The sequence below is a fragment of the Setaria italica genome, chromosome II (assembly GCF_000263155.2).
Source record: "Setaria italica strain Yugu1 chromosome II, Setaria_italica_v2.0, whole genome shotgun sequence".
Taxonomy (NCBI): Eukaryota; Viridiplantae; Streptophyta; class Magnoliopsida; order Poales; family Poaceae; genus Setaria; species Setaria italica.
In genome coordinates, this window is record NC_028451.1 from 45,873,030 (window position 1) to 45,933,977 (window position 60,948).

At 48.2% G+C, this 60,948-nt stretch overlaps 8 protein-coding genes across 12 annotated transcripts; 3 read left to right on the forward strand and 5 right to left on the reverse strand.

The window, feature by feature from the left end:
* The first annotated feature begins 5,607 nt into the window (after positions 1 to 5,607).
* LOC101779418 (cyclin-D2-2) lies at positions 5,608 to 8,052 on the forward strand. The gene is made up of 6 exons (XM_004958289.3): positions 5,608 to 6,163; positions 6,477 to 6,563; positions 6,666 to 6,764; positions 6,852 to 7,053; positions 7,177 to 7,301; positions 7,396 to 8,052. The coding sequence occupies exons 1-6, from the start codon at positions 5,870 to 5,872 to the stop codon at positions 7,633 to 7,635; spliced, it is 1,047 nt and encodes a 348-aa protein (XP_004958346.1). The 5' UTR covers positions 5,608 to 5,869; the 3' UTR covers positions 7,636 to 8,052.
* Positions 8,053 to 13,477: 5,425 nt separating this feature from the next.
* On the forward strand, positions 13,478 to 20,076 carry LOC101785872 (pentatricopeptide repeat-containing protein At4g28010-like). 4 transcript variants are annotated; one of them, XM_022823808.1, is made up of 4 exons: positions 13,479 to 15,699; positions 15,821 to 15,936; positions 18,539 to 18,610; positions 19,689 to 20,076. In XM_022823808.1, exon 1 carries the CDS (start codon positions 13,722 to 13,724, stop codon positions 15,588 to 15,590), a length of 1,869 nt encoding a protein of 622 aa, XP_022679543.1. In that variant the 5' UTR covers positions 13,479 to 13,721; the 3' UTR covers positions 15,591 to 15,699; positions 15,821 to 15,936; positions 18,539 to 18,610; positions 19,689 to 20,076. The 4 variants fall into 4 exon arrangements, with proteins under 4 accessions (XP_012698931.2, XP_022679543.1, XP_022679545.1 ...); XM_022823810.1 differs by having other exon boundaries at positions 19,695 to 20,076; XM_022823809.1 differs by lacking the exons at positions 18,539 to 18,610; positions 19,689 to 20,076 and adding an exon at positions 16,371 to 16,812.
* Positions 20,077 to 22,936: 2,860 nt separating this feature from the next.
* On the reverse strand, positions 22,937 to 25,403 carry LOC101786674 (putative FBD-associated F-box protein At5g56390). Its single transcript, XM_012843899.2, has 4 exons — positions 24,437 to 25,403; positions 24,131 to 24,301; positions 23,685 to 24,007; positions 22,937 to 23,332 (listed from the first exon to the last, which is right to left on the reverse strand). Exons 1-4 carry the CDS (start codon positions 25,349 to 25,351, stop codon positions 23,272 to 23,274), a joined length of 1,470 nt encoding a protein of 489 aa, XP_012699353.1. The 5' UTR covers positions 25,352 to 25,403; the 3' UTR covers positions 22,937 to 23,271.
* A 1,932-nt stretch (positions 25,404 to 27,335) lies between these two features.
* LOC105913823 (F-box/LRR-repeat protein 25) lies at positions 27,336 to 28,286 on the reverse strand. Its single transcript, XM_012843762.1, has one exon. The coding sequence runs from the start codon at positions 28,284 to 28,286 to the stop codon at positions 27,336 to 27,338; it is 951 nt and encodes a 316-aa protein (XP_012699216.1).
* A 4,781-nt stretch (positions 28,287 to 33,067) lies between these two features.
* LOC101779807 (GEM-like protein 1) lies at positions 33,068 to 35,084 on the forward strand. The gene is made up of 4 exons (XM_004958290.3): positions 33,068 to 33,336; positions 33,452 to 33,553; positions 33,810 to 34,084; positions 34,675 to 35,084. The coding sequence occupies exons 1-4, from the start codon at positions 33,153 to 33,155 to the stop codon at positions 34,855 to 34,857; spliced, it is 744 nt and encodes a 247-aa protein (XP_004958347.1). The 5' UTR covers positions 33,068 to 33,152; the 3' UTR covers positions 34,858 to 35,084.
* Positions 35,085 to 37,367: 2,283 nt separating this feature from the next.
* Positions 37,368 to 38,273, reverse strand: LOC106804170. Its single transcript, XM_014804728.1, has one exon. It carries the CDS (start codon positions 38,271 to 38,273, stop codon positions 37,368 to 37,370), a length of 906 nt encoding a protein of 301 aa, XP_014660214.1.
* Positions 38,274 to 46,263: 7,990 nt separating this feature from the next.
* Positions 46,264 to 54,398, reverse strand: LOC101780617 (ATP-dependent RNA helicase DEAH11, chloroplastic). Its single transcript, XM_012843413.3, has 3 exons — positions 53,347 to 54,398; positions 48,947 to 52,076; positions 46,264 to 47,609 (listed from the first exon to the last, which is right to left on the reverse strand). The coding sequence occupies exons 1-3, from the start codon at positions 54,217 to 54,219 to the stop codon at positions 46,399 to 46,401; spliced, it is 5,214 nt and encodes a 1,737-aa protein (XP_012698867.1). The 5' UTR covers positions 54,220 to 54,398; the 3' UTR covers positions 46,264 to 46,398.
* A 2,533-nt stretch (positions 54,399 to 56,931) lies between these two features.
* Positions 56,932 to 60,190, reverse strand: LOC101781020 (cytochrome c oxidase subunit 6b-1). 2 transcript variants are annotated; one of them, XM_004958293.3, is made up of 5 exons: positions 60,034 to 60,190; positions 58,661 to 58,942; positions 58,508 to 58,590; positions 58,346 to 58,427; positions 56,932 to 57,298 (listed from the first exon to the last, which is right to left on the reverse strand). In XM_004958293.3, exons 1-5 carry the CDS (start codon positions 60,067 to 60,069, stop codon positions 57,245 to 57,247), a joined length of 537 nt encoding a protein of 178 aa, XP_004958350.1. In that variant the 5' UTR covers positions 60,070 to 60,190; the 3' UTR covers positions 56,932 to 57,244. The 2 variants fall into 2 exon arrangements, with proteins under 2 accessions (XP_004958350.1, XP_022679661.1); XM_022823926.1 differs by having other exon boundaries at positions 60,022 to 60,182.
* Positions 60,191 to 60,948: the final 758 nt, after the last annotated feature.

Below are 60,948 nucleotides of genomic sequence, written 5' to 3' on the forward strand. Positions count from 1 at the left end.
GGTGGGGGGTTCATTTAGACTAGATCGTTGGATTTGTTCGTAGATGTATGCTGTACAAGTCCCCCTAGGGAGGTTAAGTTTACGCGTGGTCATGATTGTTGCTTAGCCAGTTGCTATGTGCTTGAGTAGGTTGTGGAGATAAAAAAAAAACGTGATTATCCAGTTTACATTAACGAAAGATTGTGCAAGTCCCATACATATTGATTTGTGTCGAATCCAATTGTCGTGTTAGATCCAAGTAATTCTAGGAGGCTTATGAGTAGTGTTGTAGGCTGTACTGCAGCATGTGATTTTGAAAAATACATGTTCCATTGATTGTGAGCGCTGACCCCCTGAGCCCTCTGGCAGTGCTGAAAGTCTTCCGTATTTCCTCTTGATATTACCCATTTCCTTCATCCTCCTGATTTCATAATCCATAGCATGGTGTGGTAGCGTATGTTGATTAGCACCATCATGAGTAATATGCTAGTTAAGTTGAATTACGCTATTCACAGTCTATACCATGGTCATCTTTTTATTAATCATGGTAAACCATTATAAGGATAGAATCTATTCATCTTTCTGCTTGTCATGCTATCCCATCCCTGAACTACTAGAAGCTGAGGACACCTTTATAATCTCCTTACATGATGAACCAATTCATATATTCAATACGGATTGCATTCCTCAAGCAATGCATATCATTACAAATGACTGCAGATAAGCTCCCTGTTACTGTAATGCTAATTCGATGTGCCCCAATTCCTCATCTATTTAGATGTAATTAAATATGTTTGAGCCTCACAGCTCAGAGCCATATGTTTGGAGTTGTTGGGGTTAGGGGATGGTTAAGCAGGAGCTGATCCTTTCCACTTGATGTGTTTTATTTTGACAACTTTCTTTTATGAAAAACCAAGGAGTGGCCAGTATTTCACTCCTTTCTGGAATCATGCACAGCTGGTTTATAACGTCTTTTCTATCTTGCGTTCATCATGTTACTATGCAATATGCTTCTGACAAGTGACAATTCTGATGGTGGATGATATCTCGAAAAATGCATGAATTACTTGTCCTCAGAAAGTAACCAAAATTTGCCCGTGATCTTTATTGCAGATGTTTGACGACCAAGACCTGGGTTTCTTTGCCAATTTCCTGGGCATCTTCATCTTTGTCTTGGTTATTGCGTACCACTTCGTGATGGCAGACCCGAAGTACGAAGGGAACTGATGCCCTTCTGTTGTGCAAGGAGATCTTATGATCCGCAGATCCAAATAGGGCAATACTGTTTTGTTAATGCTAGCGAGCTCATCTGACATTTGTTGAGTGCATATCGTGGAAGCTGGACATGCAGCTCCTGGCATTTTGACTTTACTCATGTCTTAATCTTCTGAATTAGTAATCCCAAAGATTTCTGAAGATTATTCGAGGCCTGTAGTTGGTTTGTTGTTTGCTGGGTAAGGTGCCGTGCTTTTTAAGCCGTTCGCTTCATGCTTGCCAGGTTCTTATCAGATTTTCCTTTGCTCTCCTGTTTATTAGACTTTTCAGTTTGTTGTTAGCATGTTAGGAAACTGGAGAAACATAAGATTCACAGGAAGCAGACATTAGGCGATTGCTTTATGCATTTTATTCAAAATTTAAATTCGCAAACAGGCCCTAAATGTGGGCAATTTATGCAAGTTTTCCAGGTAACAGTCAGCTTATCCGTAAAAAATTTACCAGGTAGCCATCTTGCTCCTCTGCTCAAGCAGCAAACGAGCGCGTGCGCGGCAGCACGAGCTGAACAGGCACCAGTCCTTGGTCCATCCTCGTCCAGGCATGAGATCAGCATGAGCAAACAACTCACAGCTAGTAGCGCTGCTTCCAGACTTGGCGACGCGCCGTGCGGCTGGCTGCCGACAACATCCCAAGCAACGGCACGCGCAGAACCAAATCGCGCCGTGCGCGCCTCTCCTTTCTCCGACGCCGGAGTTGGCGCGGCAGCCATGGATCCGCGCCACGCGGAAGCGCTGGTGCTGCTGTGCCTTCGCTGCCGGAGCACCCGTGTTGTCGTGTCATGTGGCCCTCGTGGGTGGCAACCACGCCGCTGTCCACTTCTGCCCGGGTGCGCTCCTGCTAATCCTGCCCCAATCGCCCCGCGCTTCTTCCCCTGTGTTGTCCTCTTCCTTGGATCGCGTCCTGCTTCGCGTCTTGGCAACCATGAAGACAGCGGCAAGAATGATGGGTCGGCGACCGGCGACGAGCTCCACCTGCCGATCCGTCTCGCGGAGCTGAAAGATCGCGGCGCCACGTCGGGCGCGCGCGCGGTCTTCCTCGGCGACGCCGGGTCGTGGCTCCCGTTTCTCGAACTGAACCACGTCGCTCCGGTCAGCGCCGTACAGCTCCGAGCGATCCCCGACGACGAGTCCGTCGACTTGATCGTCGGCCACGGCGACCGCGTGGAGCTTGGGCTCGTCGATCGCGTCCTCAAGGTCGGCGGCGTCGCGGCCGTTTTCGCCGCGTCGGAATCGGCGTTGCAGCTACCTGACAACTACTGGGTCGTGTTCGCGCCCCGATCTCAGAACGAGGGCGCCGTCGCCGTCGCTGTGGAGAAGACCAGCGCTTCTACAGGCTCCGCGGTCGCACGGGAACATCACCGGAAGCTCCTGGCCGTGCCGGAGAACAAGGAGGACGTGTTGTACGGCCTCGAGGGCGTCCTCCTCGAGCCGCCGCAAAAGCGATAACCGTCTCGATCTCACGAGTTGCCGCGGCAGGTTCGCGGTCGCGGAGGCGCACGCCGCGCCGCCGGGGAGGACGCCGGCCGTATGAGTACAGCGCCGCGGCCCGGTGGGATCGGATGTGCTGATCCAGAAAAGCCCACACCGCGGATCGGAGCCATTCCAATTGCGCCGACGTCCACGCCGCGGCTAGGGTCGTGGCTCGTGGGCGGCAATCCTTGCGGGAGGTGCCGCCGCACACGAGACGAGAGCTCAGCGCATCCTGGAGTTGGAGGGGAACAGCGCGGGGAAGGCGGAGCTACAGCTATCGCGCCGATCTCGACCGCACAAACCCGATCCAACGTCCGATATAGGCCCAGGGGAGGACGGTATTTCATTTACCGTCCACCCCGGACGGTAGATGAAATACCGTCCACCTCTAGGGTCTGACCGGCCGGCACCATTGGCGACGGGCCGACGGCCACGCCGTCTAGGCCTCCACCGCCGGCGTTCCTGGTGCCAGAATAGTCGGCAGCGTGTTCCAGCCACGCAGGGATTGGTTTTCATCGACTGTCGTCACGGACGTGGTGGACGCCGCCGTCGCGCGCGGTTTGGCGAACCTGCCGGCGGCTGCGCCCAAAGTACCTCCCGGAGCTGACTGGCGACTCGCTGGAAGGATACCGCCGGCGGGTGTTCACCGACGTCACGCCGGCTCCCCAGGCGGCGCCGCGGCGTCGTGGTTCAAGAAGCACTACCCGAGTCCCGAGGGGGAGGCACGAGTTCGAGTCTTCGAGAGCGTGCGCCTCACGACGGCGCAGCCTGCGGCCGCGGGCGCGGGCGCGCAGAGCGCGGCGCCTCACGGCGGCGGAAGGGATTGGGGGACTGGCTGGAAGGGAACGCGAGGGAGGAGGCCTAGGTGGTGGTGAAGGCCGGCGTGGAAGCCGCGGAGGAGATGCTCCGGAAGGGCGGCGCCATCGTGCCCACAGCGTTGACGAGCTCTTCTTCGACTGCGGGGAGGGCAACGGCACCACCGGCAATAATAATTCAGGGCGGCGCCCCGTACTGGTAGTGCGGCGCCTGGTCCTGTAGGGCCGCCTACGTGATCATGGCGTCGCCGTGCACCAATGTTGGAGCGGCATGCTCAAGTAGAAGATAAACGGGAACTGAAGAAGTGAAGATCATTCGGGTTCCGAAGCAAGAGCTGCGTGCGTGTACCAATCAATCCAGCCATACCAGAACAGCAACGTTTTGCAAGACTGGGTGACAAAAACTAATCATCTTTAGGATTATCTAGACAACTTGAGCATGGCTTTTACCCCTAAAACCACTGATCATCGGATGCGCAAGCAGCCACTGAAATTCGAGAGCCTCTTACGGAGCACAAAATTTCATGAGAAAAAATGTGGCACCAACAAGTAGGCCAGCAGCCCAACAGATCCAGACTCCAGAGGTCACGCATCACATGTACGGTGACCGTACGCGACCCCCGGCCGGTGTCGCGCGGCACGCCGGGAACAGGGGGAGCTCCTCGAGCGCCGGGGCCCGGCGAAACGCGAGTACGCGACGGGTGGTAGCCACCAGCCCACCACCGGATGGGGACTGGTAGTCTGGTGCGCACCTCGTGCGTGTGTCGCCGTGGTTGTCGTGAATCGTGATCGCCGGGCACCACGTGACCGTGAAACGGCAGCAGGCGCTCGCTCTCGCTCTCGGCCATGTCAAATGTCAATGCCATTCGCTGGACGGTAGCAGGCTAGCAGCGCGTGGAAGAACGAGGGCCGGGCCAAGATTGATGGCACAACCAAACCCAATCATCATCGTCTTCAATCTTCATGCGCCACGCAAGTGAAGTGAATTGCCACGACGGACGGTCTCCGCGACAAAGCCCAGCTCGAGTCCAACTGTCCAAAGTGATGGATGAATGCCACGGCGACGACGCTTCCTTAACCAACCCAACCCATCCGGCATTTTTCTTCTACCTACGGAAAAGAGGAGCAGCAGGCACGAGTGCGCTTTGGCACGCATGCGGGAAAGAAAGGGAAGGGAGAGCCTCGCGCGTCTACGGGCCCGTAGCCTGGTGCCGTCGCGGTGGCCACTTTTGCCGGGGGCGAGTTATTCCTCCGTGCACTTCTCTAGGAGCTTTAAGGATCCTAGGCATGGCTCCTACGACTGACTCACATTGCTCGGCTTTTACTGGGCGTGGCATTAACGTTTTCGGCAAAGTCAGCAATTCGATCACCCATCCATCGTAGATTTTACTATTGCCCGTTAATTTTGTTTTGCTGTGGCATGTGGAATGGAACAAAATCTGGAGGGGACTGCAAGCATTGATTGTTGCGAGTATCCATTGTGTGATCTCCCAACCAAATGTGGTTTTATGAACATGTTTTTATTTTTAATCCACAAAACCATTGCCTTCCATAGTATTGGATTCCGGTTTCTTAAAAGAAAACCGCTTCGATGATGATGAACTGATGCTATGTTCTTTTTCATGAAAAAAGGAAGAAAAAGATTGACCCATAACCTCATTGTATACTCAGCGAAAAAGATGCTTTTGTTTTTTCATTCCGTATAACCAATTTTTCTCATAAGATATAAACTCAACGTCCGACAATATAACCGTTGAGCTATACGTTATGCATCTAAAGAAGACTATGCCAAATGTTATCTTGACTCAAACGATTTTCCATCCTCACCTGAATTTCACTCAACAACGGTCATACGAGTAACAATCCATGCGACGCTCCCACTAATTTATTAGAGCTGTGCAAGGGTTTTCCCCGTGTGCTTGTTCCCAACAGTGGACGGGTGCGCGCGCGTGGTGGTGTGTGTGTGGGGGCGGCGGCTGATCTCAGTGTGCAGATTATTGCCTAATCATTTCTTCTCACTCCGCCCTTAAAACCACACGCCGCTATAAAACACCCAAACCCCATTTCCCCTCCTCTTCCCCAGGACATCCCCCTCCTCTCTCATCTTGCCTCGCCCTTTCCCTTTCCCTTTGCCATTTTCCAAGACACACGCCGAGGGCCGAGGGGAGGGGAGGGAGGGAGAGAGAGGGGGGCCTTCTTTATCTTGCCACAGCCGAGGAAAAGAGTGGCAACCTTCAGCACCCAAGGAGACCAGTTCTTCCAGTACCAAGTACTACTAGTACTACTCGAGTAGGAGGCGGCCGCTGTTCGCTGCGTTCTTGATTGATTGAGATGGGCATCCTGTGCTTCGGCGCTACCTCCGCCCTGCTCTGCGGGGAGGACAGGAACAGCGTCCTGGGCCTGGGCGGCTGCGACGGCGGCGACGAGCTGGTGGAGGTGGGGAGTGCTCTCGATTTCTCGGACGCCGCCGCCGGCGCCGTGTTCCCCGTCGACACCGATGAGGCCGTGCGGGAGCTGGTGGAGAAGGAGACGGACCACCTGCCTCTGGAGGGCTATGCGGAGAGGCTGGAGCACGCCGGATTGGAGTCATCTTGGAGGAGAGACGCCATGGATTGGATTTGCAAGGTGAAACAAAAAAAGAAGAAACACAAAATCTCTAGGATTTATTATATTACTAGTTCTTTCATTTCGTTCCTTTTTCCCTGCTGGACAAATTGATTGATTTTAGCAAGGTAGTTGCATGCTTGCATTATCTCTTTTGACTTTGCGTGAACCTGAGTTTTGGCTGCGTGTCCTGCATCCTGTGGCCTATTGCCGAATCGACCACCACGAGATAGCAATGAGCCTGCCACACCCCTTGGCCCTTTTATCTGGAAATTTTTGTTTTAAGTAGAAACTGACGAGGTGCTGATCTTGTCTTCTCACATGTGGGCTGCAGGTCCATTCCTACTACAACTTTGGACCACTCAGTCTTTACCTCGCTGTGAATTACCTGGATAGATTCATCTCCTCGTATAATCTCCCAGTAAGAATGTAAACCTATACATTGGTTGGTTCCTTACTGTGTCCAGTTAATCTCTTTCTGATGGATGGGTTTTTTCTATTTTGTTTGTTCTTGTTGTTGTAGCATGACAAGCCTTGGATGAAACAGTTGTTGTCAGTTGCTTGCCTATCTCTTGCTATCAAGATGGAGGAGACCGTGGTCCCTCTTCCTGTGGACCTTCAGGTGAAGGAGAAATTACAGCATTGTGGTATCAAATAATTGTTCAATGGTTGGTTGATGAAATTGCTAAAATTGATTGTTGTGCCATAGGTCTGCGATCCGGAGTGTGAGTTTGAAGCAAGGAATATTGGGAGGATGGAGATCCATGTCATGACCACCCTGAAATGGAGAATGCAGGCTGTGACCCCGTTTGCTTTCATCAGCTACTTCCTGGACAAATTCAGTGAAGGGAAGCCTCCTAGTTTTGCACTAGCCTCACGGTGCGCCGATATCATAGTTGGCACTCTGAAAGGTTCGTTTGACCTTAGTGATTTCGCTTGATCATCTGATGGATTCGCTTACCTGCATTGCCAACATTGCCTATGGCAGCTTGTTTCGGTCTACTGACTAGAACATCTGTGCTATGGATTTACAGGCTCTGCATTCTTGTCATTCAGACCGTCTGAGATTGCGGCGGCGGCGGCACTAGCAGCGGTTTCTGCGAATGAGGTTGTTGGCTTTGGGAGTGTTCTTTCAGCATCTGAAATCCCTGTAAATAAGGTGAGTTTCTTTTAACATGTGCAAAGACTGATCCATGCACCATTGTCATTTACACCTCTTCTCGAAGTGTGAAGCCTGGATCTTCCATTTCCAGGAGATGGTTGATAAATGCTATGAGCTGATGCAAGAGCGGGCATTGGTGAAGAAGAGAGGGCACATCAATGGAAGCTCTTCAGTGCCACAGAGCCCGATTGGTGTGCTGGATGCAGCATGCTTCAGCTTTAGGAGTGAAGATGCAACGCTAGGATCATCACAGTCAAATATCAGTAATGACAACAATCAGGTTTCTGCTCCAGCTTCCAAGAGGAGAAGGCTAAGCACTTCACCAATCTGATTAGAGCATATACCGTACATATATCCATTGGTAGCGTCGCATTGTGCGCTTATTTATGCTGTGATCATCTTAACCTCAGAGCTCATCAGGGTAACAAGTAGTGGTACAGAAGGATCCAGTGAAGCATTGTAACAAGCAGAGGATGATTGCAGTAATAAGTTAGTACCGACTTCAGATCTCTGAGAAGAAAGAGGTGAGGAGGAAGCTTCTTCCTCTAGCAATTTTGTAACTCCCTACCTCACCTTCTTCTTTGTTTTATTTAATTTTTTTCGGCTATCCTAAGGCATTTGCGGGAGATCTTTGTGGATATGAGATTGGAGATGTGAGAATGAGAGAGAGAAATCAACAAAAAAGATTTCATTTTTGTTCCTTTGTTCTTTGCTAATATATATTTAAAGAAAAGCTTGTGAGAAATCCTACCGTTGCTTCAATCTATTTTTCTCTACCATTCTGAGAAAAAGTTGTGCTGATTCATCAATGCGGTCTTCTTATGACTGGGATTGTTTGATTGCTCGTCTGTGGTACTTGTCCGTCCATCATATTTCTGTGAAGAGAACCTATCATTAATACAAATCTTGGCATGACTTTGCACAAAGAAAGACAAGCTGCTGTTTGATAGTGATATGAAGGAGAACAAGGGACCAGCAAATGCCTCCCTTCTCCACAGGAAAAGAAGCAATTAGTAGTCATGGCTATGAACAGCAATGTGACTTGTACTTAGAACAAATGAACAAATCATGCCCAACCATGTCTTTGTCAATGTTTTGGTTCTTATCTGAGGTTTTTGTCCCTTTCCTCTGAACAGCAATGCAAACATCCAACAGAAGGAAAACATTGTCATCTGATAGACTTCTAGGATTACACCTGGAGTCTTACCAAATATCAAAATCAGTCAAGTCGTTCTCGACAATTAAACAAATGCTGAACGGATCACTATTGGAGTAGATTATATAGGCTGATTCATCTCCATATGAAACTCAAAACATCATTGTTCAGCCTAGAACACTGAAAACTGATGCTCAGGAACAGATCGGTAGAATTTTTTAGTGATATTTTGCCATCGCATTTGCTAACAAAAGTGATGAGGGTAGATTGACTCAATAAATTCACCTCAAAAGGCTGGTGAAAAGCCTGCATTGGAAATTTATTGGAGCCTGCAGCTCTTTTTTCATATTGGGGAGGGCAGTGTCTGAAGCCAACCCCAGGCAGGGAGCGAGCTGTTCAAGGAAATGAATGGGTCAAATAGAGCTGGCCTGGCTGTTGTCCTGTTGAGGAGGCCGCTGGCGGCAGGCTGCTGCCGCTGCAGCCATGACAACAGCTGCTTTTACATGCAATGCAATGGTTCTGGGGGTCCTCTGTCCTCAGCCTTATACCTGCAATGGTCTCTGTGCTGTGGGCCAGTGATTAACATTGCTGCATGTTTCCATGACCAAGAAGGTCCTGCCACTGGCCAGAGTACCAACTGAGACCAATAGAATTGAATATAAAACCAGGAAACTGCTACAGGTACCTAGCTAACTAATACCAAGAGGTTCATGATTTGTATTTGCATTGAGACATAGCTAATCCAGACCTAAATACGATTTTTTTGTCACTTTGGTCAATTGGTTGCAAGTTATAGCTGTATCCATTCCATCCCATACTTTTGCACATCACAGCACATTAACCTGAGCATGCAATGGAAGGTGTTACTTAATGAGGAATCTCTAAACAGTGACAAGTGCTTATAGACAGTTAACGGCCACTGTAGTTTTGGAATCTTGCATGTTTAGATTTGTGTATGTTACTATTAAACAAACACAAGATGATCAAATGTCCGTTAGGTTTGTGTTCCTTGTTGCCACATGTTTTGAATTTTAGAAAAGTTTTCTGACACCGCAGCGTCAGCCAGATCAGGAAAACATTTTCTCGCCCCTTAAACATCACATCGGAGAGGGCCGAAAGTTGTAGCATCTTTTGATCAGATGCTCAATATTAAGTGAGTAGAACGTCCAGTATGTGTAATTGTGTATCCATCTGTTATTCTGTTCTGTTGGCAACATGTCCCTGGTGATATACTCACGGCAACATCGATCAACACCAAGTTGAAACCTTAATTAGGCCGGATTGTGTTCGGCAGTTTGTACGTACATGTGAGCTCACTGCATACATTAGCAAGCTGAGTGGGTTTATGCTGCTTCTGCTTGCAATTTGTTTGGCACATCATCTTGTCGATCAGTTGATAGGGATTGATGCATCAGGATTCCAGAATTATACTAATGATGAAATACCATGCCTTGGCACGCACTAGAATAGAAAGACTTTTTCTTACTCAACAGCATTGATTACTCTGAAATTTGCAGATATAGTAAAGCAACAATACACGCATACTCCTAAATATACAGTACATTGACCCAAAACGTGGTTGGCAAATGCTCAAGACCCTAACTTAAATTATGGTTCCTAATCCATCTGGTAAGCAGGTGATCGATGGATCTGACTCAATCCTGGATGCTGTAGTAGTTTATTCATGCTGCAAGGCGGCACAGCCCCACTGGATTGACTGCCTTGAGCGTCGGGTCAATTGATCGATCAAACCTCATGCCGAATTAAACCAGATGTTATGTTAGCAGTAGCACTAATCTCTTTTAAAAAAATGTTAGCACTAATCTGCTTAGAAAATCCACTTGGATGGCCCTAGGATTCTCTTACATGCACAGATCAGATACAACAAGGCAGAAAGAGACCGAGAGCCGTATCGGTGTATCCCCTCGTCTCGCGGACCTTTTCTTGCGCACACGGGGCGGGTGGTCCCTCTGAATATTTTCGTATCGTGTAGCTCCATGTTGCTTTCGAGGAGCAGCCTCGTGTACGTCCTTTGCTTGTCGTCACGGTCAGCATTAACATAAATCTTTTCAGTTTCTTCTGCCCGTGCATTATCATCTCCCCACAAAGAAATGATTTTCACATGCCATGCTTTATATGCATGGACGGGCCACGCTTTATCATCTTTTCAGTTTGAATCCATTTGAATCAGATGGAGAATGAGCGAATTTCGTACTAATCAGAAGGAATTTTAGTCCAAATAAGACACAAAAAGTCATCTACTCGAGTATGTGGAGATGAGAACGAGGAGGAGCAGCAAGGCTGCCGGCCGGCACGGCGGCTCTGGCTGGGCGCGTGGAAAAGCTGCGATCGAGGCGCAGGGGCAGCCGGGCAGAGCGGCCCAGGCGCCCCCAGTTCTGTCGTATGCGCCGGTCTGGGCGATGGCAAGGTGGTGGCGAAGACGCCCGTTTGGCTCCACCCGCTGCGACCGATATGTGTTGACGGGGACGTGTCACGTACGCGCTCAGGAGTTGGGGAGGAGGCCAACGCGCAAGCCTCCAACCCGGAAAGCCTTTGTTCCCTGCCATGGTACAGAGGCTACCGACGGGCATAATTCGTAATGCCTCTGCCACCGTGTCGCGCCGTGGCACGCGCTCCTTTCGTAACGGACAAGAGCACGCCCTGTTACATTGAGTACGCTGTACGCAGCTTAACAGCTAGACGGTCTCTCACTCTGGTGTAAACTACTGTGCTCCACAGTTTTACTACACGAGTCGCGAGACGGTGTGCACAGGACCTTGATTGGCTGGGTCGCTTTGTGAATTGTGTGCAAGAGCGAGTTTCCTTTGCCTCGGAGACCGGTGAAAGAGAGAAAGAAGTGGCTAGTTTTTTCGACGTGCCGAAAGGATCCAAAGCGCGCGAGGGAGGGTGGAATCGGTGGATGCCCCCCAACCCAATCATGCGGCGGGTGGTGGCAGCGACGGGCAGTTTTCCGCGCGCCCGGCTTTGCTCGTGCTCGTCGCCTTTTGATGCAGCAGCTGCTGCCGAGCGGTGTCCGAGCGCTGCGCGGCATGGCAGCGGCAGGCGTGCGCGCCGGGCAGGGAGGGCAGCCCCCGCCGAGCGCACGCCGCGGCAGCGCGCTCCGCACGAGGAGATCAGGGCGGCGACGCGCGGGGCGCGGCAATCATGGCTTTTGTGGGCAGGGGACCCGGAGGCCGTTGCCGCGGTGGCCTGGTGGCGCCGGCCGGGTGCTTTATGGCTCGTGACGCGGTTAATGTGGCGCAGCGGCCGTGCGCCGCCGGCGCGCGCGCGTGTTGGGATCCGCTAGCTGGTCGTGGTGGCCGAGTGATCGACCGGCGGCCGGGCGGGCCAGCGTGTGGGTTAGGCTGCCGCGGCGGCCGTTGTCTGGTGTGGTGACTTGTTTTGTGTGGAATGGGCCGGGTAGCGTGTGCGTGTGGCGTGGCCGCGTGGGTGCGGGTCGGTGGAGTTGGCGCTCGTGAGGGGCGTAATGCGACGCAACCACCGTCCACCGGGGCTTGAAGGAGTTTCCTTTTGGAGGCGTGGTGTGCCGGAGCAAGGGCTCGGCGTTATGATGGCTCGTGAGGAGCTTCAAGTGATTCAACAACCACCGACTTTGCTACACTGGACTTGGCCAACCGCGTGCGTGCTTGGGAGTGGGAGCAGGCAGCTGCTGCTGGGTCCGTTGCATTGGCGAATCGGGCTGCGTGAGCCTGCTGTGTCCATTGGACTTGGTGGGGGATCGAGTAGCGTGGAAATGGAAGGCTGGGCCTCCATTGCCACCATGTGCTTTGCAAATTGCAAGGAGCTGGGCGAGCGGTTGGTTGGAGGAGCGAAGTCATGCGCGCGCGACACCGTGAAGAGCGTAACGCGCGGCGTGCCCACCAAAACTTTCGCTACACCTTGTTTGAGCTCCACACACATACAGTATTTGTACCAGCTTATATTGGGCGTGCTGTTCATGTCAGCTTGTCCACCACAGGATTTACATCTGAGATGAACCAGCGAGGCATTAACATGGCTCTCACGCGCATTCGCCTTCTACCAAAGGCAAGGCATGCAGTATAGCCATGCTGGTCCTTCCTTTGGAATGCAGGAGGCAACCTGTGGCAGCAGCTCGTGAGGAGAATAACGTGACGCAGCTACCAGTCCGGTTGGATGGGCTCGACTTCCGCAATGACTCATTCCTGAGAGCCACATGCCACACGAGCCCGTCGTCCGTACGCACAAGGCATACCGAACCTGCTCAGCAGAGAAGCATTATCTCCGCAGCAAAGAACACACACAAAAGGGAAACCTTTATTTTCTCCCGACACCACCCCTATTAACTCCCATGAGCAAGTCACTTGAGCAATCAGTACCCAGACGACACCCTGCAGCGTGTGATACAACGCGGATCAGTGGATGAACTGGCCGGAAGCCCGGAACAGGATCGCCGTTGCATTTCGTGAGGGGCGTAATGCGTCGCAGCAACCCATCGACGGATCGAGCTGGTTGGATTTGGCCGGCGTACTTGCCCTGGGGGACCCCTGCCCGGCGTACTGCCTGCCGGCCGGCCTGGGGCAGCCGCACGCTGACCTAGTGATCGGTGTGACCGTGTACGTCCAACGTGTCCTGGTCCCCCCGAGCCGGACACTGCTCCCTTGCTCATGCTCAGTGAGAGCGGGAGGATACGAGATACCCTTCTGCACGTGAGCAACAGGGTATGCAGTCCTGCACTCTGCAAGACCGCAACTACAACAGCGCCATGCAAGCTGATCACCCGTGTCGGATTTAACAAGCCCAACCTCGCTGCTGGTTCCTTTATCAAAAAAAAAAAACCCCTCGCTGTTGGTTGGGTCAACAAAATGTTGGGAGCAACCAACCCAGCCAGTACGAATCGAAATGGCTCAGCCCGCCATTTTCCACGAATCAGGCCGAGCGGCCCACGTGGGCTGTCATCGTCGAGGCCCTCGGACTGTGCGCACTCCAGCACGACCCACCCCGCAGAGCCCATCCAGACCGAGCAACGTGCGCGTCCGGAGTGCGGGCGCCGGCAGAACCACCCCTTGCCCCTTTCGCGCGTCGATTTGGCCGGCGGCGCCGATCTCGCGGCCCGCACCGCCGAGTCGCCGACGCCTGCCGGCCGGCTAGTGCGGCCGGCGCCCTGTTTGCCCGATTTCGTGGGGGGAATACGGCAGGGCAAAGGGGGGAATAACTCGTATAACCCCCGCCGAAACCAAGCCGCCGCCCGCCGCGCTGCTACTCCCACCTTGCCCGCCGCGATGAGAAGGCGCCCGGAGCCCCGCCTCGTCCGGTCACTCGCCATCACCGCCTCCGCCTCACCCGCCGCACCCGTCCCACCCCCGCCTCCACTCCCGGCATCGAAGCCCCCCCGCTCGGCCGCGCCGTTCGTCGCCGTTCTCCTGCGCCGGGGCCGCGCGGCCGCCGCGTTGCTCCTCAACCGCCGCCTCCTTGCGGCACCCGCCCCGGAGGCTCGCTCCCTGCTCACCGCGCTCCCGGGCGTCCGCGACGCCGTCTCCTACAACATCGTCCTCGCCGCTCTCTGCCACCGCGGTGGCGACCTCCCCGCGGCCCTCTCCCTCCTCCGCGACATGTCGATGGAGTCCGACCCGGGCGCCCGCCCCAACGCCATCTCCTACACCACGGTCATGCGGGGGCTCTGCGCGGCACGCCGCGCGGACGAGGCCGTCGGCTTGCTCCGGACCATGCAGGCCCGCAGCGTCCGCCCCGACGTCGTCACGTACGGCACGCTCATCCGTGGGCTGTGCGACGCCGCGGAGGTCGACGGGGCCGTGGAGCTGCTGGATGAGATGTACGAGAGTGGGATTGAGCCGAACGTGGTTGTATACGGTTTTTTGCTGCGTGGGTACTGCAAGTCTGGCCGGTGGCAGGACGTAGGCAAGGTGTTTGAAGAAATGTCCCGGCAGGGGGTTGAGCCGGATGTCAGCATGTTCACTGGTTTAATCGAATGCCTGTGTAAAGAGGGGAAGATAGGAAAGGCCACAAAGGTGAAGGACATGATGGTGGAGCGGGGTTTGGAGCCAAATGCAGTGACATACAATGTTCTGATCAATTCCCTGTGCAAGGAAGGATCGGTGAGGGAGGCGATGGCTCTAAAGAAGGAGATGGTAGAGAACGGGGTGGTGCCGGATGTCGTGACATACAACACCCTGATTGCAGGTCTTTCTGGCGTGCTCGAGATGGATGAGGCAATGGGGTTGCTTGAGGAGATGATCCAAGGAGATGTGGTGGTTGAGCCTAATGTGATTACTTTCAGCTCGGTTTTACATGGACTATGTAAGATCGGTCGGATGTTCCAAGCAATCAAAGTTCGTGAGATGATGGCTGAGAGGGGGTGTATGTGTGACTTGGTGACCTACAATTGTCTGATTGGTGGATTCCTTAGGGTTCACAAGGTTAAGATGGTTATGAAGCTACTGAATGAGCTGGCTAGTTCTGGATTGGAGCCTGATTCATTCACCTATAGTATTCTGATAAATGGCTTCAGCAAGATGTGGGACGTTGACCGTGCAGAAAAGTTCTTGTGTACAATGAGACAACATGGGATAGAGCCTGAGCGAGTTCACTATATTCCTTTGCTTGCAGCTATATGTCAACAGGGAATGATGGAGCGGGCTACAATTTTGTTCAATGAAATGGATAAGAACTGCGGGCTTGATGTTTTCGCATATAACACAATGATCCATGGTGCTTGTATATCAGGGGATAAGAAAATGGTTAAACAACTGCTTAAAGATATGCTTGATGAGGGTTTGACTCCTGATGCTGCGACATATTCTGTGCTAATCAACATGTTTGCAAAACTAGGAGACCTAGAAGAAGCTGAGACGGTGCTTAAACAGATGACAGCAAGTGGCTTTGTGCCCGACATTGCTGTGTTTGATTCATTGATCAAAGGTTATAGCGCTGAAGGTCAGATAAACAAGGTTCTGAAGTTGGTACATGAATTGAGAGACAAGAATGTAGCTCTTGATTCAAAAATCATCCGTACTATTATGAATTCGCTGATGGCAAGCAACGAAGACAAAAGAATATTGGAGGGGCTGCCTGATTTATATCTGAAGAACTATTGCAAGGCAACACCATCATCTTGTCCCAGGAGTTCATGAACTCACTATATAAATCATGCCCTGCACTTGAACCTGGTGTCACTGGATGAGCCTCAATCCATGTTCTTGTGTGCAGATAGCCTGCATATTTGACGCCTGTTCAGCTAATGTATGTGCCTATGTTTGAGATTCCCATTCAGCTCACTTTACATGATTTGTCTGTGTGATATTTGTTAAAGTTGTGGCAGCGATGACCCTAAATTTGATGGTAATGGTACTGCTCATTTCAGTGTACAGATGATGGCTAATATCACTTGAACAAGCTGCCGCCAGTGGCATGTGAGAGAAACTGTTGTAATTATGATTTATGAAGTCTGGGACAAACTTGCTTGTCAAACCGTCGGAGGTAATCCTAGAAAAACTCACTCAGTAGGGCAAAAGTCCTTTCTGTAGCATCTCTTTGATAGCGAATACATTTAAGTTCTTTTTTATTTTTGTTTCTCCGTCTCCAATATATAAATATGAAGTTTTCATCTCAGAGTCCGGCATGTCATTGTGCAGACTTCCATATTAGGGTAATATTGCTTGGGGACTGATCTGTCAAAATAGATCTGTAGCACGGCTCAACCTGGTAGCCTCATTCAGTTTTTGCTGATAGTATTTTTGGGATGATAAAAGGAACTTTGAGGGTGTTTCGATCCCATCATGTCAGTGCTCGGTAGGAAGGGGAATAAACATGCCAGGGAGAAGCTGTAGTTTGAGGATGCTTCGTCTTGCTGTAGTTTCTGACTAGTTCTGTAATTCATCTCCTTAGTTTTGTTGCTTGCACTGGCCGCACAGGTACTCAGGTAGACGGCTGCACTGGCTGGCATTTTGGCACTGCCAGGTGCCAGCCAACGGGGACGGCCAAGCGCCTTGACGGCCGTGTCCACGAGAGCAGGAGGGTGGCTGGGCGCGCAGAGTTTGTTAGCAGAGCTTGTGCAAGAACCAGCGTCAGGCTTAGACTCCCAGGAACGAACAACATCAGATTCTTAGGAATTTGTCGTGCCAGATTAAAACCAGGCTGCTTAATTTTCTTGTCACGACCCAAAGTTGTTAAACAAGCTTAACGTGTTAACATGAGCATCATTTGTGCATAATGGAGCATCAATGAATAAGCATTCATTAAATTCATGAAATTGTTGTTTATTGTTGAAATTCAAACTTGTGAAGCAACTCAATTTTCTGCTATGCAACTGTGCCTCCTGTTATTTTATTTAAATACTAGATGCAATTTGATGAATTTATAGTATTTTTATTGAATTTTTGAGTAATGTTTACCCGTGTTAAAAATTCATTTAAATTTCAGTTTTAGCTGTTTTCTTTTGTCAATTGCGTGCAAACCTGATCAGTTCTGGAGGTTATTCTTGTGGCTTTGTGTTCTTTGTGATTTTACCTTTCAAATGAGTATTTTTGGGTGCCTGTAGTTAGGTCGTTTGAGTAGTGAAATTTGGACGGTTTGAAAATTGGCTGGGCCCACGAGTCAGTTGCTCCCTCCTCTTCTCTCGCGTGCTAGCTCGCTCGCCGTTGGGCAGTGCCTGCGGCGCTCGCAGGCCGCCCGTCGCCGAACTGGCCACCGTGGCCTCGCCCACGCGAAATCCCCCTCATGCCCTCGCCCCACTCCTCCTTTAAATGCCGACGTCGGCCTCCCTCGAAACCCTAGCTAGCCACCAACTCCATTGCCGCCGCCACCTCCTCCCACGCAGCTGTCGTCGCTGTCGGTAAGCCTCGCTCCAATTCCTAGCATCCGCAGCACCCCCTAGAGCTCCCGCATCCATTTTGCCCCTCACCTTTCTTCCTCCTCCGCCGTGCAGGGCGCTTGCTGACGGGCTGCACCGTGCCACCTCCTCTGTGGTGCGGGGCTGCTGCTGGTGAGCCCTCGTGGCCTCAGGGTGCTGCGCCCTCGCCTCCCTGCTGCGTTGCACCACACTCCCCAGTCACCAACCAAGCCAAGGCCACGACCGGCCATGCGTCACCGGTTCGTGCCTGTGTGCATGTGTGGGTGTGTTTTGTAGGAGAGAGAAGAAAGAGGAGAGGGGTACGAGGAAAGATTTAGGGACCCAAGTGCAAGACACTAATAGATCTAAGGGCTTAGTTGCAAAATAACCTTAGTTTTCTTTATTTCCTAGAGTTAGATAGCTGAAAACTTTGGAAATGCATCGAAATGTGTAGAAAAATGCTAAAAATGCAAATCTTATTTTGTTGTGTTCCTGTTGATATCTAGTTTATTTCAAAATTAAGTATGTGCATGCTACTGTTGTAGGTCTTGCTCTATGATTTATTTTATTCTAGATTTGTTAAATGCTTTATAAATCATGTGATGATCCAAAAATGGTGGAACCAATTTTGTTAGCTTCCATTTATCATATATGTTCCAAATCTAGAACTTGTTTAAGCGGAACCTATGTTTTTTACACTGTGTTAGATCTATTTCTTGCTTGCTATCTTAATCTTATTATTTGCATAATAAATAGTAGAGAAATGATAAAATGTTATTTGCATAATAAATAGTAGAGAAATGATAAAATGTTGAAACGACTTCTGTTACCTCATGTTTTCTGTATAGAATCTAGGAAAAATGATATTTATGTTTTTCAGGTTGATTTACATGCCTTTTATGATTTAATGTGTTTAATATTAGTTTGTATTATTTATTTTATACCTCATTAATGAAAATAGATTTTAAGGTGAATCCAACTCTCACGATCATATTTTGTGATCCTCTGTCAGTGTGATTTATTTCATAATTGTTGCTCAACCAGTGATTTTAATCTTGCAAATCATGCTTGTTAGTGGATTAATCATTTAAGGTGATCATTCCATTTAATCTAATGTTTGGTTACTATTATGGGTGTGATTGTTCTGTTAACAATTCATTCCTTACTGTTTCTATTATTTTCCATGCATTTCATGAGCATTTGCACTCATAGCATCATCTCTAATGCATGCTCGCATTTCATTCATTTTAGAGAGCGACTTGCCGGAGAACGTGACCATTGAGCCCGAAGCCGAGGTTAAGGTTGAACCCGAGGAAAACCAAGGTAAGCAGTTATGCGTACTTATCCTACTTCTCTAAATAAATTTGTTACTATGTATAGCTATGGGTTGCATGTGGGTTACCTATCTTATTGCATTGTTAGAATCTATGTTGTTGATATTATGGCCTCACTTGCTTTGTTATCATCCACCTTGACGCTCGAGTAGTACGGGTAATAATGAATTAATCTTGTTAATTTTTTAGCCATGCTTAGACATAGAATGATCACTTTACTTTGGTAAGGGAAATGTTTATAGGTTAATCAGCACCGATTCTAACATGGTTCTCTAATGTTGTTGAATAAACGAACATGATGGTTAATTGAATAGGAGATTTGAGCGGTGTGTAGGGTCACGAGAATGGAGCCTCGGTGACATAGACCGCTTGAGTCGATTAAGGAACGTCCGTTGTTGACGTTGGTTTGAGCCCTTTTTCGTGCTACCACATGTCCCCGAATGGGATGAATAAGCCTAATACCTTACTTGTCTCGCTCTATGAGGCATGGTCCTAGATGTGTGATCTTCGTACTATGTAGAGGAGCCTAGGGATGTTCCTGGTGGACCTAGGTCGTCCTCCACACAAGCTAGGCGTGTTTTACTCATAGTTCGGGGCGGTATGGAAGGGTTGGCATGAGTACCCCCTTGTGCACCATTGATCGGATGTGCGAGCCGCAAGGTCCTCGAGTCGTGTGGGTAAAGAGTACACCGTTGCAAAGATAAATCAATTTGAATTGCTGCGCTCTCAGTTATGAGCAAGCTCAAGTCCCATGAATTCATCGTAGAGTTATCGGATACTTATGTTGCTGGTTCATATATTTACGCTCTATGTTATCATGTTGATGCAATTGTTTTCAACTAAAATTTGAAGTGGGTTTGGGCAAGATTAATAAAACTTGCTAGCTGTCTATAGGGTGTTATTCACATGCTTATGGTCAAAAATTATGGATAGGATGAGATAGGCTTTTGCAAATCTATTTAACCTTAAAGTCTTACTCCTTGTTCACCCTTATGCATGCTCCTTGTTATATAATTGCGTAGGACTTGCGAGTACCTTTTTACTCATGTTGCTATCGCTCACTAAAGTTGCAGGTGAACCGGAGGTCGTGTTCGGTTACTTTTACCCCTCCGATCCGAGGGTGGGCGACGAGTGACTAGAGCGGTCATTGTTGCTTCGATGGTGTTCTTGGACAACTACACCATCATTTCTTTTGCGTTAATCTGTTGTATCCGCTACGTAGATGTGTTCTCTTCACGAGTTAGATGTTAGGAAAACTTAAATCTTAATATTTAATCTCATGTTGTGTTGTCATGAGTTCAAAATTTGTATTTTGGAGCTCATTTTTTAAAATTTCAGATTTGATCCATATATGTCGTGAACTTGTAACCTTAATTATTGAACTTGTATAATGCTTACAATTGCTCTTTGTGGTTCATGTGGTGATATGCGATTTGTACAGTTGGTGTTGTTCAATCTTAGGCATGTTGTGAAACACCTACCAAAACTATCGGATTTATCTCTTGTTACGTTGAATTGCACGGAGTTTTGATTCTATAGGTGTAAGTTGTCACTCGGCACTCGCAAGACAAGCAAAAGTGTTGGAATGACCGTCAATTTACTGTTCATGTTGAGCGGTTCTCACGTTTCTGTCCCCAAAACTGTTCGAATCCTATTTCGACTCGGTCGACAGTTCCCATCCTCCAAGCTCCAATCCTCCCGGTCGCGGTATATGTATATTTGTATATAGCGGCGGCGGCGGCGAGCGCGCGCCGGGAATCGAGCTCTTACAGTCTTGCATCCGTTGGCCCCATGTCGTCCAATACAGCCGCCCCCGCTGCCTCCGGCCATCGGCGACGGCACGGCTCCCTCCCTGACTGTGTCCTCAACTCCACGCCTCAATCGTGTCGTGTCCGCGCCGGGACGCCACGACCGCCGCAGCCTCGACGAGCAATAACCTGCCCATCGAGGCGTCTATCGAGCTAGCGCGCCCCCCGCTTCTCTCCACCCTCGCCGTGTACTGCCCTGGCGCCCACTCCTCCGTGCAGCCCAAAATCCTCTTCGCCGCCGAAGATCTCCTCCTCCTCCGCGTCTCCGTCAGTAGCCGGCGAACGCCCCTTCTGGAGAACTGCGACTACTTCGTCTACCGGGCCGGCGGCGGCGGGGCCGACCCGGCACGCCCGTCGCTTACCCTGATCCCACATCCGAAGCCCGACTGCTTCCGGGACGGTAATGTCGGCGTCCTTCCCCGCGGCGGCGACCATTACACCATCGCCACGCTTCTTGTCACCGGCGCTGATCAGTACGAGCTCCTCCGGTTCGACTCCGAGGTCGGGAGCTGGGTCTCCAAGGCAGTGTCGCTGGCGGTGCCACGGAGGCCCTTCCTTTCCGGTTTCAAAACCCGTCGGCACGATTGCCAATACCATGCGACCTCCATGGCCATTGCGGTCGGAGGTGAAGCTGGCACCATGGGCTGGGTCGATCTCTGGGGCGGCATCCTCTTCTACGACCTGCTCCGTCAAGATCGAGACGGGCCTGCGCTCCGGCACATACCGCTGCCTTTGCCATCGGACATTGTTGCCATTAAAGATCTGAAGGGCGTCAAGTTAAACTGTCCAGAGTCTCGTCCCCGCGTCTTCTCCTTGATCAAGGACGGCAAGGCTTGCCTCAAGCTCGCTAACCTGCAGAGCACTAGCGAACGTCTTCCGTATACTGACATCGAAACCGGGTGGCCGGCCTTCGCAGTACACAACTGGGCCATCACTGTATGGAGCAACACTGAGATTTCTGGTTCTTACGAGGACTTGACAGTCCGTGATTCCGATATCAAAATCAGCAATGAGGTACGTTTGCAGTTGCAGAAGTCTGGATTGCTGCACCGTAAACCATCACGGGATGAGGAGCGGGATGTTGTGGAGGTATCTCTGCAGAATCTTGTGGTGTCCGAGCCAAATGTCAGCCTGAACGGTGAAGAAGATGTCGTTTACGTGATGGCAGCAACAAAGTTTATGGATCGCAAGGGCTGGGTTCTTGGTATTGACATGAGGAGCAGCACATTGCTAGGTGTGGCTGAGTTTGGCGCTGAATACGTGTCAGGTTTTTCCTATCGCCCTGGTACTATCTCAAAGTACATGAATCCGTCAACCACTCCAGGTAACTATTATGTTACAGCAGCAAATTAATGCCTCGATTCATTACTTTGATCAACCGATATCCAAGCATATGCCCTGTCATTGAATTGCAATTTCAGTTAACTATATGGTTTTCATCTTTGTAAGAGTAGCTGGATTTTGATGAGCCCTGGTCACAACCCTCTAAGGCTTGGGACTGGTGAAATACAAAATAGGCGGAGTCGCTTCCTTGAATAGTTTTTGAAAAATGGTTGCCCTTCCTCCATGCATTTATGCTATTTATTTTTTATGCAGCAACAATGGAACCTTAAAGCTGCTGGTGAATCAGCTGCATCATCGAGATGTTACTGGACCATTATTGGGGGAGTCAAAATCAGATGACGAATTGAAGATTAAGACTGATGCCTCACCTGCTCACTTGCTACATATGTTTTAAGAATCTATATGTGTTGTTGATATTGCAATCTAATTTTTGCAGATGCTTTAAGAATCTATCTATGTGTTCAGAGCAATCTTGCTGTTGCTGCAAGAAATTGGGCTGTAATAGAAGTCAGACAAGATCGCCTATGCTTGTGGTTATGATTGGTCATCTAATTTCAATTTTTCAACCAGTAGCTTGTATATATGACACTAAACTTATGGAGCATTTCATGAACATGGTATGCTATGGAAGCCTTTGATGGATTTTCCATCTGAAAGAGCATTCATGTGTGCTCTTAAAAATAGGCTGGTTTGACTGCTAAATATGTTCTGCTTACAGATTGAGCATTACCTTCAACTGGTTTATGGCCGATGCGGGACCCATACGTTAAATTTGATCTGCTTATGAAATACATAAAATTTGGTAATGTTTAGCTGAATCATAATTGCAAAGTACGATAGGAGGTAGGTACTATTGTTGACATGAGAGGATGCGGGTCACGTGATTCATTTGTTGACTAATTCATTGGCCTGAGCACGATGCTTCGATCGTATCGGATACTGTCTTCATTTCTATTGATGCAAAATTTATGATTTCATTCCCGCGCCTGCAGACATGCCCGCCGCCACCGCTATCGTGCCGCTGGTTCGTCGGGTGATCCGTTTGGTTGCTTTGTTGCTTTGTCACCGTGTTTTTCGTTTACCTGACAGCACTCGATGATGATCCATATCATCCAATCAGAAGCACACCATTAGTGGCATATTATGCAGGTCCACACACATGCTGACAGAGGTCGACTACGAAAATTCAGGAATGGTTCAAAAGTGTATGCTCATGTCTGTTCTTACAATGCAAATAACTGGAACTAGCATTACTGATACTGCGGTGGGGAGCGTAGCTCGGGCAATCGAAGGTTTACATCTGAGGGCGGTTACGACACGATATTTCAGCAGACTTTTTGAGTGCTTGCCTGATGATCTGCTCCTCCTCCGAAGGCCAAAATCCTTTCGTCTTAAATGTGAATGTCAGCAGCACCCTGTAATATCTTGCTAGTGTCATTCAGGTTCATATCTCGTCTTGAAAGTTATTTGTATTGCTGGATTTGTTTGCCAGTCTCGTCTACATCCTGCCGATCCGGCTGCTCTCACATGACAGAATAGAACTGGAGGTGGTGGCAGACCTGAAAGTTTGACAGTGTTGGAACGATGTCACCAGCACATATTTGCACCATTCTATAATCTACGATATCAGCTATTGGTGGCACTCGTTTTTTGCTTCTTTTGAAACCAATATTCAACCAAAGAAACATGCAGACTCAGCAGGAGCTAATCTAAAACATTCAGGTAAAAGTTGCATAACTAGGATACAAATATGAGCCTGAATTCATTAGGCATTTAGGCTAGACCAACAATGTATCAAACTGTCACTTCATTCCCGGAGTTACCAAAAAACCTCAGCAAAACGTTACGGCTAGGTTAACAGAGAAAGAACTTTCTAATACTGATGGTAAGACAAAATATTGAGGATATTACCTCCTTCTGCATCTAGAAACACTTTCATAGATAACCTTATTGCCACGTTTGAGGTTAACATGGCATTCTACAGCTGGATTCTTCATGAAAAGTTTGTAGGCATTCTTGCATCCTCTGCTATTTGGTTCAACCTTGGAGGCCAGTTCCACAGTCACTTTCGTCAGGGGTGCACATCTGAACAGAAGCTTCAAGAAATCAACTTCATGGCTCCTTCCTTTGAAGTTTTTTATTTCTACTACTTCAAGACCCATCAAGGAGATGTTCTGACTTCTCCAGTTTTCCGGTTGATCACAAAGACAGTCTGGTGGGCACACTTCCTTCAACTGAAAGAGTAGTGAAGCATTGTTAATTCTCCATGGCCAAAAACACATATTCTGACATCTAAGAATGTAATTAAACATACTTCTCGAATTCTATATAAATAGGCAGGCACAGTCAAGAATTACCATATCACGATCAATGACCAGTTTAAGCCTTCGTATACCATTCCAAATCCTTAGTAGATGCAACACCACTCCTCCATACACATGCCCACGTGTATCGAGACATAGCTCCAAAGCAGAAATTTTAGGAAGCGGGAACATTTCTTGCAAGTTCCGCACGAGTAATACAGAATACTGCAAATGCATGAAAATAACTTGTCAAATGAAGCACTCCACAAGATTAGCTCATAGTAACAGTAAAAAATTGCCCAAATTACCGAGACTTTGTATATCAAAGAGTAAAAGTATGTTAGAGAAAAAGAGACGGACCGATCTTCCTATGTCCAAGCCAAGGATGAAGCCGCTGCCCTCTGTCCCTAACTCCAGGCGAACCAGACGCCACAACCCATCAATCCCTACTGCTTCGGTTACAGCTGGAACGAAACGCTGGCCATGAGACCAGCACTTCAACGAGAGATTCTCCATCATAGGCGCCAACAATGAGATGTTGAAATCCACAGACACGTCGCTATGCAATGTGAATTTCCTCAGCATGGGTGCCATGATGTCAACACCTCGGAGCTGACCGCTGATCACAAGGAGCTCGTCTATGGTCGCCGAGTGGACCGTGATCGTCTCGATACCCCAGCAATAAATCAACTCTAGAACGCGCAGGCGTGGGCATCGTGAGATCAGCGCACCGGTATCGAAGCTGCCGCTTGTGATGGAGAGCCTCTCCAGCACCGGGAACTCGACGCCTTGCGCCGGCGCTGATAGGGGGAGGTTGTGAAGCCGTAGCGTGATCGATGTCGCGCGGGCAAAGGAAGGCAACTCGATGGGGACCGATTCATCACTACGCACCACCCAGGCTATTACGAGGCTTAGCTCCACCGGGTCCAGACGCGCGGCGGCGCGAAGCAGGGAGGCGGCGGATTCGGCGGGGAGCCTGTCGGTGATCTCGATGTCGAGGAGGGACAGCTTTGGGAGGGCGACCTGGGCGAGGGCGGATTCGAGAGCGCCGTGCGCGACGCCGCGGAAGGATTGCTCGGGGAGGTGTCTCCAGAGGCCTCTCTCCCGCCACCGGCGGGAGAGGGCACTGGTGCTGGCGGCGGCGGCGGTGCAGCGGAGTCGGCGGAGAATCTGGATAAGCACGTCGTCGTGGAGGCCGCTGATGTGGTCCACTCCGCCGACATCGCCGCCCGCGCTGAGGCGGTGGCGGCGGCGGGATCGCGTCTCCACGACCATGACACAGATGAGTAGAGCCCTTGGCAAATGGTAGATAGCCCAGGGAATCGTGTCGGGGACCAGGGTTGCTGCCTTGTTTGGGAAGAAGCCAACAGCCCAGAAGTGTGAATGGAGTAAACAAACGGCAGCAGGAGTGCAGGACCAGGCGACGAAACCGGCGATGGAGAGGGAGGGTGTGGGCCCACTACTCTGAATTAGGCCCATTTAGAGCAAAGCGAGAATAAAGGAAATTTCTTTTACAAATGCTGCCAAAAGGTTGACCTCATGGAAAGTTTCTCTGTACGATTCTCTCTCTTATCAAATGGCTTTCTTTTTTCTGTGTTCAATCCAAACGTTCATTCTTCATATTCCTAGCACGTTATTCCTATTCCTGGGTTTATAGAATCTTTGTATTCTAAAGAGGGACCGGTGTATTCCTATCGCCCTCTGTCCGATTGATTCATCATCTTCAATTTTTGTTAGGAGTGTTTACATGGTTAATCCTCAAAAAATGGAAAGCATGGATTTGTTAGTGTTTACTGCTATATAAGCATCTGCAAGTCAGCAAAACCGTGCATATATATACATTCAGGTTCATATACATCTCGTGTTGAAATTTATTTGTATCATTGGAGACATCGTTAGGCAGTGGATTAGTGTATTGATAGCATGTTCATCCATTTGGAGAGGTGTACTATGTAAATCCTGAATCAATTTTTTTTTAAATCTGTCTTTTGTTTGTTACTCTCTTTGCTCGATTTCAAACAGACATTCTATGTACTCGCATTCATCAACTTGAAATTGACCAAGATTTTGCCATTCTCGTCTGTCTGTCTACCTCTTGCCGATCCATCTCTGATGCGTTAGAACAGGAGGTGATGCAACACCTGATAGTTTGACAGTGCTCGGAAAATTGTCACCAGCATGTACTGCAAGACTCTATAATCTACAAAATCTGCAGCCGGTGGCAGTCTAGTTTATCTTTCGGTAGAAACAAGTAGTATAAAAATAGTATTCAACCAAAGAAACATGCATACAGGTTCAGACTTCAGAGTATATGAACCATAATTCAATAGGAATTTAGCTAGCCTAGACCAACAATGTGGCAATTCTCCCAGTGGTCATGACAGAAACCAGGTTTATGAAATTAACACAAATCTTCAGTAAAACATGACGGCTAGGTTATCAATGACGGAGAACACACTTAGTTCTGATGGTAAGACAAAAACATGAGGATAAGCATATGCAAAATCATGCATAGATGACCTCCTTGCCACGTTTGCGATAGACATGGACATGGCATTTGACAGCTGGATTGTCCTTGAAAATGTTGTAGGTTTCCTTGCATCCTCGGTTGCTTGGTACAACTTTGGAGGCCAGTTTCAAGGTCACGTTCACCAGGGGCGCACATCTGAACAAAAGCTTCAAGAAATCAACTTCATGGTCACTTCCTTCGAAATTTTCTATCTCTAGTTCTTCAAGACTCGTCAAGGAGATATTCTGACTTCTCCAGTTTTGCGGTTGATTGCAAGGACAGTCGAAAGCGCATGCTTCATCATTCGTCCTCCAAAACTGAAAGAGAAGTGAAGATGTTTAATCATGCATCCATTACCAAAACACACGTTATTCTAATAACAACTACTATATATCAAGATCGAAGAATGTAGTTAAGCATATTTCTAGAAAATCTATATATTAGGATTATTAGGTGAAGAATTACCACTGGACGAACGAACAACTTAAGCCTTTGCGTAGCATTGCAAATCCTTAGGAGATTCAACGCCATTGCTCCATAAACATGTCCACGTGTTCCGACACATAGCTCCAAAGCAGAAATGTTAGGAAGCTGGAACATTTCTTGCAAGTTTCGCATGTCTGTTACAGAATGCTGTAAATGCACGAAAATCATGTGTCAAATGAAGCTCTCCACGAGATAACTCATAGTAACAATTAAATTAACAAAATTTTCGAGATTTTTTATTTGAAAGAGTAACAGTATGCCAAATCAATGGAGACGCACCGCTCTTTCAAGGTTCAAACCTAGGACGAAGCCATTCTCCTCTGTCCCTAACTTCAGGTGACCCAGGCACCACATCCCAATCCCATCAATCCCTACTGCATTAGGAGAGCTAGGGAAGCAAGTAGAACTGTAATTCAACGAGAGATCCTCCACCAAAGGCGCCGACAATGACATGCTGAAATCCGCGGACAGGGAGCTATGCAAGGTGAATTTCTTCAGCACGGGTGCCACGATGTCAACACCTGAGATTGAGAACTGCACGTCCATCACAAGAAGCTCCTCAATTGTTGCCGAGTTGATCGTAACGGTGTCGAGACCCCAACGGTTGATCAACTCTAGCACGCGCAGTTGTGGGCATCGTGAGATAAGGGCACCGATATCGAAGCGGTCGGCACCGGTATCGAAGCGGCTGTTTGTGATGGAAAGCCTCTCCAGCGCCGGGAACCCACCGTCTAGCGCCGGCGGTGTCAGATGGAGCATGTCCACGTCGAGCCTGATCGATTTCGCCCGGGCAAATGAAGGCACCACGAAGGGGACCAGTTCATCACCTGGGTGCACCCGAAGCATCATGCTGAGCTCCACCGGGTCCAGACGCGCGGCGGTGCGGAACAGCGAGGCGACGGCGTCGGCGCGGAGCGTGTAGAGCCAGGAGGTATCGATGTCGAGGAGGGACAGCTTTGGGAGGGCGACCTGGGCGAGGGCGGCTTCGACAGCGCCGGGCGCGACGCCGCGGAAGGAGAGCTCCGGGAGGTGCCTCCATAGGCCGCGCCACCGGCGGGAGAGGACGCTGGTACGGGCGGCGGCGCCGGCGCAGCGGAGGCGGACGAGGATCTGGATAAGCAGGTCGTCGTGGAGCCCGCTGATGCGGTCCACTCCGCCGCCACCCCTGCCCCGGCGGCGCTGCGGCCGCAAGTCGCGGACGGATCGCGACTCCATGCATGACCCAAATGACCTGGTCTCTTGGCAAAACGGTGTTGTTTGGGAGGAGAGGCTGGGGCCACAAGTCACCCCGAGGAACGCAGGAGGCACCGAGGCAGGAAACTCGAGACTGGTGAATCTCTCGCTCATGGTGAGAAATCAAGATGCCTAAGATTAATGAGATACGGAGTAAGACATTGCACCATCGAAATGGGACTGCACGGTGCACGGGATTGAATTTGGAGCTGAGGTATGCGTATGCATAGAATTTTTTTTTTCTAGAGACGGGATGATAGTTGATAGGCTACTAGTCTTGACTGTTCTCCTTTTACAAATTGCAAGGTACGGTCCTCCTCTTCAGTGTGTGCAGTGGATTTTTTTCACTCTTCATTGTGAATAAATTATCAGTTTATATTCTCTGTCTTTTGGTGCTGTGATTCGTTAGCAACGTATATAAGCATCTGCACGCTGCTCTGCCTGGGTTCCTCTGAATTTTCGTCATTGAAAGATACTCCCTCCGCCAAAAAAGATTGTTCGTTTAGTCTTCAAAAATTATCCCACAAAGAGTTTTTATATAACTTTCAAACCATCCAACAAAAACACTCATAATACCTTTCGGTCCGGTTAACAAATCGATCATTTACTCCCACTATCGATGCCCGAGTTAAACTCACTAAATAAGGAAGGCTAATAGATCCGACAATTACTGCAAGCGTGCATGCATAATTGATTTTATTCGATAATCCATCCGATTAAGAAGAGTTATTAAGGGTATTTTAGACTTTTAGCATTGCTACTATCTTGTCTAAAATTTTCTAAACGAACAGTCTTTGTAGGACGGAGGGATTACTCTTGTGGTTAATAAGTCCCAGTTCGAACTATACGCCTGATCATTAATGTACGCGTGAACAAGGTTGTTTTACCTCTTCGCCACTTGAGATCAGTTAATCCCACGGCTAGTCAACAGAACCCTGCAGAGAGGTGCATTCAGGTCGTCTCCGTTGACAACCATGAGTTCTGGTACATGGGTTTTGCCAACTACGATAGCGCTGTAAATAATCTTCAAGAGGCAGTTCGTGGTGTTCATGGCGCCTGGAGATCGCCAATGCAGCCATCCTCTTCTCAGTTTTGGATGGCCATGTAAAATGTGCTTATGCATGGTGGTTGTATAGCTGTGTATCTCGTGTTGAAATGTGTACCATTTGGACATCATTAAGCAGCGCATTCATGTACCTGTAGCATGTTGAAACATTTGGAGAAAATGTTCGTAAATACTGAATGAAGTTGATTGAAATTTGAACCCAGTGCTTTTAGTTACTACTCTTTTTGCTAGCTTGTGCTACGAGTGATGCACCTATTCCATGTCCTCGCATCGCATACATCACCTGGAATTGGAAATCGATCAAGGCTTTGCCACTGCACGAGCAGCAGAACGGCTTTGACAGTGTCCTAAGGCTGACTAGCTCTTGCCGAAGCATCTCCAGAGGGAAGCGTTTGAACAGGAGCTGATGCCACACCTGCTACTTTTGTACAGTGTACCGTGCTGGAAAGATGCCGCCAGCATATAACATCTGCGACCGGTGTCTCTCAGTTTATTTTTGGTGGAAACTAATAGCACCAGGTTAGGTTAATATTCAACCAAAGAAACATACAGGTTCAGCAGGAATGAATCTAGCATATGCAGCTAAAAGTTGCATTACTGGGATACAAATACGAACCTGACTTTCATTAGACATTTAGGCTGGACCAATAATGTGCCAATTCATTCCACTGGCCAAGACAGGAAACAAAGTCTACAGAGTTACACACTAAGTTCACAATCGAATAATACAAACTTAGAGCATCTCCAAGAGAGATCCTAAAACAATTCTAAAACTAAATATTGGGAGTAAAAGAGAAAAACTACCCTCCAACAAGTTGAGGATATTATCTCCAACTGCATCTAGAAGCATATGCAATCATGCATAGATAACCTCCTAGCCCCGTTTGCGGAAAACATAACATTCAACAGTTGGATTCGCCTTGAAAATGTTGTAGGCTTCCTTGCATCCTCTGCTACTGGTTACAACCTTGGAGGCCAGCTTCACTGTCACTTTTGTCAGGGGCGCACATCGGAACAGAAGCTTCAAGAAATCAACTTCATGGCAACTTCCTTTGAAATCTTCTATTTCCACGTTTTCAAGATTCATCAAGGAAATGTTCTGACTTCTCCAGTTTTGCGGTTGATTGCAAGGACAGTCTGGTGGGCATGCTTCATCTGTCCTACGAAACTGAAAGAGAAGTGAAGCATTTAATGATCCATAACCAAACACACATCATACTAAACAACTACATATTGCAAGATCGAAGAATAAAGCTTAAGCCTTTGTATAGCATTGCAAATCCTCAGTAGATTCACCGCCATTGCTCCATAAACATGTCCACGTGTTTCAACGCGTAGCTCCAAAACAGAAATGTTAGGAAGCTGGAACATTTCTTGCAAGTTTCGCATGTGTGTTACAGAATACTGTAAATGCAAGAAAATCATGTGTCAAATGAAGCACTCCACGAGATAACTCATAGACTCATAGTAACAGTAAAACAATCAACAAAATTTCATAGATTTTGTATGTAAAAGAGTAACAATATGCTAAGGTAATGGAGACACACCGGTCTATCAAGGTCCAAACCTAGGACGAAGAAGTTCTCCTCCGTCCCTAACTTCAGGCGGTTCAGGTACCACATCCCAATCCCATAAATCCCTTCTAGTACATCCAGAGGGCCATACCGGGAAATTGAACTGCAATTATACGATAGATTCTCCACCTTAGGCGCCAACAGTGACATGCTGAAATCCACAGACAAGGAGGTACCCAAGGTGATTTTCTTCAGCAAGGGTGCCACGATGTCAACACCTCGGAGCTGCGCCTCGCCGGTCACAAGAAGCTGCTCGATGGTCGCCGAGTGGACCGTGATGGTGTCGATATCCCAACAACCCACCTCTAGCACGCGCAGGCATCGGCATCGTGAGATAATGGCACTGGTATCGAAGCGGCCAGCAGTAATTGAAAGCTTCTCCAGCACCGGGAACTCACCACCTTGCGCCGGCAGTGTTAAATGGAGGTCGTAAAGACGCAGCCTAATCGATGTTGCGCGGGCAAAGGAAGGCACCTCGACGGCGACCAATTCATCACTTGCTCGCACCCAAGCTACGATGCTGAACTCTACCGGTCAAGACGCGCGGCTGTTCGGAGCAGCGAGGCGACGCATTCGGCGGAGAAGCTGCGGGTATAGGCGATGTCGAGGACGAGGAGGGACAGCCTTGGTATGGCGACCTGGGCGAGGGCGACTTCGAGAGCGTCGTGTGCGATTCCGCGGAAGGAGAGCTCGGGGAGGTGCTTCCAGAGGTCGCGCCACCGGCGGGAGAGGACGCTGGTGCGGGCGGCGGAGGGGTGGCGGGGCAGATGGCTAAATGGGCTAGGCCCAACGGCGGCCCGAAGAACGGCCTAAAAACACGGCACTAACACGACCCGCCCTTAGAGCACCTCCAGGAGTACCTAAAAAAATTCTTCCTCAAAACTATGTATTGGGGTTCTCCTAAAAAAATTTCCCCCAAAAACATATCAATCCACAGCAGATCGCTAATAAATTGCTCCAAATATTTCAAAACAGGCCACGTCATCGTATTGGGCCCATCAGAAGGGATGCACGGGCGTGCAGGAATCAGGATTGGGGGAGGAATACCAACGCTAAAATATACGCGGTGGCAGGCTGTTTTTTAGCGTCGCTAAAAAATTGGGGAAGGTTTAGGTGAACAGTTGGAGTTTGTTTTTTCTCTTTTTCTCCCTAAAAAAGATATTGGGGGTAAGATTAGCAACCTTTTGGAGTTGCTCTTATGGCAACAGTATCTGGGCCGGCACGACTAGTAGTGCTCGGTCACCGTACCGGCCCCGTGGGTCGGCTCAGGCACGACACAATACCAATGCAGGCACGACGTGACACGATTATCTCAATTCTCAGTATTACGAAATAGGTGTATATTATACTATTTGATGAATGTATATATCTCTATATGAATTTTATATGAATTTGTGATGAAACTGATGAAGTTTGAGTTGAATGAATGGATGCATAGTATTAGGGCTAGCACGAGCATGTCGGACCGGTGGGCACATAGTGCTGGCACGACACTATAAAAATAGCATAGTGCAATGTCTGGATTGGAAGGTCGGCATGACGTCCTGACACGACACGATAAGACACGATTAGACAATAATAACTGTAGTGCCTAATAATACCGACTAATAATACCGATTAAATAGTATCAGCGCCGGACTGCTCATTTGACTTTCTATGGCAGCGAGTAGGTGTGAGGCAAGACCGGCGATGGGGAAGTGAAGGGAAGAGTTATCCCTCTATTGGGTTACTAACACGTGGGTTCGGAAGTACGTGTCAGTGATCCAACTACAAGTATTCGCTTCAGCTTATCAGCCGGCTTATCAGTCACGGAATAATATTTTTCTCTCACAACAAATCAGCCATTTCAACTTTTCAACCGGCTTATAAGTTCAGTCGAACAGATCCAGTACTGCAGTGGGAAGAGGCGAGGGGATCGTCTGCTCCGCTGCTGTGAGTACTAGAACCAAGCAAGAGCGCGCGCGCTCGAGTCAACTGGACGTCGGACTAAGATCTCAGCCGTCGGTTCCGCCACTTGGACGGCCCGATCCTCTTCCTGCTCACGCGTTCGCGTCGACGTGTCGAGCTCCTCGTCCCCTGAGCAGTCAACAACTCAACGCCTTCCCCAGCGAGGCAGCGACGCCGACCTCCCCACCCCACCTCGCCCCAGTCTGGCAGTCTCCTCCTCCTCCTCCACCCCCCCCTACCGACACCGCTCCCCAATCGCCGATGGATCCCAAGCCCGACGCCAGCGCGCCCGCACCGGCGGCCTCGGCCCCGGCGCCGGCGGAACACGCGGCGTACCCGCGCCTGTCGCCGGAGGAGATGGCGCCGCCACCGCCGCCCGAAGTGCCGCAGGCCGGCGCCAACCCCTACGTGCTCTCCGCCCCGTCGCCCAACCCGCCGGCCAAGAGTGAGCTCCCGCCCGTTGCTTCATGCTCTTCGCTGGCTCAGGTTCTTGTGGTCATCGGTTTCGGTTTGCTTTGTTTTGGCCTGATAGTTCTGGATTTGGGGGTGGATCACCGCAGGCGCCACGGACAATCTGAAGGAGATGTTCGGCATGGTGGGGAAGAAGTTCAACGAGGCCGCGCGCAAGACCGAGGGCATCGCCGGCGACGTCTGGCAGCACCGTGAGTGTCCCGATTCCTGGACACGACTGCAAATTTCAGTACTAGATCATGATGATCCACTGCATCCAATCAGAAGCGCACTAGTAGTTTTATGGCACAGACGCACAGTATGCTGTATGCAGAGGCACACGCATCGCATGGTGACACACACGACTATGCCATGCTTAGGAATTGGTTCCAAAGCCAGTTCAGAAGTCCATGCTTATGTCCGTTCGGAATGCACAGAGCTGTTAATACTGTGTGTGCATCTCTGCAGTGAAAACTGGATCTAGCATGACGGATACTGCGATGGGGAGGATTGCTCAGATATCAAAGGTCATATCTGAGGGTGGCTACGACAAGATATTCCAGCAGACTTTTGAGTGCTTGCCTGATGAGAAGCTCAAGAAGGCGTATGTGTGCTACCTATCGACATCTCATGGGCCGATCATGGGCGTCCTGTATCTCTCGACTGTCAAGATTGCATTTGGTAGTGACAGCCCCGTGAAATATGTGACTGAGGACAACAAAAGTGAGTCATCCTTTTACAAGGTATGGTTCCTGCATCTTTACTACCTTCTCCTCAGTGTGTGCGGTAGAGTATTTCACTCTCCATTGTGTATAGATTATCAGTTTACATTCTCTTGTTTTTTGATACTCTGTTTTGATTTTTTTTTAAGATACTCATGCCACATGCCTTTGTTATAAGAACTCCTGGTTTTGTTGCATAAGACTAGGTGCAAACATTTATAATACATGGCCTCTAACAGGTTGCTAATTAGCAAGTACTTGAATTCATATTAATATCTGCAAATATTGGTATTACGAAGTTGCAAAATTATATATGATGGAAGTCACCTGTATTGACAAAAGCATATGAAACTGCATACTTTTAGAGTACACAACCTGTAATAGGTTTCCTGATTAGCGAGTACTTGATTTCACATTAGTTATCTTCCGTTTTAAGTATGCAGATTGTGTGTGCTACAAATTTGCTACTTGGTATATTGACAAAATGGAAAACATGAGTTTGTATATAAGCATGTACATATCGTTTGTTTGATCTCCTCTGAATTTTGGTCTACCCTAATGGTTAATTCCTAGTTCCAACTAAGCCTGATCATTTATGTACACGTGAACAGGTTGTTTTACCCCTTCCCCACTTGAGATCAGTTAATCCCACAGCAAGTCAACAAAACCCTGCAGAGAGGTACATTCAGGTTGTCTCTGTTGATAACCATGAATTCTGGTTCATGGGTTTCGTGAACTACGACAGCGCTGTAAAGAATCTTCAGGAGGCTGTTCGTGGTGTTCAGGGCGCCTAGAGATCACCTGTGTATTTACCCACATGTCTATGTGGTATGCCCCTTCAAGGCTGTAAATGTGTTTATGCATGGTGCTTGTATACCTCTGCATCTCGTGTTGAGATGTGTGCCATTGGACCATTATGCAGTACATTCATGTATCTTTAGCATGTTGATACTTCTGGAGAAGTGTTTGTTAATACTGAATGAAGTTGATTGAAATTTGAAGCCAGTGTTGTTAGTTACTACTCTCTTTGCTAGCTTGTGCTACGAGTGAAACACCCACTCTATGTCCTCGAATACATCACCTGGAGTTGGAAATCGACCAAGGCTTTGCAACTGCACATGCAGCAGACGGCTCGACAGTGTTCTGAAGGCTGACTAGCTCTTGCCAAACCATCTCCACAGGGTAGTGCTCGAAGCGAAGGTGATGCCACACCTGCTAGTTGTGTACACAGCTGGAAACATGTCACCAGCATACAACATCTGCGACCGGTGGCGCTCTGTTTATTTTTCAGTAGAAACTAGAAGCATCTGGCTAATATTCAACCAAATAAACACTCATATTTAGCAAGAGAGATAATGTAGCATATGAACCTGAATTCATTAGACATTTAGGCTAGATTATTAACCATGTGGCAATTCATTCCAGTGGCCACGACGTGAAACTGAACCTACGGAGTCGCCACAAATTCTCATGGAAACATTTCGGCTAGGTTAACAATATTTTTTTTGAAACGAGCCAGTAGAAGAGCTGCTGCTATATTAAAATAGAGTAAAGCTCGACGGGTAGAACCAAAGGAAAGTTTTGTACACTATGTACACTCACATCCCCGTTTAGGGGAGCTAGGTTAACAATGACAGAGTACAAACTTACTAGTTCTGATAATATGGTAAAAGATTGATGATATTATCTCCAGCTGCATCTAGAAGCTTATGCAATCATGCATAGATAATCTCCTTCCCACTTTTGCGATAAACATGGTATTCCACAACTGGGTTTGCCTTGAAAATTTTGTAGGCTTCCTTACATCCTCTGCTACTTGCTACAACATTGGAGGCCAGTTTCACGGTCACTTTCGTCAGGGGCACACATCTGAACAGAAGCTTCAAGAAATAAAGATCATGGCCACTTCCTGTAAAACTTTCTATTTCTACTTCTTCAAGACCTATCGAGTAGATATTCTGACTTCTCCAGTTTATTTGCTGTGGGTGACAAGGACAGCTTGGCGGACATGCTTCGCCCCTCCACTGAAATAGAAGTGAAGCATTGTTAATTTTCCGTAGCCAAAAACACATTATACAAAACAACTATTCAGACATCTAAGAATGTAATTAAACATATTTCTCGAATTCTATACATTAGTCAGATAAAGTCAAGAATTACCTTATCCCGTCTGATGACAAACTTATGCCTCTGTATAACGTTGCAAGTCCTTAGTAGCTTCAGCACCAGTGCTCCATAAACATGTGCAAGCGTTGTGAGGCATAGTTCCAAAACAGAAATATTAGGAAACTGGAACATTTCTTGCAAGTTCCGCACTAGCGTTTTCGAATACTGTGATTGTATGAAAATCACGTGTCAAATGAAGCACTCCAAAGGATAACTCACAGTATACTCATATAACGTAAAAGAGTAACAATATATGTCAAAACGCACCGGTGCTCTTATGTCCAAACCTAGGACAAAGCCACGCTCCTCCATCTCTAACTTCAGGCGATTCAGGTACCATGTACCAGAGCCATGGAGCCGTATTTCAGGAATGCCAAAGCACCAAGGAAAACTGCAATTCCACGAGAGATTCTTTACCGTAGGCGTGAACAATGACGTGCTGCAACCCTCATACAGGACGCCACGCAAGGTGAATTCACCTCGGAGCTCCAAGTCGCCGATCACACGTTTTTTCCACCGGCGAATTAATTTGAGAAGGCGCAAGAATTGTTGGCCACCACCAGGAACGAAACGATGGCTAGCTCTCTATCTCACGCTCGCAACAAAAATGCAAGGGAAGCACACTAGCCTTTCTTGCTGCCGGCGATGAACGCCGTGGAGCCGATAGCTCCGGTATCTCGGCACTTGTATTTCACTGGACTCGGCCAAAATGAACAGAGGGGCGCAGGGGCTACAAATAGGCCACGGACTTGCCAGGAGCACTCCTCCACGTCCGGCCTTCCTGCCATGATCCGCATGACATGCACAACGTCGTCGTGAGCCATTCGCTCTCCCGGACAACGTGGCCATCTTCATGCAGATCGGCACCCGCGCACACGACCCACTCCGTCCACTAACAAACTAGCGATTGCTACGTAACTACCTACACACATGCATGTACACGACATGCAGCTGAACCTGAACCTATGGACCTAACCAGACTCAAACAAACTGCAACGCACGCACGCACGCGACCTGACTCAGACGCGCCACCACGAACACACCATGGCACGGCACACTCGCACGCCACCATGAACACGTCGTGGCGGGTTTATTCCTAACAATCTCCTCCTAAACTCGACACGGCGGAACTCGATCTTCACAGCAGCGTTGCTTCCTCGTCGATGTCGGCGTACAACGCCTTCTCCTTCTTCTTCGGGCAATCACGCGCCATATGCCCGCGCATGCCGCAGTCGAAGCAACGGCCGCGGTAGCGACTCCTCCCGCTCCTGGAACTTGTGCTGCTTCCGCCGCCGTCGTCGTCGTCCTGGCCGCCGCCGCCGTGACCGCCATTGCCACGACGTCCGCCTCCTCCACGCGACCGCGCCTCCCACTGAGCCTTCGTCAGCAGCAGCTGGCCATCGTGCGCAACCTTGGGCACCAGCTCCAGCTCCGCGTCCGCCTCCTCTGCCACCTGCAGCTGGCCGACAAGCTCGTCCAGCGTCATGGCGTTGAGGTCCCCGTGGATCTCAATTGAGACCGCCACCTGCTTCAGCTTCTTTGGCACGGAGCGCAACACCTTGCGCACCACCCGAGCGTCCGGCAGCGCCTCGCCGAAGTCCTTCAGCCTCGCCGTCAGCCGCTCGACGCGCACGACGAAGTCCCCGACCGACTCGCCGTCCGTGAATGCCAGATTCTCAAACTCCTTCATCAAGCGTTGCACGTTCGCCGCCTTGACTCGATCGTCGCCGCCTCGGAGCCGCTTGATGCTCGCCCAGGCCTCCTTCGCCGACGGCTTCACCACCAGCGCCGCCCGCATGTCCGGCGGCACGCCACGGCAGATCGCCGCCAGCGCCTTCCGGTCTTGAGCTCTGTCCTTGCTCTCCTCCTCCACCTTGTCCCACAATTCCAAGGCCTCGAGGGAGAGCTGCATCACCAGCGCCCACTCTTGATAGTTGCCCTTCATCAGCATCGGGAATTCCACGACGCCGCCGGCCGCCAGGAGCCGCTCGCCGCCGCTTGAGCTGGAGCCCTCCTGTTTGGTCGCGTCGCCGATCTTCGCCATGATCTAACGCGGCTCTGGTACCAAATGTTGGCCACCACCAGGAACGAAACGATGGCTAGCTCTCTATCTCACGCTCGCAACAAAAATGCAAGGGAAGCACACTAGCCTTTCTTGCTGCCGGCGATGAACGCCGTGGAGCCGATAGCTCCGGTATCTCGGCACTTGTATTTCACTGGACTCGGCCAAAATGAACAGAGGGGCGCAGGGGCTACAAATAGGCCACGGACTTGCCAGGAGCACTCCTCCACGTCCGGCCTTCCTGCCATGATCCGCATGACATGCACAACGTCGTCGTGAGCCATTCGCTCTCCCGGACAACGTGGCCATCTTCATGCAGATCGGCACCCGCGCACACGACCCACTCCGTCCACTAACAAACTAGCGATTGCTACGTAACTACCTACACACATGCATGTACACGACATGCAGCTGAACCTGAACCTATGGACCTAACCAGACTCAAACAAACTGCAACGCACGCACGCACGCGACCTGACTCAGACGCGCCACCACGAACACACCATGGCACGGCACACTCGCACGCCACCATGAACACGCCGTGGCGGGTTTATTCCTAACAAGAATTACATTTAGAAGCTTAAAAGAGAGAATGGTTGGGCGTGTACGTACAAGGAAAAAGCAGCCGACATACAAAACTTCTACACAACAGCCTTGCAGCAGCCCCAGCCACGCGTCGTGGATCTTAGATGGGATCTTCTTCGTCTCAACCATCATGACCTGTCATCCCTTGACTCCCCGTTATCCGAAGATGAAATCAAACAAGCAATCCGCAATATGCCAGGGGACAAAGTCCCTGGCCCGGACGGTTTTACGGGCCTTTTCCTAAGAACATGCTGGGACACCATCAAGCTGGACCTCATGGCAGCAGTTAATGCGTTCTACTGTCTCCGATGCAATAGCCTCCAACTCATTAACACAGCGAGCATTCTACTCATCCCGAAGAAAGAGGGAGCGAACACTGTCCAAGACTTTCGACCCATAAGCCTCATACACTCGTTCATTAAGATCATCACGAAGGCTATGGCACTCAGGTTGCAACCCCATATGAATTCAATTGTCTCCAAATGCCAAAGTGCGTTCATTAAGAAGCGAAGTATCCATGACAACATCATGTCAGTACGGAACACGACGGTTTTTCTTAAGTTGGACATCGCTAAAGCCTTTGACTCCATTCGGTGGGGCTACCTTTTACTACTGCTGCGTCGACTGGGATTCCCTACTCGCTGGTGTGATTGGACAACGGCGATCCTCTCTACTTCTTCCTCGCGCGTTCTCCTTAATGGCATCCCAAACCCACCAATAAAGCATGGCTGAGGGTTGAGGCAAGGTGACCCGCTGTCACTACTGCTCTTCGTTATTGCGATCGACCCGCTGCAAAGAATTCTGGAATTGGCGACGGACATGAACATCTTTACAAAGCTGCGCGGAAGAGTGCCTTTGTGTCGTATCTCAATGTATGCGGACGACGTAGCTTTATTCATAGCGCCAAGAAAAGAGGAATTTGATGCACTTGCCAACATTCTGGAACTATTTGGGGAAGCGACGGGTCTCAGAATGAACGTCCACAAATCGACCGCCATCCCCATATGCTGTGAAGGTGTCCAACTAAGTGGGATTCTTGAAAACTTGCCAGCAAGAAGGGGCGTCTTCCCGATTAAATACCTAGTGCTTCCGTTGTCCACTGTGCGACTTAAGGCGGTAGATTTCCAGCCACTATTAGACAAGATTGCGGCGAAGTTAAGTGGTTGGAGCAGAAGAAACATGACGACAGCGGGGAGATTAACTGTGGTGAAATCGGTCCTGACTGCTCAACCTGTCTATTTATTGTCGGCCCTCAAAGCGCCAAAGGAAATAATGAAGAGTATCGACGCTAAACGAAGAAGCTTTCTATGGGCAGGGACGGAGCAGCTCACAGGCGACAAACGCAAAGTGAATTGGACGCGGACAGCTAGGCACAGAAAGGGAGGCGGACTTGGCGTTTTGCACCTAGGAAAATTCTCCAGAGCCTTGCGCTTAAGGTGGCTTTGTCAGGAATGGATGAATGAAGGTCCACACTGGGCGACTTAGGAGATCCCGTGCTCCCAAGTGGATCGCAAACTCTTTGCAGCGGCAACACAAATCACTATGGGAGACGACAACAAGATTTCTTTCTGGGACAGCGGCTGGGTAGGTGGACAAAGGCCAAGGGACTTAGCGCTGAATTTATATCACATCTCAAAAAGGAAAAATAGGACACTTCATGATGCAATCAACAACCACACATGGATAAGAGATATAAACCTTCTACATCGAGGTTTTACAGCTGAACACTTCATGGAGTATCATCAGCTTCGGGTTGAGACCACCCGGCTCCACCTTACACCGGGTATCCCGGATACCATTATATGGAAGTTCACGCAGAGCAGGAAGTACACCGCACAGTCGGCCTACAGAGCGCAATTCATAGGGTCCATGACAACCAACCTAGACGACCTTATCTGGAAAGCTTGGGCGCCACTAAAGTGTAAATTCTTTAGATGGCTGGCCATTCAAGATAGAATTTGGACAGCGGACAGACTGCAACATCGGGGATGGACTAACAACCCAACTTGCGCCCTTTGCAACACAGTTCAGGAGACTGGATACCACCTATTCGCCGATTGCAGCTTTTCACGCCGGATCTGGGGTGAAATCAATATTTGGACTCAATGCCCTAAGATTGACCCAAGCCGCTAGGATAAGTATGAGTCTCTACATAGTTGGTGGGCTGCTACACTTGCTACCCCGGTGGGTGGTGGAAAAGGGTTGCGTACCCTTATCATGCTTGTCCTCTGGGAGATTTGACTAGAGAGGAACCGCAGAATCTTTCAATGGCAAGAAATGACACTTGCTAAGGTAACTGATGGCATCAAGAGCCAAACAACGTTGTGGGTCACTGCGGGGGCTAAACACTTGTAGGAACTTCTCCCTCCTACTCCTTAGTTTTTCGTTGACATAGCGGAGTTTTAGCTTCCGGATGCGAGTGTACAGTTTGTATAGAACTTTTGTTTTCAGCCCGTCGGGCTCTTCCTCTATATTAATATAGCAGCAACTCTTGTGCTGGCTCGTTAAAAAAATAAAGTCGCCGATCACAAGAAGCTCCTCAAGAGTCGCCGAGTGGACTGTGATGTAGTCGAGATCCCAACAACGAATCAACTCCAGCACACGCAGGCATCGTGAGATCAGGGCACGGGTATCGAAGCGGCCGCTGGCTTTTGTGATGGAGAGCCTCTCCAGCACCGGGAGCTCGGCGATCGGCGGTGCTACCGTGCTAGATGGAGGTAGGTCACGTTGAGCGTGATCGATGTTGCGCGGGAGAAGGAAGGCACCTGGATTGGCATCGGGTTCACCCAACGTATTGCGATGCTCAACTCCACCGGGTCCAGACTAACGGTGGTGCGGAGCAGCGAGGCGAAAGCTCCGGCGGGGACGAGGCTGTCGGAGATGTCGACGTCGAGGAGGGACGGCTTAGGGAGGGTGACCTGGGTGAGGGCGGCTTTGAGAGCGTGTACGCGATGCCGCGGAAGGAGAGCTCGGGGAGGTGTTTCCAGAGTCCCCTATCCCGCCACCGGCGGGAGAGGACGCTGGTGCGGGCGGCGGCGCGGGGGCAGCGGAGGCGGGCGAGGATCTGGATAAGCATGTCGTCGCTGAGCTCGCTGATGCGGTCCACTGCGCCGCCATCCCTGCTCCGGCCGCGCCGTGGCCGGCAGTTGCGGCCGGCTCCGCGGGGAGGCTGCGTGCCGAGACGGCGGCGCCCTGATCGCAATTCCATGACAAGAATGACTGGAGCTCTTGTTTGGATCTACTCTAGATTATAGAAGTTAAGCTTATAGGTTGTGGATTGTTAAAGACTTGCTGTACAAAATGGTGCTATTATTAGAATCCCTGGATTGTAGGATGGTTGGATCATGACTCCATGACACAGGGGCGGCCTGATCGCGTTTGGTTGGGCTTGGGCTACGATTGCGCTGTAAAGAATCTTCAGGAAGTGTCCATTCGCCATCAGCATTTGGAGTAGAATTGCAACCTGGTCACGGTTTTCGCCTATTCAGCCATCGAACTGGAGTACAGTTTCCTCCATTTTGAAATGGCTTGCTGCTTTAGTGGAGCCTTCAAAGACAACTCTAAAGACATCCACACGCTGGTCATTCTGGTGCCATGGGCCATTTGGAAGGAGAGGAATCAACGGATCTTTAACAGGAAGGAAAGTTCTCTAACAGGAGTAGTTAGCGTAATTCAGGATTAGGCAAAGACTTGTGTCTTGCGGGCGTCAAATCTCTATCTGATCTACTCCATCCGTCCCAAATTATAGATCGTTTTGACTTTTTAGATACATCTAGACATACGGTATATATAAGTGCATAATAAATTCTATGAACCTAAAAAATCAAAACAACCTGTAATTTGGACGGAAATAGCACTTGTTATCCAATCTAGCGAGTACCGAGTAATCACTTCGCTTGTAAGCGCCTCGGTCAAGCTGTCTACTTGACCAGGACTAGGAGTATTTTCTGGCACGCATGCTTTACCAGAAAACAGAGGCATGTGTTGACGACCAAAATTGGCAGATCTAGTCAGACCTATCCAGACCGGTCTCCCAACCGGTCAGACCGGTTTGTGAAAAGTTCCCAAAATACAAATTTAATTTCACCATTGTGTAGCTCTCATCGAGTAGATCAAGATTCATATGTAGAACGTCCAATATGGAGTTCGGACGAGAGAGTTATGACATCGAAAAGATCTGCACCTTGGGCAGATCGGTTTTGGGTTGTGTAATCCGAGTTGGAGTTGTATTTTAGCACGAGATTTGTTAGGGTTTCGACTCCATCAGGGCAAGACCTCCCCAAGGGCCACGGACGATTGAGGGCATCCAATCGATCAAAACACATCTTTTATCTTTTTTACCTTTTCTCTTTGCCCTAATTTTCCAATCTATTACTTGTTGTTCCTCCTTCATCTCTACGTCGATTGAGGGCGCTCTAGGTGCCCTACCGATCCTAGAGCAACCCTGCGTGCACCTGCCTCGACGGGATCCTTCCCGAGCTAGCGTTCGAAGGTCCACTGCCGGGCTCACCAGCGAACCGGTCTGACCGGTCTATCGAACCGGCCTGTGCAAAGGTAATGCATCGAGCTCCTCCACGTGCTGCACGTTAAAGTGCATTCATGTGTTGACCTTAAATTTACGCCAACGTACGGAGAGCCAGACCACCATGGGGACGGGCACCTCCACTAGAGGTTCTCCACCGTAGGCGCCAGTAATGACATGCTGAAATCCACAGGCACCTTGCCACACAAGGTGAACTTCTTCAGCACGGGTGCCACGATGTCAACACATCGGAGCCAGTTGCTGGTGACAAGAAGCTCTTGGATGGTCGCCGAATGGACTGTGGTGGTGTCCAGAAGCTGACAATCAATCAACTCTAGCACGCGCAGGCGTGGGAATTGTGAAATCAGGGCACCGGCATCGAAGAAGACGCTTGTGATGGAGAGCCTCTCCATCACCGGGAACTCACCGCCTAGCACTAGCACTAGCCCAGCCGGTGTTAGAGCATCTTCAATTCAAGAGTGCCTAATAATTTAGCTCCCAATAATCCTGATTTGGGACGTTTGCAAAAAATTTTGGGCTTTGAAAACAACTTTCTCTCCAACAGTGGCCCAATTTTTGGTCCAAAAGTTTTGAATTATGCCACATCATGGACCTCCTTCCCCCTCGACTTGATCAAAAGCACGACCTTTTTTTCTTCTTTCCGATCCAATGCCGACGCCCGAGGCAAGGTAGATGGCCTTTTCTGTTTCACGTCGCCGGCGCCGCCCATGCCCTGTCGTCGCCACCTGCTTGCATTTGCATACAGTGATACAGATCGCCTGCAGCGCCGTGGATTCTGGAGCAGAAACACCAAGGTGGAACTGAGCTGGGGAGCAGAAACACCAAGGTGGAACTGAGCTGGGGCTGCTGGACTGTTTGTATGTGCAACTGCGCACTGCAAAGTGAGTCTGAGTAGTCAATTTTTAGATGAGTGGCAATGCTTACACGCCTACCTGCTCCCTGTGCTACTCAACGACGGGGGCGCGCAAGAGGCGACGAGGACCCCAGCGATGACGGAGACGGGACCGGAGGTAGATACGCCGACTACTGGAGCACAAACCGGGGTGCCGACGGGAACTTTCCAGCACGGCAATGGCGGTGGGATGCGCCCACGCGTCAGCTGGAGAAGGCGCGTGCGGGCGCTAAGTTGTGGCCTGCCGACGACGCGCAAGCGGAGGATGCATGCGCGGCGCCCGATTTTGCCGCTAACTCGTCGATTGGGAACGCGGACGCCGCGCGCATATTTGGAGCCGAAGGCCGCAAGTATTGGGCGTGCGGAAACATTGGGCGTCCGTTTCGGGCACTGCTGGAGTTTGTATTTTGTTGATAGTGCCAAAATGTATGTTTTGGAAGTGGATTTTGGGCACTCTTGGAGATGCTCAGGAAGGGTTGGTGCGGGCGGGAGAGGACGCTGGTGCGGGCGGCGGCGGCGGCGCAGCGGAGGCGGATGAGGACCTGGATGAGCAGGTCGTCGTGGAGCCCGCTAAGGTGGTCCACTCCGCCGCCACCCCTGCCCCGGCTGCGCCGTGGCCGGCAGTTGCGGCCAGCTCCGCGGGGCAGCTGCGCGCCGGGACGGCGGTGTCCGTGTCCCGACTGCGACTCCACGACCTCGACGGATGTTTGGACTTTTACGACCCTCGTTACCGGGCTTTGTACATTTGCTATAGTTAAGATTGGCTTCGTTGACAGCTTGTTTTTCTTGTCACTTTACCTCTTTTATTAATTTTTATTTCCTTACCAAGATTGGGCGCTGAATTAGGGTTCGGTTGGGTGTCGCGTTGTTGCCAGTGTGCGCTATGATTTCCAAACTGCTCTCGGACTGTTTTATTGTCTTGTTTCTCTATACGTCAGTATAATTGGACTGAACCAATTTATCAAGGATATTTTGTTCAAAATTACCAGGGATAAGATAACTGGACTTGACCAATTCACTAAAGGCTCATTTGGCTAGGTCCGCAGTGGAACCTGTTCGTAGTCCTTTAGATTCAACTCTCTAATTCAGCATTTATGCTGATTATTTTTCAATGGTAAACAATATTTCCATCAACCAAGACAAAGCCACACAAATTCTGCTGTATCCAAGCACACAATACCATAACAGAGAAGAGGTATCAACATTTCCCATATGTTGCCAACTAAACATAATGTATAACAAAAAGCCATCAAACACCATACAATATCGTGCTAATTCCTCGGAAATACGTGTATAAATGCTCGCCCATTTCCCACCAATCCATTGGTTATGTATTGCAGTTAAAGCTCACTTTTACAAACATAAGACCACATTCAAAAAATTAGTCAAATAGTACTACTTAGTATAGTGAAACCGTTAAATCCCAAGGGAGAGAGAGGAGTTCCATAGTATGGGGCTGCTTGATTCCCGGCCGTGACGAGCCGCGCCACGGCCGTGGCGCGCAAGTATCAGAAGTTCAGAACAAAACAACATTCCATAATGGAATTTCCATTTACTACACAGACATGATAGATGCAATGACGGAAAATTAACAGGGCTGTCGAACTAGAACATGTTTTTCAGCTAAGACAAGGAAATAACGCTAGATGCTTGCTCTGGCATAAACTCGTTGCTTGCAATATTTTACTAAACATGATTTCCAGGATTTTGAAGAACTTAGAGATAATATTAACTTTCTCTCCTCTGAGTGTATATGACAAGATATAAAAACAAATGAGCACATTTTGCGTATCCTGTGAAATATCAACATCCAGAGGACAATTTGCAGTGACATGAGTGGAATCAAGGATGTCATCTTCAAAGGGTGGCCCTGTTATAATAATGCTCTGGAACGTCCTGGATAAGACTTTAGTAAGAATGATAAAGTGCCTACAATATTCAAGACACAGAAAGAGATGGGAACCCATGGGGATCAGAAGATTATAATAAATATACTAATTGGTGGAAGGAATCGGCTTCCTATATTATACACCATATGATTATTTGTGCCATATGTACAAATTTACATCAAGATTCTACACAATTTGCTAATAGGACAGGTGCACGGACCTGAGATGGCCATAACACTCCTCACTGCTATTGAAGTTCTCCAAGCATGCCCAACAGATGTGGCTGCCACACCTACACTCAACATGGTTGCAACCTTCAGTTTTCTCAATTGTATATCCACATGAAGGGCAATTCTTCACGTTCTCCTTCCCTTTGCGCCATTCAAGCAGAGTTGCATCCGGGTCTGCCTTGTATTCTTTGTATGCCTCACAAGATATGAAAGGATGGCACTCAATATGGCACTTGGTACAGATCTCTACATAGCAAGCCCCACAGACAAAAGGTTTGCCTTCTGCATCTGCAGCAGCTACTTGGTAAATGGACATGCAATCAGGTGTGGGGCAGAAACGGTACAATCCTGCACTGGATGCAACAAATGCATTTAAGGAAGCTCTGAAAAGCTCGTCAAGTCTGTCAGGCAGGAGAGACTTCAGATCTGCAAGGAGGAGGAGCTTCTTGCACCCATTTTTAAGGCAACAAAGAGGGAAGCCATCTTGTGATTTCATGGCAGATTCACACTGATCCACCAAACAAGCCTTACAAAACATGTGGCCACAGGATTCAAGCTTAAAAGGATCTTCGAGCTCACAAAAGCAAATAGGACATGCATTCTCTGACAACAATTGACCCAGAGAATTGTGGTCGCTAGAGGTCATCAGTTCAGATATCATCTCTTCCACCCTTTGCTTCTCTTCCTTGCTGCCTCGAACATATAGCACATGGCGTCGTGTGTTTAGATGAAGCTCTGCAGCAGGCGCCTCTTTCTTAAATCCTTCTAGATCCGCTCCAAACCTTTTTATTACTTCCTTCATCAAGTTTGGTGGGAGGTTCCGGCCACGAAGACGAACTTCATGAGGCTTCTTCTCATGGAGATGTAGAAGTGCATGAACCAATTTTTCCTCAGCTGCAGCCACCTGATCTGTGTGTCCAAAGACTTTAACGTTCAGACTTTGCCTGTCATAGTGAATGTAAGTACCAGTCTCTTGTTCAACTGATCTCAAATGTGCCAAACCATCACGCGAAAAGAGTAATTGAACAGCGCTTAACGTCAGATCAGGGTGGTTTATGGTTTTGCCTTCCATCAAAAGTTCAAGAGGCCTTCTCAAATCTGCTATGGTCTTTGTTGCGTTTGCAGTGAGTTTAACCCGGAAACTGCCATTCTCATTCTTCTCCAAATTGTAAGACACGCCTGCATGCAGAAATATCAATTGTTTAAGACTTTAAACTAACCTGCATATTCAAATACTATGCTGTCTCAAAGAAACAAATAATACAGTGGTGGACTAGGAGCTACTTATGACTGCCAGCATTACGCTTATTGGATTCAGGGTACAAAATAGGGAGCATCAAGAATATCCCTATTTACTAATGACATGCATTCTTATATGTGCAAGGCAGTTGCAGTTATCTTTTATGGTTTATTTTCCAGGACAACTCACTTCACTTTAATATTTATTACTTGTTCTGCTAGCAAAGTCTACAGTGGTTCTGAAAATGTCACTTCTGAACACAAGAAGCACACAACTGAATTTACATAACAATAATACAGATAAAAATAGTAGCATCATACATGTCAGATTACCCTTCACTCATAAGGCATAATTACTTGCCATTTTAACTCTTAGAAGAAAAATGTGACTAACATATTGGTAACAGTATGTTTAGCTCTTAACTAAAACAGCCATATCTCCTTTGAAATGGTCAATTACAAATAATATTTATCGGTTTAGATGGAAGACATTTCTAGGCTTACAGCTATCAATACGATAACAGTATTATCACACAGAATAAGAGTTCTCTTTCCATTTCCCTGTTGTATATGTTGTCTGCTTTGCCCCATCGGCCCCATTGCCCCTTTGTGCTACCCCCCTTTGGTCAAAAGCTCCTCTTCGGCCCACGTTTTACTAAACTCACATTGATTAAAAGGCATTTTAAAGTTTCATTAATTTTGAACCCATGCATTCAAAAAACACTTTTACATTGGGATAGAAGCAGATGACACTAAAATTTTACCCTTTTCAAATAGATATAGTTCAAATAAAGAAAGCTATCTAAATGCTCATTTATGTAAGTATATCTACACTGAAGCCAAAATCTAGGTTTCTTAGCAAGTTAAGACGTGAGGCACAGAAAGATAACTTGATACAACCTAACATGGTCATCTCTTGAGCCACTAAATAGGCTAGATTTCATCCCAGAAAACAAAAGGACAGCAAAGCTAGGGAAGGAGAAGGGATTTTGGAACAGAAAGAGAAGGGTTTAGATTGAAATGCAAGAAAGGATGACTAAGACTAACAGTCTGTGACTGCCTCATATAAACTGAAGAACGGGAAGGCGGACAAACAAGAATAGAACGAAGAGGAAAGAGCAGGATATGGTTGCACCAACAGAACATAAGAACAGAGGCAGCTAACTTTTTAACAAAAACGAACAGAGCAGAAATGAGACAAAGGCAGAGTACGTTGCAACCAACAGAAAAGTAGGGAGATAGAAGCAAATTTTCTAATAGATGGACTAAAGCTGTACCTTTTTGGCTTCTGAAGCTCTCAAGCAGAGAACCAACTGCCTGGCTGATAACATTGTAAATGCGTGTCGGACAGGAAACAGTACTATGAAAAACATGTTGGCACTGTATTATCTGCCAAGGAAGACAACAAGGAAGAACATTTCCTTGAAGATGGTCCAGTGCCGTTGCAGCCTCTCTATGAAGACTTCCATCAAAGGTTATGCTAGCCCTCATCATGGAGTCTTTCTCTTCTGGATCGAACACTTGCACACGGAAATTTTGTCCAGGAAAATTCTTGTTTGGCATGAATACAGATATCTCCCTCATCAGGGCTTCTGCACATTCCGAAACAGAGGGACCCACTGCGGGCGATCCTCTAAGCAGGTGGATATCAAGGATTCTCCTGGTTGTTGTACCGCGAAAAGCATCATACAGTTCTGGCTCCGTTACATGCAACGGAACCCCTGTGACAAAGACGCAGTTCTCATACTTCTTGCTAACCTCACAATTGACATACCTTCCACCAACTCCTAGTGCAAAGCAGTCCTTTACAACAAACTCAGCTTCCCCACTAGCACATGTTACAATTGCAAGTCCCCTGCTTGGCTTACGTGGCCAAGATACTTTAGCTTTTACTGCAGGAAATGGTAACCCTGGATTCTTGTAAGAGCATACAGGAACCACTTTAAGCAAGGAACCATGAAATTCCATCCCATTCAATTTCGAAACAGCATCCTCAGCATTTTCTGGTTTAAGAAATGTAATCTTCCCCCATTTCATTTCATCTGAGGTTGCCTGAAAATTTCCGAATTTATAAAAATTAGATATACCAGGGACATGAGCATCCACCAAACAAATCATGTCCTTCTCATCTATATCCCAAGCATTTTGATGCAGAATCTCCACTGTCAGATATCTCTTCCCAAGCTCCAAATGTTTGATTTCAGCACCTGAGCCAAATAGTGCAAGAACAGAGCAGCCTGGTCTCCTCTCATCACATTCATTCCTCAGCATCTTAGCTTCAAGTTCCAAAGCATCATTAACAATGCAGAAGACCTTTTCCATATCATGTTGTTTAGCAAATAATAAAACTTCATTGCAACTGAAGTCTATATCAACTGTTATGCGGTCATCTTTGCAGCCTTCCCTCAGCAGCGAGACAATTTTGTGCAGATTTTGGCCAGATTTGCCACAAAATCTTCTCAGTGATTTATTTCCAATCCCAGTAATCACTTTCCTCTGCAATTTATTCATCTCCAGTTGCCTAATAAAAGACATGGGGTGAACTGTACACAAGGCATCATGATCAACAGCGGTTACACATACCAAATACTGATTAGGGACTGACAAGATTTCTACAAATACCACCCATTCAGGCTTGCTGTCATAAATGAATAATGAGCATGAAGGATGAAGCTGCACAGGTTGATCTGCTGAAATCACCTGATACCCAAATTTATCATGCCCAGAAAACATAGCAAGATTGCCTCTTAGAGATGATAGAATGATCCTCTTTAGTGAAGCGTCATGCAAAGTAGGCTCCTCAGGGTTCCAATGCCAGTAACTTGGAATAATAATGTTCAGCTCATGCTTTAGGCAATTTTCAAGTTCAGATATAGTTTCCTGGCACCTCCTCAGGGTCTTGGCATTGATGCTATTCTGCCAGCACCACACATTCTTGTTCTCAAGCCCATCCTCCCACTTCTTATAAACAGCAAGTGAAGTGAAAAGGTCTCCATCAGGATGACAGAATGGAACTTTCCGACGGTCAGCTTTATATTTCTCCTCATTAGTGCCCACTCTACAAAATATGCTACTAGAATTTGCCATAACAGCAGCTAGGACTACACCTTCTTTCTTCAGGCCATAACTGAAGCAATCAAGCATGATTTTTCCAAGCCTTGGCTCAATTCCTAATTTCACAAGGTGGCGTCCAGTATCAGTTAGCTCAAATCCATTATATTTGTATTCTATGGCACCTAGTTGCTCAAGATTATTCACAGCCATATTGATGGCCTCTGGATCTGGAGCATCAACAAACTCAAAATTTTGTACATCCCCAACACCCAAAGCAAGTATTCTCAGAACAGCAGTGCCAAGGTGGACTTTACGGATTTCAGGTTCTTGATGAACTTCCATCATACCGAAGTCAGATTCTGAGTAAAGCCTGAAACATTTTCCTGCTGCTGTTCGACCAGCTCGGCCAGCGCGTTGATTAGCAGAACTTTGGGAAATCCAATTGACTTTCAGTATATTGAGACCACTACTAGGAATAAATCTGTATTCCTTGGCCAAGCCACAATCAACAACATACTTCACCTCTTTTATGGTCAATGATGTTTCAGCTATATTTGTGCAGAAGATAATCTTCCTCTTTCCAGGATAGCTTTTGAAGACAAGACTCTGTTCTACATGGGAAAGCTTTCCATGCATCGGAAGTACCACAGCATTTGGATCGTTGAAGGATTCACAGGACCATTCTACTTCCAATTGAGATGTCAAAAAAGCAAGGATAGCACCCTCTTCTTCATTCTTGTGGATGAAGCTTACCATTCTTACAACATCAGTAACATAGGAAGCAGTAGCACAAGCAACAGAAGAAATACTTGGCAAAGTATTCAAGGAAGCTTCTGCTGATATGTCTGGGACATACTTAATTTCAACTGGAAAGCTTCGCCCTTTAACATGAAATGTTTGACAGCCATAGAAGTACTCAGCTAGTCTGTCAGCATCAGCAGTGGCAGACATTATAATAAGTCGCAGATCCAGCCTATCAAGCAGCTTTTTCTTGATCATAGCTAACAGAAGATCAGTATTCAAACTTCTTTCATGAGCTTCATCTACAATAATATATGAAATGCCATTCAGACCCTTATCACTCATGCAGTGATGCAAAAGACAACTGTCTGTGGTGAATACAATCTTGGAGCCAAAACCTTGATAATTTAAGAAGGTTGAATATGACATCACAGAATTGTCCCCGTTACAGCCATTACTTTCTTCATCTACTCTATGTGCTAAAGATATAGCAGCAATCTTTCGAGGTTGAGTACATACGATGGAACCACCAGCCGCAAGACCTGAGTCAGCAAGAAACTGAACCAACTGTGTGCTTTTCCCAGAACCAGTTTCCCCTATTAAGATCATGACCTAAGGAAAATAGAGGTCATTAAATTTAGATCAAAAGAATGTTTCTTCTAGATGACATGCTATGCATATAAATTCAAAGTAATGAAAGAAATACACAGAGATAGCATAAAATACTCGCATACAAACATTGAAGATGCTAAACATCAAAAGTTTGATGACTCGTGCGCTTAAGCGCCTGTACAACACTCTTAGGATTACAGGCGCTTCTGGGCAGTTACTATCCGGGCCCGCTATGGTGGAGGGCAGCCTGATCGCTTCAGGTGCTTATGAACACAGTCGCCACTCCACCTGGCGGTCGATGCTTCAAGCAGTTATTGTGCGATATGTGGAGTCGGGCACTGGGACCTTGCATGATTAACTTTTCTAGCTTGAAAGCAGCAACTAATGAATGGTACTTGGATTTAGTCCGCCCAAGCCTACCTAATCCCAAGAGCTTTCCTCTGTTCTATAAGCATGATTGGTTCTACACGTGAAAGGCCTAAGCAAGATTACAAATGAGTTTGTGGAGTTCTGAAGTATGAATGAAAAGCCAGAAGAGAACATCAACACAGCAGCAGATTGAGAGTTTGTACTGCTTTGGTCTCTAAACAACACCCAGTACAATTGACTGATCAATCACCTGAAGGTTTCCATCTCAGCTAATCAATGAAGAAGCAGGGTGTGATGGGGAAAAAATCGGTTCAGTAAAGAAAAGGCAGGTGCTTGTCGTTAGCATTTGAGGTTCAGTAAAGAAAAGGCAGGTGCTTATAAGCCGAAACAGCCTGTTCGCTTCAGCTTATAAGCCGGCTGAAAAGCTGAAACGGCTGATTTGTTGTGAGAGGAAAACACTGTTTGGTGGCTGATAAGCCGGCTGAATAAGCTGAGAGGAAAACACTGTTTCGGCTCTCAAGTTTTTCAATATATTTAAGCGTATCTACAATAGGTGTTCCATCCAAGGTTGAGGCTCTTATGTCAATGCTTGCTGATATTCTCTCAAGCGCCTTGCTGTCATCAGAAAGCGCAAATAAGATTGTTCTGTCAGTATGCATCGAAATGCAAAACTGACGACATAGTTTAGTTTATATTAGGATGCTGGACGACCCATACAAACAAAGTCGAATGTCTGGGTGGTGCATTATTGTATTCTGAGAATGCACCACAACCAAACTCCAAACACGACACTTCGCCAGAATTCTAAGCATATCAAGCACATACCTTCAGATAATTCACATGGTATTGCAATTCCCTTGGAATTAAAATCACGTAATGAATTCCAATTATCCATTGTTACCTGGTTAGTGAAAATGTGATTGAGAATCCTCCTGCGGTATGCATAGATGGGCAGACCCTCCTTGAGCCTCCGGCATTCACGCAGCATTATCTTGTGCACCCTCGCAAAGTCCACCTCCCCACCTTGCACGGCCCCAAACACGTCCACCGCCTCCTCCTCCTCCTCGCCCTCCTCTGCCCCGCTCAGCATTGCACGCCGTATCGACCTCATTGCCGCCTGATACTCAGCAATTTTGGCGTCCACCAATTCCTTCTCAGCCTCGAGTGTCTTCCTCTCGAGATTGAGCTGATCGAAGTCGCGGAAACGATTCCGCGAGCCCAGGCGGCCCTTCACGGTCTTGATGGAGGCCGCTAGTTCAGCAGAGCGGGCGGCCGAGACGGCCAAGAGGTCCGAATCGAGGAGGCGGGAGGCGTGGGCGGCGAAGAGTGAGGCGATTAGCGGGGATGCGTGGGCTGCGAGGGCGGGGTCCAGGAGTTCCAGGGTGAGGAGGTGGTGCCCCTCGAGGCGGAGCTTCCAGAGCTCGCGCGCGGCGGCCGCGGCGTCAGGGAGGGAGCGGAAGACGAGGCGCGCGGCGGCGCGGCCCGAGGAGTTGACGGAGAGGCTGGCCGGGGCCGGGGACGGGAGGCCCGCGACGAGGGCCTCCACCTCAGTGGCGGTCGGCGCGGAGTAATCTGGGCCCGCGCGGAGGAGGAACACGGCGAGCTGCGGCGGGGGAGGGGACGGCTGCGCGGGGCGGTACCGCTGGTGCTGGGGCTGGTACTGGGGTTCGCTGTGGTAGTGGCGGTCGCGGTAGTCGCGGTGGTGGTGGTGGGGAGGGGGAGGCGGGGCCCAGTCCGGCGGGCGGAAGGGACGGCGGTCTTGAGATCGGCGCATGGCTGCGGCGGCGATGGGGAGGGCGGTGGCGGTGGTTTCGAGGGTTTGGAGGAGGTTTTGGAGAGTACGAGAGGGGGACGGGGAACGCGGCGGGTCAGAGCAACTACAGACTATCCAAAAAGGAGGCCGTTGGAGTTGCTCTTGCGAGTCGAAGAGAGGAGGAAAGGTGGGAGACGAACAGAGTCCGATCGATCTTCGACTCAAAGCGGGGCCATGATCATGGAGATTAATTTGCGTGGCGTTTTTAACCCCATGATCAACGTTGTAGCTGTTTTGGAAGGCTACAGTGTCCTTTACTCCCCGAGTTCTCAAACATTTGACATCATTGACTTTTTGAATATGTCATTTGAATATTCGTCTTGTTCAAATTAATATTAATAAAAAAATACATCGTGCTTAAAGTACTTTTAATTATAAAAATCCTCAGCCATTTAGACACTTTAACCAAAGATCAAGATTCGAAGCTTTTGTTGTCATTAATTTTCAAATATCATGTTTGATAACATAAAAAAAATATTTTGTGGATTTACCTCAGTAAGTAGTTTTGTGATCTCATACCCATTGGATATTACAACTTTATTCTAATAAAAAATACTAATCAAAGTGATACAACAGGATGGAGTAGGTTCTCATTGGAGCCATGGTAAGATAATTATGTATATCTTAATGCCATATAAGTATACAATCATGATATTAAGTATATGATCAAAACTAGAATCATCATCTTTAAAACAACCTTTAATCCTACTTCTACTCCTTTCAAAATTTGAATTTAGGTTACAAATTTAATCGGTCATATTCTTACCATTTACTAGTTATTCTACATTTTTAAGTAATCTGTTATGTATTCCCCTAATGCACACAGTGTGCAAAGCATCTTACTTGTGCTGCTCAATTAGAGAGTACACCGTCAAGTCTATGCCTGCTAGCGGCACTAAAATGGTTTATAAGGCTCCTTATACGTTCGTCTCACTTTGCTTAAAAAAAATATATGTCCATCTCACTCTATGCGCACATCATAGGCTGTGTTTGATACCCCTCCTAAACTTTAGCACCTATAACATTGGATGTTTGGATACTAATTAGGAGTATTAAATATAGTCTAATAACAAAACTAATTGCACAGATGGAGTCTAATTCGTTAGATGAATCTATTAAGTCTAATTAGTCCATGATTTGACAGTGTGGTGCTACAGTAACCATTTGCTAATGATGGATTAATTAGTCTTAATAGATTCGTCTAGCGAATTAGACTCCATCTATGCAATTAGTTTTGTAATTAGCTCATGTTTAATTCTCCTAATTAGCATTCGAACATCCGATATCATCCTGCTAAAGTTTAGCAGCTGGTATCCAAACATCCATGGATATAGCATTTCCTTCCACTTCCTTCGTTTGGTCGAAGAATTTCATTATACCGTGGCATCTTGTACCCCCAACCAAAAAAGAAAAAAGGTCGTCAGGGCGACTGGGTAAGCATCTCATCGAAACCCGCTCACCAGCGACCGGTCATGCCCTGCCCACCACGCCACGGCCACTACCACGCTAGCGGTAGCGGGGTCCTTTCTGCCGATCCAATGCACACACACCATTGTGCGCGGAGGGAAGAAATGAAAAGTTTACACCAATTATGCAACAGCAGCAGCTTGTCATGTCACCGCGGGGCCATTCGACGCACCATGCACTTTCTCGGGGGGCCGGGATCACTCTGGAAGCCTGACCGCCAGCCGTCCAGCCCCACGCTGCATGCATGTAGCTGTGTTTGCTTGTTGAGGTAAAAATTTGAGTATCCCGTTCTTTCCCCCAGCCATTAGCAACATCACCCCACACTATCCATGGAACGGACCTATTTGCCGATCCAGTGCAATGCGCAAAGGCTACAGGGCACCATTAGAACCATTTTACTGCAACCGAAGTTGGTGCCTTCAAACGGCCATTCATACATCGTACCCCCAGCTGCCTACTGGAGGCATAGGTAAATTCGTCTTTACGCTGATCCAGTGGAAAGAAAAGGCAAAGCAACGTCAGTGCAGCTTGGCACCAGGTCAGGTCGCCATCACCACCAACTGAAACTCCGACGCATCAGTGATCAGTCACGACTCACGTGGTCGGGCCCGGATCGCGACTGCCTCGGCGACCGTCCACCCAGCACCCACCGAGGCATATACGAGAGGTCTCTCAGAGGTCGAGAGCTGTGCCGGGGGCTGGCCAATGGTCGTCTGGGTCTCTGGGAAACTGGAGACGGAAGGGTGTGTGGGCGGCAAGAAAACTGGAGGCAAAGCGTGCTGGCAAAGGCTCCGGCGCCCGGCGGGCCACCACATCGCACGACGCCAACAGGGCAACAGAGGCGCCGCGCCTCGTTCCGAGAGCATGCTGCTGTCGCGGTGTCGCCCGCCCAGCCCCCGGTCCCTCGTAAAGTTCCTGGCGCTCGTGCCGAGACCTGGCGCCTGGCACACGTCGCGGCAGAGACCCAAGGCCGCGGCCGGCCGGCCGCGGCCGGGTCGGGGCCTGGCGGTCCATCCGGCACTTCCGGCTAGGCCTCAGACTCTCTGGGAGCTACAGATTCTAGCATATGCTATACTGGGTGACTCGTGAGATCTGAAACTTTAACCTCCCTGATGTGAATACTTGAAAGTTGAAACGCTCTTTCCCTCCTCTCTTAACGAAAAAAACATGCACAGGCGAAAAAAGAAAGGATACTACTTGGAAAGATTACACTGCAAGAACTAGCTCTATGACATTTATTCCATATCCATTATCCCTGTTCCTCTGCAACCAGCGTGTGAACAAGATAATCCGTAACCGTGCTCGGTGGTACATCAAAGTTGGGCAAGGACCGTGAATCCTTGAACAATCCAATGAACCATCAGCAGGAAGGAATTCAGAAGCGATTCCTTACACAGCAAACCAAAACTTTTATTCTGCCAAAACTCTCCCAAAAGAAAAGGTAGTCACTTGCAGTTATATATTGATGAAGGTAGGGTGCCAGAACAAGCATGGCTTTCTCTCTGAGCAGCATTACAATTTACAAGGGTCCAGGGAATGTGCCGTTTTCACGTTGTTCGTTCCAACGCTCGATCTGCAAAAGATCAAAGCCGTGTCATCAAACTGAGCAAGAAACAGTAGTACAAGTGCGAGTAGCTTGTTTTGCTGCAGAGAAAAAACACTAGAACAACAGAAGCTCAAGAACAAGGAGCAATCATGTTCGATAAAGGCCACCAAGCCCCAAAAGTTGATAACAAAGGCATCAGAAAAAATACCAGAAACTAGTCTAAACAGGAATCCTAATCATATAAAACATTCCACATACTCATATCGACCAGGCTATAAATTATTATGGAAAAATTGGGTTTGTGACGTCCAAAGATCCTCGTTTTAGAAATTGACCATCAAATCGTCTCGGTACACTTTAGTACCAGCGAAAGATGCCAATTTACCATCGAATTCAACGAAGTGGTAAAAATATAAACGGAGACATCTTTTATCGGTACTAAAGTGCACCGAGACAGTTTGATGGTAAATTTCTAAAACGTGGATCTTTCAATGTCACAAACCCAATTTTTCCAATTCTTATTGTAGCAATACGAGTAAAATCAATGGAGTAGGAGGAAATTTGTTCTTGAATATCAATATGTTGGTTTTATAAAATTCCAGAAAAAACATAATCCAAAGCAGAAACTAAAACTGTAAGTCAACATAAAACAATGCAATCTGAATATCTGGTGCATCCAACAGAAAAGCCCAGTCCTCCCTAGATGAACTCCGAAATCAACTACCCATCCAACTCAATTGATCAATTCCATCAAGTGACCCAATGCCAAAGATTTTGCTCTTAACCACAGGAATGTTATGGTTACTCAAGTGCATGGCTAAAGTAGCATATAAGATGGTAATTTGGAACACCAGAATTTGGCTTTAAAAAGGAAACAGTTATATGTTACAGTGCAGGCAGATTTCACTATCTTATGGATGTATGGAACCCTTGAGATTATACATGGCTAGTAGGCAGATCAGTCAGAGATTGTAACTTAGGTCCATACACATAGAAACCACCACCTCGTTATCACAGAATAAAACTGAAGAAACACCACTAATAGAAAATAGTGACTGGAGCAAGAATGTATACCCATTCACTTGGGCAGAGTGATCTGTAGTACTTAGCAAACTTTTCACACTCAGGAGCACCCTCCCCTTTTGCAGCTACACACCTGTTATGAAATTATAGTCAGTTAGGATCAATCAGGTGTTCAAAGAGCCCCAAATGATTTCTGAAATAGTGCGGCTGTACCTATGATATTCAATATAGCGTGTGAAGCAATGTCTTGTTTGATTTGTTGTTGGGAAACGAAAATCTGCTGGAGCTGTCTCAATCTGTAATTTACAAATGTTCAATACCAACTTATAGAATGTAAATATTCATAGCTAGTTGGTAATATCATACCTTAATTTCTGGTTTTTCATCAGCTGCTTCCTCAGCAGCATCACTGCTTTCTTCAGCAGCCTCCCCGCTTTCTTCAGCAGCAGAGCTTTCCTCAGCTTCTGGCTCATCAGAGGGTTCCTTCACCTCAGGAGTTTGACTTGTTTCTTCAACAGCAACGGTAGCCTCATTAGCTGGTGCAGTTTCAACACTTTTCTCAGGGACAACTTCTGCCACAGTGCTAACAGCAGATTTCTCTTCAGATGGATTTTGCAATTGGACCTCCTGGGATGGGAGTGAATATTCCTGCACGTAAGGTGGAGTTCAACAATGGTTGTGATCAAGGAAGACGAATTTCAGAAGGAACAACAAGCAACACAGAATTTAGTTGTGTTAAGGAATACGTGTGTCAAAACCCACACCCCAAAAAAGGCATCCAGCCTTCAGGATAACATCTTCCTAGGCTCGATTTAGCAGTAACACATTCCAAGAGCATGCAACGACTCTAGGTCTAACACCTCATCGTGCAAATGATCAGTAGATAATATAGAAACATGAATTGTGCTTCAAACGAAATTCGGTACTAGATGGAAAAAACTTAACTTTGCTTCAGTATAGAAGCAGCACTCACATTGCACATTATTAAACTTGTCCTGGAGCAGGGATAGAGGCAGGATTATCGGGCTTTATTACTTTCCTTTTAAAAAAACCTTTACTACTAAATGTGTCCTCTCAAGTTCAGTTTTACTTGGAAGTGATACATAATTAAGAGTAAACAAACTTTTCTAGGTGCTGAATGCTTCTGACAGAATGATACTACTAGTCATGATCACCCTTTCCATAAGACAGTGGAACACATGCTTGTGGGGTTATGGTTAGAGAAACTGTCACGGAAGCTGAAGAATTAGTATATCATAAAGGACTCCCGGTCCAATTTACTAGCACATTTTACTTATGTCGACCGCTCGAAGTCAAAAATACCATCACACCAACTCCGCCTAACCCTGCTTACAAAATCAACATCTCCACTTTAAACCTATGAAATTTCGATGGCTAAGCATCTGGAGAAGTCATTTTCAACGTCTAATGCCATTGGCAGAAACTAAGAACTAGGCACGAAACACAAAAATAGTAAGGATCGAACGTTCCATATTCAAGCGCACGAAACACCAACTATGCCACTCCAATTAGACACGACACCCTGACAATTGACACCTAAACCCTCCAGCACAAAAAATATTTCCAAATCATCCGACCATACACGGTCCGCGGCCAGCCTATAGATCCGGGAGCGCCGGCGGCGGCGGGGCGGGTAGCCCCTAAATCGAAAGCACAGTCCACGGCGACAAGCCGTATCTAACGATAGAGCAAAGAGGAGAGGATACGTCTTTTGCTACCTCCGCGAGCGACGGAGCCTTGCCTTCCGCAGCCATGGTGGTGGCGCCCTGCGCTGTGGGAGCTCCTCGTAGCCCGGCGGTCGCTGCGAGCTCGTGTGACGGTGGGTGGAAGAAACAACGCGAGTGGACTGGACCGGGACCTGGCTGGGCATCATCGAGAAGGTAAAGGAGAGGACACCCGGCGGCCGGTGGACGCCACGAGAGAAGCAGACAAGAGCTAGCTGGGCTATTGGTCTGGGCTAAATATAAAATGGAGGCCCAATGTTTGTACGATTTGAGCTTAATTTGATACCTTTCGGCGTTCTGCTATTTTTCCGCTTATAATACCTCTTTAGCACTGCCCCGGCACTACTTTTACAGCACCCCCTCAAAAAAAAACTACTTTTACAGCAACGTCAATACGTTGGCAACACTATTGTGTGAGGTTATTCTGGTAAAAAAAAGTAATCGTTATATGAGTGTCGGTACATCACTTCATCCCAGTCAACCGCGACATGAAGGGCAAAAGCAGTCTTATGACATCCTGAACCTTTTCCACTCCACGACACTGTTCGATATAGGCGAACAAGCAGGCAATAGCAAATTAGCAGTATAGCATGCGGCGGCGGCATCACGCGCGGTTGATCTCATCTGGTGCGTGACGACGAACTCGTCCAGCTCCAGCTCCCCCGCAGAAATTCAAGACGGCGCGTGTTACTCGAAACAAGCACGAAAAAAGCCAGTGGTCAGCTTATCCCCCGAGGTCCGAGGAACGCGCCGGTGACCGACGATTTGCTGACACGCCGCGGCGGCCTCAGTGCGCAGGATGGTCGTCTTCCCCCGGCCCTTGATCGTACGACAGTTATGACTACATCGTGTTTGGTACTGCCCAATTCAATAGAAGTTCCGCCAAACAATTTTTTTAAAGAGAAGTGA

Excerpts from the sequence above, each read along its gene's own strand:
- LOC101779418 (XM_004958289.3), top strand. The coding sequence starts at position 5,870 with ATGGGCATCCTGTGCTTCGGCGCTACCTCCGCCCTGCTCTGCGGGGAG. Across the intron at positions 6,164-6,476 it reads CCATGGATTGGATTTGCAAG|GTCCATTCCTACTACAACTT; the intron begins GTGAAACAAAAA and ends TGTGGGCTGCAG. Across the intron at positions 6,564-6,665 it reads TCTCCTCGTATAATCTCCCA|CATGACAAGCCTTGGATGAA; the intron begins GTAAGAATGTAA and ends TTGTTGTTGTAG.
- LOC101785872 (XM_012843477.2), top strand. The coding sequence starts at position 13,722 with ATGAGAAGGCGCCCGGAGCCCCGCCTCGTCCGGTCACTCGCCATCACC.
- LOC101786674 (XM_012843899.2), bottom strand. The coding sequence starts at position 25,351 with ATGGTCGTGGAGACGCGATCCCGCCGCCGCCACCGCCTCAGCGCGGGC. Across the intron at positions 24,302-24,436 it reads GCTTGGACATAGGAAGATCG|TATTCTGTATTACTCGTGCG; the intron begins GTCCGTCTCTTT and ends ATGCATTTGCAG. Across the intron at positions 24,008-24,130 it reads TGGTCATTGATCGTGATATG|TTGAAGGAAGTGTGCCCACC; the intron begins GTAATTCTTGAC and ends CTACTCTTTCAG.
- LOC105913823 (XM_012843762.1), bottom strand. The coding sequence starts at position 28,286 with ATGGAGTCGCGATCCGTCCGCGACTTGCGGCCGCAGCGCCGCCGGGGC.
- LOC101779807 (XM_004958290.3), top strand. The coding sequence starts at position 33,153 with ATGGATCCCAAGCCCGACGCCAGCGCGCCCGCACCGGCGGCCTCGGCC. Across the intron at positions 33,337-33,451 it reads GCCCAACCCGCCGGCCAAGA|GCGCCACGGACAATCTGAAG; the intron begins GTGAGCTCCCGC and ends GGATCACCGCAG. Across the intron at positions 34,085-34,674 it reads GTGAGTCATCCTTTTACAAG|GTTGTTTTACCCCTTCCCCA; the intron begins GTATGGTTCCTG and ends ACACGTGAACAG.
- LOC106804170 (XM_014804728.1), bottom strand. The coding sequence starts at position 38,273 with ATGGCGAAGATCGGCGACGCGACCAAACAGGAGGGCTCCAGCTCAAGC.
- LOC101780617 (XM_012843413.3), bottom strand. The coding sequence starts at position 54,219 with ATGCGCCGATCTCAAGACCGCCGTCCCTTCCGCCCGCCGGACTGGGCC. Across the intron at positions 52,077-53,346 it reads ATCACATTTTCACTAACCAG|GTCATGATCTTAATAGGGGA; the intron begins GTAACAATGGAT and ends TATTTTCCTTAG. Across the intron at positions 47,610-48,946 it reads GAGCTTCAGAAGCCAAAAAG|GCGTGTCTTACAATTTGGAG; the intron begins GTACAGCTTTAG and ends TTCTGCATGCAG.
- LOC101781020 (XM_022823926.1), bottom strand. The coding sequence starts at position 60,069 with ATGGCTGCGGAAGGCAAGGCTCCGTCGCTCGCGGAGGTAGCAAAAGAC. Across the intron at positions 58,943-60,021 it reads TCGCGGAGGTAGCAAAAGAC|GAATATTCACTCCCATCCCA; the intron begins GTATCCTCTCCT and ends CCTTACGTGCAG. Across the intron at positions 57,299-58,345 it reads CACTCTGCCCAAGTGAATGG|ATCGAGCGTTGGAACGAACA; the intron begins GTATACATTCTT and ends GATCTTTTGCAG.